Here is a 72,089-nt window from a genome sequence, read left to right on the forward strand (position 1 = left end):
ATAATAATTATTATTGTAAAATATGTGCTCAAATATCTCTCCTACGAAGCGATTTAATCACATGGTTGGTCCCCACTGCTTTGTCTTTTTCAACTTTGATTTACGAGTAACTTGACATACAAATTTGAAAAAGCTTAGAGATGCATGCAGTTTGGCTAATCATTACAAATTTCTCTGTTATCTTATTTGTTAACCATATCGTTTTTTTTTCTCACAGTCACATAATTTGTTCCCTAAATAAAGTTTAGCTCAAAAATTAATTTGCATTTAAAAAAATAATGAACGTACAGAAAAAGTGTCACACGAGATGGAAATATGAAAAGAAAATGTGTGAATCAACGAGTATATATGAGGAAGGGAACATGCAAAATAACAATAGCACTTCCGCACATTCACATATTTCACACATCGCTTGTGCATATTTCATATCTCCTCTAATTGTGCAATCAATGATTAGATTAATATATGATATTACAATTAACAAACATGAACTATCAAATATTGAAAGAAGTAAATGAACAAAACAAAAAAACAAAACAAAAACTTAAACGTTTAAGTATACTCGTACCTTGAAAGTATATACAATTTCTTATAATCTACGACTATTATCGCATTGCAAAAATTACATTAATTACTTATCCACCTTGCAATCTGCATGAGAATGAACAAGCATATGCACCATTACAACTTTAGGAAATATATAAAATTTAAAAAAACTTACTGTATTGCATTTATAATTTCCGCTCAACTTTATTGCTTCAAAAGAAAAAAAAAAAAAAAAAGAATATCTTATGCAAGGCTAGAATCACGTGAAGTGTAGTGAAGCATGAACTGCATCATAATCACTCTAGTGTGAATGTGAAATATGAATATTACATTGTTGAAGAGGAAATTTGTCCAAATATGATCAATAATCGTCTTATTCTGCGAAATAAAATTCCTTGTTACTTATTGTAATTTTTCGCATTGCATGTACTCTAATAACTGTTTACTTCATTTTCCATTTGAATTTGTGTCAATATTGAAATCTCCAACAAGCATAAAAATGTAATCACTAGGAATTAATTGTGTTCTTTCCATTGATATGGCTTTAATGATTGCTAAAACAGATACAAGTGGCCCAATATATACATTTATTATGAATATTCGAAAAATATACTTATGTCAAAACAAGTTTGATTATGTTATTGCAAACATTTTTCCTAGATACTCTCTATATTTTCTTGTATGCAAGTAAGTACTCCATGAAGACAATTTTGTATATTGAAATGGAATTTGCGAAATTCAGTATTTGATGGCAGAAATTTTAGATTCATTTCCTAAATATAGAGAATCATCACATTTATTAGGTCTTCATCATGCACAATGTAATTCACATGAGCATGTAGACTTCGTGTATTCAAACTTACAATCGTTAAATTACTTGCACTTGTTATTGACTTCTCTATGTATCTTGATTTCCATGATGCTTGAGTTCTTAGCATTTAGTTTCTTCTAATACTTTCTAATTGACAAAAAAGTTCTTTTGTGTTAGTTTTTGAAGAAGATACTCCATGGTTCTAACATGTGACAATTTTGTGTAAACTAGTTCATGTGTCGATATGCCACTTGGATCAATGCAATTCCATTCAACATTAAACCTTGTGATTGATGGATTGTTCTAGCAAAATCTAGCTATATCGGAAATAGTTTCCACACTATATTTTTAACACTCTTGCTATGACATGTCAATGGCTTCGGAACACATAATATCAAATTCCATTTAGCTGAAATTCCTTAATCATGTAGTTCATGATACTTTCTTCCTTACAATTTACCAATTTCTGTATTTACAAAATCTATCCATAACATGTCAAGGTTTTTTCTATTTTTCATATATTTTTTTCTTATTCCATCCTTGCCATTAAAATAACCATCCTCTATATTATAGTTCCCTACATATATATCAACAAGGACATTACACTTGATAAGGATTTTTTTATGGTAATCTCATTGTTTTCTCAGATGTTATGTGGCATATTTCCTTACTATGAGATTCGTCAATTGCAACAAGACCTATTAACTCTTCATTTACATGTGCCAACATTTTTTTGTTATGCCTATATACATCCCTATTCCTGTAAAATAGGTATGGAAATAATGGATCTAATAGAGAAGGTCTATAGCACTTATCGTTTATATATTTTACGTCTTCATCAAATTGTTGATTCACTCATATTTTGTTAAGGATTTCAATGATTTTTTTAATCCTTTTGACGCATTATGATACACAATTCATATATTTTCAATTTTTCTTTCCAAAAATTGTATACTGGTTTTTCCCCCACTAAGATTGGTTGCTCAAAAATTAGATAGTCTTTGATCGGTTGCACTTGGAACAAGTCACCTAAAAATATTACATCAATATTCCCACTATAAACCAACAAAGTATGCTTCATTTTCCATAAACGTTGGTCAACTTGGTATAATAAAGTTGAACCTATCAAAGACACCTCCTTAATCAGCATACCACAAAGTCATTCGCAATGTTTTGTGAATGTTTCTAATTTTTCACCTTTAAGTGAAAGATACTCCAGTTTGTTAAATGGTAAATGGAATCCAGAACACAACGTTATACCACTTGCATTGAATGCAACCTTTCCTCTATATGTTGTTATGATTCCTTTGTTATTGTACAAGAGAATTATAGATTGGAATATTTTTATAAAAGTAAATTTTTTTCCAACATCCTCCCCACCTATTACAAGTATAAACAATGGTTGATATGGATTTATTTATTTATTTTATTTTTTATTTTTTATTTTTCCTGAGTCACTATTTCTTTCACTATTTTGACCTGTTCTAGGTTGATAATTTTCATGATTGCATAGAATTTTGTTTATTATAGTACTTGTGGCTATTTTAAAAGTTGGTAAGCTCTCTCAACAATTTATTTTTCATTTTTAGCCTTTTGCATATATTGAAAATCTGATTTGATATCATATTCTTGATAACATTTTTCATTGTCTATTTATTGATATGTAGGTTCATCTCCTTCAAACAATTCACTCTCATTTTTTTCAAGCTCAATTGTTATGCTATCAATACCAGTCCACAATGTCATTGTTTCATTCATAAATTTTTATTCGTTGCATTTTATGAATTTTTCAAATAAATAAATATGCATTCTCCCAAGTCAAATATTGATCCTTAAAATTGTTCTTGTCAATACGATATGGAACACGCAAAATTAATCATTCTTTGTAATGGTTATCATGATCAATATGTTTATTGTACATTATATATCTTATAACATATTTCTCTCAACACCTCATCTGTTCTTTCCTTGTAGTGTATAGCAGGATGCAAATTCCTCTAAGAATACCTATTCAATGTTTTCTAGCCATTGCACATAACTGTAGATAATTGATAAACACACTATGTTTTCCTAATCATTTGTTTCACGCTCAAGATCTTTTGGTTTCTTTAGTAAAAATGTTCGATCATCTATTGTTGAAGTATTAATAAATATACATTTTCTTGAACTAGTATTTAGCGGCATTGACAACACTATATACAACTTGTTGTGTAGACATTTTTTGTAAGTTTAATAAATCTTTTCCAAGTCTTGTAATTATGTCTATAATATTATCATCGTTTTTTAGAAATTCACTTTGTACACATTTAAACATCGATGTCATTGTTTTATATTATAGCTTTGTCATACATGAACTACAATAAGTAGTTGTAGCATATAAGTCAAGTACAAATTGGGCATCAGTATTTTCACCCAAAATTAATGGAATATCCTGAGTGAAGCTATTAATACATATGTTTATTGGTTCTCTTTCCAAAACAATTGTTCTTTGTTTCAAAGTAGATTGAATTTCATGGATATAATTAGATTTTCTTATACCTATTTTTTGAAGAAAACTATCAAATGTATATGTCTTGTCACGTTCCATATTCTTGAGTGCATCAAATATAATTCTTGCACTTGCTTTTTCTTTTGCATTGCTGAATTCCATAGGATCAAGTAATTGCATTTTTGGAATTGGTGGAATTGGAAAATAGAACTAGCAATGCATTTGTTTTTAGTTTCCTACAAGTGTTTGTGTGACAATGCTGTTGAATATCTTTCATTTATGTAGGTAGTTTAGTTGGATCATAACACAAGTAATTGTCAACGAAACTTCCAATTTCAATATCCGTACTTGTTCCGCAGATAGGAGAATTTTTTATCCATAGAAATCCATTTTCATGTTGGCTTCATCGATTTTGGGATTATGTTCCAAATAAATAGTCAACGACATTATTGAAGTATTTGGAATCATGTAAAACTAACTGACGTAGAGCATTCATTCTACTTTTGTAATATAGTATACATGTAACATGCTCATTTCTTATCAAGGTATAAATATCATCTTTTTCTACTTTGTTTTTGTCAACAGTTTTTTCTCTCGATGTATTTGTTGCAAATCCTTTACTAAAGGCTCCAAGATATGTTCGATACTATTAAACGAAACAAAGAAATCTAGTGGACCTATCTAACTAATCATCACATATAAGTTCTTGTACAAATACAAAAAATAGTCTGATGATGTCCATATTTTCCTAAGATCCATATATGCAATGTTCGATGCCAGAATGCAATTCAAATTTATCTTTCTTATAACAACTCTAGTTGTCATCTTTTTTTCCTTTAAACTATAATTTTATTATGCGAATCCAAAACAACTGAATACTTGACTGAGGATATTCACACTACTTCATAAAAAAACCTTCGTTATATGATAGGAAATCATGATATTGATGCAAAACTTCCCATCGAGCAATATCGTGATATGTAAAGCTTCCCATAACATCATCTTGTCGTTTTTTCCCATAAAAGAGTGTGGGAAATATGATCTCGTTTGAATACCTCTCTTTGAATATGCCCAAAGGCATATAGACTTCACCTGAAGCAATGCTTATTTGATTATTACGAAGATCATAAATACTATACGAATCGGTAAATCCATTTAATAGTGTTTCTATTACTGGATCTTGATCATAGAAATCATTATCATCATTACTTTCTATATATCTAACTGTCTCATATGCATATGAATCCTTGTTTTGATAAAAGGCTTGTTTCCAGTTTTCATTTATTCTAACATTATATAGTCTATAAAGTGGAGTTTTACATAATCATCTCAATGCCATCATGCATTTATGAATACGTATTCGCCCAACAACAAATATGATTTTAATTTCTACAACCACTGTACTAGATTCAATTATGTCACAAGGAAGTGCAATTTGAATTTGATATGTGTAAGTAGGTACATTGATTAGTCCATCACTCAATTCCAATTGTGGTTTTCTAAAATGTTGTCCAAGTTCCTGTATTTGCAAAAATGGTAAGATTAATTATATTAGTCTTTCCTCTAATTCATAAACTTCTTTCACCATGGAAAATTTTCTATTATGCATAATTCGCTCGGGAACTACAAATTTGTTAATTTTGAAATTGTCTAATTCTTTTATGCATTTTTGGCATATACACTTAACATTGGAAACATTGTTGGATTATTTTTCTATGGCATCTCTTTTAAACCAAGTTTGATTCATATTGCACAACCATAAACAATAAAATCTTGCATTTTCTTAAAATATTGTTGTTCAACCATTGTTTCATTTAAGTGTAATCGGACATTTGTAGCAATTCTTTATGTCTATCAGGAAATATGGTATTTTGTATTGACTTTCGCTACTTTGATCGTCTTGTAATTGCAATTGTTTTGATAATTTTTTTATTTCTTATGTATTTTTTGACTTAATTCAATGAACAACATGGTCTCTTTCTTACATTAACAGACTTTGCAATAAGTTCCATAGATTTTTCATCAATGTTAATGTTTTTAGAGCTAGACTTTAATGGATTGCATAGTTTTCTAAGAACGGTTGTTTCAGAAATGTCCTTGTTTCTTATATGTTTTTTGTAGTGATGCAATGATAATCACGATCTATTTTTTTCATTGATAAGATTTGTGTCAATTTCTATGGCATTTTCATCTATGTTTAAGTTTTCAAAGTCACTTGCATTAACCTCACAATGTTTTTTATTATGTTATTCTATATATTTTTCTATGTTAACTACTTCAATAGGATGTGAAATGTTTTTCATGTATACAATCGATTTCAAAGGTTCATAATGCAAATGACCAACACTCGTTCCAAATTGCATAACAAGGAATATCATTGTGCCTTTCTTGAACCCACACAATTCAGTTATAACAACTAGAGTGCTAGTAGGCCATATATATATATATAGTTATATTCAAGATATATTGTATGCAATAATAAACAAAAAAACATCATCTAGCTTCCCTTTTTCATCTGGAATTGTTAATTTTATGATGTATCTCTGCCAATCTACTATTCCAAGGAAGTGCATAATTACATGTCCATTCATGTATTTTTTTTATGTAGTTTATTATATGTTCATGATCAATTCTTATTAAACATTTTTCTTGCACGCAAGTGGTTTGAAATGTCCTATAATTGGATTTTCTTCATGGAACAATATGTCCCAAATTTCTTTGCATAAATTTGAATTGAAATGCAAATAAATTTTCATTGTTGTCTTTGACCAAATTCTTGTCATAGTTTTTATCCAATTCAATAACTAATGTATACAAAATATGTCACCCAAAATTCCTCTTCCTTCTGCATTAATAGAATTTAAAGTTGGTTTTATCATTCTTTCCAAGTAAACACCCAGGATATTTATGTGATGCATTTGTATCAATGCAGCTACATTCAATTCACATTCATAATATTATATCCCTCAACATTATGTTCATGTAAACAATTCCTTAAATGTTATATTGTTCCTTCACGTAACTTTATTGATGTGTATATAAAAGCAATAAAGTTCACATAATATCAAATAGGTAATCTGCTATAGCATATGCAAAATTATTTAAATGGAATAGATTATGTTGCCTTAGAATTTCATCTATATGATTTCTTTTTATATTAAACAAATTATTCTCCATTGATGTTTTAGTAATCACGCTTCAAACATGCTTATACATTAATGCTTTAGTAATCACATTTCAAATATTTTCTAAACTCACTATGAGCTATTGCTCCACAATAACCACAACAAAAACAACCTATAGGAAATTGAACAACACAATATAACTATACACATTAAAACCATAAGATAATAGAAACTACGCGCATTAATACCATATGCATATCCACATCGATTCGCATAAAACTCTTATGTACGAATGACATATAGAATCATAAAACAAATAAACCATGATGTACCTCTTACAAATATTGTAAAATATGTAAGTGTTTTATAAAATAGCTTATGTGTATGATTGTTACGCTAACAAGAAAAACACATAGTACTTAGAACATATAATCGATTTTGATAAATTTGGAAAAAACCATTCGTAACAAGCCTCCCTGAGAACTAGTCAAATATGCGTTGGCAACATGCATATCAGAAAAGACTGCATGATGAACACCTTGCCAATGCAACTAAAAACACAATGCTTGTTAAAATTACATTACAAAATCTCTATAAAACTCATACCTTTTCATGCGTGATTTGCTTTGGATAACAAGTATGTGCTTTAACAAACACAATCTTTCTATCTGAAAGTTTCACATTTCCGAATCCACTCTCTCTCTGTAGAGTTCTCTAGTACATATTCCTTCAACACAATATTGATTTTTAAATGGTCGAATCCACTTAATATTTATCACTTCGCAAAATGTATTAATAGAAATTAAAAACAAAAAACAAAAAAACAAATTTTGTGAGCGGCCATTCCATTCGTGGGTGCTCTGACACTGACACTATTATGTTACTACTATACTCAATGATGCTATAATTTACCCAAGTGCAGGTCCTTTGCATGGGAGCGAGGGAATGGGGGGGTGGGACGTTAAACAAATTTGTAACTAATGTTATTATGTTTCATTGTGCAAAGGATGGGGTATGTGTAGGACAAATTGATCTCTGATACAGATATTTCATATTTATTTATTTTCATATATTTCTGTGAATTTAGGTATACAAGTGTATATGATGTGTCCTTACACAAAAAATAGTTACACATGGTGATTATATAAGGAAACAAAGATTCTAGAGTTAAACGACATTGAGAACATCATTGATTAGACAGGTATTTCTAAGTACAAAGCATAAATGGCTAGCAATTTTCTCTTTATAGAATGTGTTTATAAGTTGAGAATATTGTTGGAGCTTCTGTTTCCTTACATCAACTTTTATCTCCAAAGTTGGTGTCACATAGTATCAAATCTTTGGCTTTCAACTAGGCTTGAATGGCATCTCTAAATATTGTATGAAAACTATGAAATATTGAACATAAAGAAATCTAGTATGATGTTCCTTTTTATCGATAACTAATACAAATTGGCAATGTTGTTCAAGCTCAATTGGAAATTGAGGATGCATTTTGCAAGAAATCATGAATGTGAAAAGCAATTGATGCTTCAACCATTACGGTTTTCCCTTTCCACATAGTGAAATTGATCTGAAATGGGGCACTAAAGGCTTTTTATCAGCTTACAAGAACCTCTCCCACTCCAACGCTTATATATTCCCAAGATCTATGCTTATGCTTGATAATTTTCGGAATTAAAAGAAGTTGAAATAGGTGTATGCTTGTGTTTGTCTTTAACTATTTATTTGCTTAAAACTGATATGTAGCATATAACAGTGAAATAGTGCAGCAAATAAACATCATGCACATAGAAACAAGATGCAACAAGTAAAAAAACCATAAGACAACAAGCTTAATATGGAGTTCACCTGTATATCTTGGGCTATGTCTCCTTGAGCTCTAATCAACTCGATTAGGCTCTTTGGGATTATGGCTTAAATTCTTTTACAAGTTCCAAAATTAACTCCATTGGTTTACAACTAAACCTATGGGTTTATAATACCATCTTATCCCGTTGGTTGTCCATACTCTGCAGACAAATCTATGCTTCTCTGGACTAGATTCCTTCAATCAGTGCTCCAGGATATCTTAAGCTCCTGGCTTGAACCAACTCCCTCAGAATTCTTTTACTGTCTCTGGAATTCCTTCTTCTCTCTTAAGCACACTTTTGACATCAGCAATAGCTTGATCATTTGATCTCTTTGCTGTTCTACGACTTCATTACAACATCATGGCTCTTATAAGTCTGCTTTGAGCTCTCTGGCTCTGCGGCTCTCTGGCTTTGCAACTCTGCTATGCTCAGCTCCTGAGGAATCACCCCTTTGCCATCACCCCAACCTTTGGTGGCTTCTCTGGCTTTCTTGAGCTCTCTGACTCTACGGCCTTGTGGCTCTCAGCTCTGTCAGCTCTATGAAGGTGGAGAGAGTACTATGCGATTCTATCTCTACCCCAGTTGTGAGCTGCCTCGAGAGAGAACTCACTTCTCAGTTGCTACATTTTTGTGAGCTCCCTTGTGAGAGTCATACTCTCTGGCTTTTTAGGAATCCTCCAACTCTGCGGTTTCTCTAGTCGTTCCTCTATCCCTTCGACCATGAGGAATCATTCCTGGTGGCTCTGCATCTCTTTGACTGGCCATCTGGCTCTGTGGCTTTATGTGTATAATTCATTCATATTATAGCAATGCTCGCTTATAGCATGGCATAGGTGAATGGGAGCCATTACAAAGGAAATACACAAGCGGCTTTTTTCCATAACAAAATATGCCAAATAATGCATTCTTGGTTCCTAATGGTAATACACAGAAACGCATGGAAATATCGACAAAACACTTTATGTCGAAACCCAAATTTTTATCCAATCACATCCATAATCCCATCAAGTCTGCCTTTGGTCACAATATCGCAATCGCACAGGCGGGAGGTCAAAACCTCAATACACAGGAAATACAAAGAAAATCCGCAAATCCAGATTTCGAAATTTATGAAATCGCATCCATAAATCTCATCGAGTTCGTGTCTTGATCGCTAATAGCAATCAAATGTTGCATGGGTCTGGTGCTTTCCAGTCCTTTGCATTCCCCAATCTCAAATCTATGATCGCTCTTATAGCCAATATCGCATCGGCCCAATGGACTGTGTCTTTACTCCTCTGAGCACTCGATCGCTCGATCCACCTATCCCCGATATCAGTGCATCGCATATCGCTATCGCAAAGGCCCCGGGGGTCTTCCCTTTGACTGTGCTGATCGCCGCTCCATCGATCGCAATCTCAAATTGTTCGCCCAGGGTTCCGATATCGCATGAAGGACTTCCTTCGATGTGATATATCAGAGATCGCTATTAGGGAGCCCTTAAGGCCTGCTACTCTGCCCTTTGAACCTTTCTGATGTGATTTCCTTAAGGAACACATATAAAGCCTTAAGTCCATTTTCATAAGGATTTGCCTCCTTTTCTAAGGATAATGGGCAATCTTCTTTTTGTGATAACTTCTTCATCCAAAGTCCATTTTAGCCCATTCAAATTGTGTTAGATTCAGAATGAAGAGATCTCTGCAATGAGACTATTTCTAGGAGCATCCTTTGACTTTCATTTTTCCTCTATGAGGAAAATTCATAGACTTAGAAGTCTATGTTAGATCCATTTTGGATCACGCCTTCCCACTAAAAAGATTTTGAACTCCAAAAGACTAATATACTAATCTGAACAGTAAATAAGAATACCTCATCCTCTTCTTTCAGCCTCCATACACTTGCGTTATACAGTGTCTCTGAACCAAAGCCTTTGAACACTTCCTTCTTGGATGTGCTTGTCCTCCTGAGAAGAACTGTTTTCCTCCTTGACTTCATGCAGAACTCCCGATGAGAAGGTTACAGAAGGTAGTTTGAACTTCTCTGCCTTGATCATTGATCCAAGGTGGCTCAAACCAATGTGAAGTTACATCTCCTTCAAAAAAAGTCATTTGTACCTGTTTGACATACTGTCAACAACAATTGTTAACAAAAACAGGATTACAGACAACAACTGGATGGCCTAAACTCCTCCTTCAACAAAAGAAATAGATTTCACATCTTGTGAACACCACCATGTCTTTACATCTGCATACAAATGATTGACTAGATAACAAGCCAACAAAACATGCCTTTAAAACAATTTACCCTTCAAATCAAGCATGTAGAAAAAGAAACAATTAACCCTAAAGTTCCTTTTCAAAGATGAAACACTTCATCATTATCTCCATCTTGGAGACCAAATCAACTTTTCTGAAGTCAATATTGCATTACATGCATGTTTTAAACAAAGTAATCAACCCTTCAAGTTAATCACACATACATTTTTAAATACAAGGAAATCATCAACATCCTTGTGTTCATGCATATCAAGCTTATGCCTACATATCATCGTTCAACTTTCGCTTAAGTACATTGTACTTTCGAAGCTGAAATGAATATAATGTTGCAACAATAAAGTGAGTCTCCTACTCAACTTTTTCCATTCACCTTCTTGGTAAAGACATGCAACTTGCATTCCATTAACAAATAAATGCAAATAGATGCAACTTGATATAATGCATTTTCAAAAAGACATGCAACCTTAATTGGATAATAATTCTAACCATTTATTACCAATCCATTTCAAAGGTCCTTCCTTTTTCTGCAAATCAACATCAACATGTGAAACATCCTAAAACACATCATTCATGGAATCTTTCTTTCCATTCCTGCCATTTTCTCTTTCCACCTTCTTCAAGTTTCGTGGAAGCATTGTTGGATTCATGGTCCAACATTTTGCAGCAATATGTCCTTGCTTATGGCAGTAAGTGCAACATGCATGCATCCTCTTGACATCATGATTTTCCTTGTCCAGTGGACCTTTGGCTTTTTTCTTCATTTCCTTCAAAAGTTTCATGTATGTGGCCTTCCTTTTCCAACATCTAGAAACATTATGTATACCCAAACCACAAAAGGAACATGCAATTCTTTTCCCATGCTTATATGGAAATTTATCATGCTTAACATAATCAAAAGGAATATGATTAGAACCAGATTTATACCTTTGTCTTTCACCTTTATTGCCTTCCTTAGGAGGTGAATGGAATAAAGAAGTAGCTCCCTTTGGAACACCATCAACCTCTTCAATGGTTTCAAAGTTTCCACAACTCTCTAGTTCAAGTGTATGCTGATATACACCTTCTTTCTAAAAATGATGCTTCACACTATTACATTCCCCAAGAATACAATCTTCACACTTTTGACGTAGAAGACCTGCAATGAAACTCCTTCTTGGAGTTGTTTCAACGGCCTTCATGGTAGCTTTGGAACTTTCTCCATAAGGTTGTCGATAGCCAAGACCGAAATAATTAGGCCTTTCCTCAACTATTATTGGCTCAACAATACCCTGTGCATGTTTTCCCAAGCCTTTTCCTTCATAGCCCATCTTGGACATTAACTTGGAACCTATGCCTCTGGTATGTTTTTCAAAAGAACCAATATAAACATTCTTAGAAGAATTTGAAGACAAACAGGAATTGTTTACCTCTTCTTCAAGCTAATAATTGACCAACACTTCTTTGGCAACAAGGAGCTGTGTCTTCAACTCATGCATCCTTTCCAAGTTCATATTTGCAATATGAAGTTGCCTCTCCATTTCCTACAATTTGTCAGAAAGCAACTTCTTCTCTTCCTTCATGGAATTCAACTGCTCTCTATGTATGATTCTCTTCCTTCCATCCTAGTATTATTCTCTTCCTTCCATCCTCATACATTTCTCTCACCATATCCATCATGATGAACAAGTCTTGCGTCATGTATTCATCAAAGACTCTTGTGAAGAAAGAAGAATTTGAGGACTCACTTGTAGAAGTAGTCATTATCAAAATGAACAAAAGAACTTCAAACAAGATTAACAAAGAGCTTATTCAAGCAACCTTTTGCAAAAAACTTCTTGTGCTTCAATGATTTATTTGATGTCCTTTGGGATAAGAAGAATGCCCTCAACCCTTCTTCCTTCTTGTCCTCTCTTGGACTTAGCTTATTGATAGATTTCACTCTGCAAACTCACACAACAGTCAGTTTACAAACAATCAAACATCTAAATTATTTCTACTATTTGAACACATTTCAAGTTAAACAAGCAAATAGATTGCCTTGTCAATCAAGAATTCTAATCTAATACCACTTGCATCATGATACCATCTGCTCTGGTATAACTTAACTTTGATATCACCTTCCTTGAAGGTGGGGTTAATAAACCTTTTCTCCGATATAACTAGCTCTAATATCACCTTCTTTGAAGGTGGGGTTAATCAACATGAGGCTCTGATACCACCTTATCTGAAATGGGGCACTAAAGGCTTCTTGTCAGCTTACAAAAACCTCTCCCACTCCAAAGCTTATATATTTCCAAGATCTATCCTTATGCTTGATAATTTGCGGAATTAAAAGAACCTGAAATAGGTGTATGCTTGTGTTTTTCTTTAACTATTTATTTTCTTTAAGTTTATTTGCTTAAAACTGATATGTAGCATATAACAGTGAAACAGTGTAGCAAATAAACATCATGCACATAGCAACAACATGCAGCAAGTAAAAAAACCATAAGACAGCAAGCTTAATATGGATTTCACCTGGATATCTTGGGCTACGTCTCCTTGAGCTCTAATCAACTCGATTAGGATCTTTGGGATTATGGCTTAAATTCTTTTACAAGTTACAAACTTAACTCCATTGGTTTACAACTAAACCTATGGGTTTAGAATACCATCTTATCCCACTAGCTTTCCATACCCTTCAGACAAATCTAGGCTTCTCTAAACTAGATTCCTTCAATCAGCGCTCCGGACTATCTTGAGCTCCTGGCTTGCACCAACTCCCTCGGAATTCTTATACTGTCTCTAGAATTTCTTCTTCTGTCTTCAGCACATTTCGGACATCAGTAATAGCTTGATCATTTGATCTCTTTGTTGTTTTGCAACTTCATTACAACATCATGGCTCTTAGAAGTCTGCTTTGAGCTCTCTGGCTCTACGACTCTCTCGTTTTGCAACTCTGTTGCGCTCAGCTCCTGAGGAATCACCCCTTTGCCATTGCCCCAACCTCTGGTGGCTTCTTTGGCTCTACAACCTTGTAGCTCTCGGCTCTGTCAGCTCTGTGAAGGGGGAGAGAGTACTATGTGATTTTGTCTATGCCCCCAACTATGCGCTCCCTCGAGAGAGAACTCACTTCTCGACTGCTACATTTTTGTGAGCTCCCTTGTGAGAGTCATACTCTCTGGCTTTTGAGGAATCCTCCGACTCTGCAGTTTCCCCAGCCGTTCCTCTGTCCCTTCGATCATGAGGAATCATTCCTGGTGGCTCTGCGTCTCTTCGACTAGCCAGCTGGCTCTGTGGCTCTGTGGCTCTCTGCATATAATGCATTCTTGTTACAGCAACGCTCGCTTATAGCATGGCACAGGTGAATGGGAGCTGTTACAAAGGAAATACACAGGCGGCCTTTTTCCATAACAAAATCTGCCAAGTAACGCATTCTTGGTTCCTAATGAAAATACACAGAAACGCATGGAAATCCCAACAAAATGCTTTATGTCAGAACAAATTTTATCCAATCGCGTCCATAATCCCATCGGGTCTGCCTTTGGTCCCAATATCACAATCGCACAAGCGGGAGGTCAAAACCTTAATACACGGGAAATACAAAGAAAATCTGCAAATCCGGGTTTCAAATTTGATGAAATCACATCCATAAATCTCATCGGGTCCATGCCTTGATCACTAATCGCAATTGTATGTCGCATGGGTCTGGTGCTTCCCAATCCTTTGCATTGTCCGATCTTCGATCTCTGATCGCTTCGATCGTCGATATCACACATCACATATTGCATCGACCCAATGGACTGTGTCTCTACTCCTCCGAGCACCTCATCATCCGATCCGCCGATTTCCGATATTGGCGCATCGCATATCGCTATCACAACAGCCCCAGGGGTCTTCCCTTTCACTTTTCCAATCGCCGATCTGCCAATCGCAATTGCAAATCACCGATCTGCCAATCGCAATCACAAATCACTCGCCCATGGGTTTCGATATCGCATGAAGGCCTTCCTCCGATAAGATATATTAGAGATCTCTATCGGGGAGCCCTTAAGGCCTGCTACTCCACCCTTTGAACCTTTCTTATGCGATTTCCTTAAGGAATGCATGTAAATCCTTAAGCCCATTTCATAAGGATTTGCCTCCTTTTCTAAGTATAATGGGCAATCTTCTTTTTGCGATAACTTCTTCATTCAAAGTCCATTTTGGCCCATTCAAATTGCGTTAGATTTATAATGAAGAGATCTCTGCAATGAAACTATTTCCAAGAGAATCCTTTCAATTTCATTTTTCCTCTGTGAGGAAAATTCATAGACTTAAATGTCTATGTTAGATCCATTTTGGATCAGAAACAATATGTACGGAATGGAGATCCAGAGGATGTGGATGCAGAGATGACTTTATTCCGTAGAGAATGAGGTTGCAGGTTCCTTGCATGGGTTGGGGGGGGTGAGTTTTTTTTTATCTCCAAAGTTGGTGTTGCATAAGATCACATATTCTACTTTCAATTGAGTCTAAATGGCATCTCTAAATATCATATGAAAAGTATAGAATGTTGAATATAAAGAAATGTACTATGAGGTTCCTTGTTATTGATAGTTAATATAGGTTGGATATGTTGTTCAGGCTCAATTGGAAATAGAGGATGTATTTTGCAAGAAATCATGAATGTGAAAGACAAATGACGATTGAACGATTGTGGTTTTTCACTGTCAACAGAGTGAAAGTTGTCTACATAAGCATTTATTTATATCTATATGGAGGTGGGGGTCCTTTACGAGGTAGGCGAGGTGTTTTTTCGGTTAGTGCTCTAACACATATTGCTACTACATTTATTTTTTCATTATTTCATTTTAAGCTCTTTTCAATATAATTTTTTTACAAATTTCGAAGAGCGGGAGAGCAGCTGCATAGAGCTAATTAATTGATTTAAAACTTTTATAGATTTAGTTGTGTGCAACAAAAGTTGCATGGAGTTGTGAATATATGAAAAATGAATTATGTGTTGATCACATGGTGTGTGTGGTTCAAAACAATGTATCAAGTCATTCATAAGTCAAATTTGGTTCAATTTTACATAGTAGTGGAGACCAGTTGTCAAGTTGATTCATCCTAGAAGGTAACTGTACACGTCTCTGCATAATGTTTATTTGCAAATTTCCTTACACATTTTAATATTTATAGATATTATTGATAGTTTTAAGCTAATTTCCATAATCACAACTATATTTTAATGAGACTTAAAATCTATCCAAAAAAAAAATGGAAATTCCGCCACTTTCTTGATAAAATCCGACATAATTTTTTTGTAACTCTAGGTTACAGTTGTCACCGAAGTATCAGGAATGCAGAGAGTGGAGCTGATACGTTAATAGGAAAGGTGCCACAATGATGGATTTACAACACATCCCTAGATAGATCATCTGTTGCAAATAGATAGGCTATGACCTAGATTTGTTTATTATTCCAAAGCCCTGGATGCAATATTGTGGTGTACAATAGTTTGCTTCAGCTAAAATTTTAGGCAAGATCTAGGGTGATAGTAAAAACTGTAACGGAAATCGTGTTCAAACATGAAGAAATTAACATAATCGATATGGAAATTATAATTGAATTAAAATAAAGAAGTCAATATTATCCCCGAGTCACATTCTAATAGAAAAAAGAGCATGTGGATGACCATTTCATCTCATTGGGTGTTGGAATGTCATGACCGAAAGAGCATTATGCTAGCTACAATTGGTATCAATTTGAGAGGTGGCACGTGTATGTCATCCTTTTCAACCTGAATTCAAAACAAAAAATCACACACATTCCACACAAAAGTGTACCAACCTAGATATACAAGTACTAATGATGAAGCCAATGTAATGATCATCTATTGGAAAGAGTAAATGTTGCGAACCTGGTAGAGTTATAAAACACCAGCCAAGAGATTACCAACTATTACTATTTCTCGTCTAGAAACAGCTACATACGAAACTTAATAATAAAATATTAAAATATCGAAGCCAATGTTTATGGTGAGTAATGGAAATAATTTTTGATAGTCCAAAACCATCTTGTCCACTTACTCCACATTTTCCTCTATTTTAATATCATTGAAATATGTTTCATTAGAAACAATAATTTGCAATAAAAAATAAGTATGAACTACTTGTGATTATGACAATTAACATAGAAATTGTCAACAATAACTATAAAAAATTGCAAATATATATTCTACATAAATGGCGCAAGAAATAGATAAAGCCTTGTTATTAATACATAGAGAAGTTAAAGTAACGACAACAACGAAGAGCATGTAAAAAGGAAGAGCCTATATTTTTCATTAGTCTAGCATGATCCAATCACACTAGGTGGCCTAGAAAAAAAGGGTTCCTTTCACTTAGGAGGATGGTTTACACAGTAGGTCACAACTACACCAGTTAAGTTAACCCAAAAACATCTATGAAAAATCCTTGTGATCTTGGGTAGTCCCTACAATATGGGTTGTGACACTAGATCAAAATTTTATCCTCATGCATATGGGAATAGTATTCAAAGTGTTGATCAAAAACCCATACATTGTTGGGTAGAGAAGACTTCTCTTTACACCAACCATCTCGGTATCACGAAGGAGGTTAGGAGGTCAATGTCATGCTAATTACTTCCAAGGAAATGAGAAGACAGGGCAGCATGAAGTAGGCAAATCTTAGCGGCAGACATAGGACTCGGTAAATTCAATTATAATGTTCAATGCTAAAAATATAAGCATATGATGCACTATGAAAGCATTAGAAATCTTGTCAGATCGTCTGTTTGTTGTTAATGGTGATACTATATGCCCATATAATTAACACATAATTTTATAATCAAGAAAACGACCACTTTGGTCAATAACCCAAGACTCTTTCTATTTGAATTCTTTTTATTTCATGCAAACTTTGATCTCAGGGACAAAACCCTATAGCGTGTTTTATTTTTGGATATTCCATTGTATTGATTGAATGAATGTAAAAGTAAACTTGTTGTTGTAAATTAATGTTTCTTATTTAAAAGGAAATATTAATGTTTCTTGTTTAATGTTTATTAAACTTCATGTTCCTAGTTAAATTAATTTCACATTTGCAGAATAAAGTTTCCTCTACGCTCCTCTTCTCCCCCACACATGCCATCCTCCACACATTCAACTATTATCCCACACAATTAAACCTGTAAAATTTTTCAATGGTAAAGAGGTTAAAATGAAATAATACAAGATAAACGCACTAGCAATTCTTGTCTTGCTCTCAGTGAGAGAGCACTAACCGAAGAAACACCCCATAATATTCGTACATTTGTTTTGTTTCTATTAAATTTTGACAATATCAACACACTAATTATTACTATAAAAGGAAAAACAAATAATACATAGAAAACATGAGAGCAAGGGGTTTCAGCTGCAAATGGCTATAGATTTAAGTCTCTTTGTTATTTCATTTTTTTAAGCAACAAGGCACTCATCATCAAGATCATTTCAATAAATATTGAATACTTCAAAGTCCTAGTTAAAAAAAATCATTGGCCATGTTTTGTTTTTAGATATTCCATCATCTTGATTGAATGAATGTAAAAATGATGTTTTTTTGTATTAGTCATTAATAGTTTCTAGTAAACTTGTTGATGTAAATTAAAGTTTATTAATTAATGATTATTAAACTTTCTATTTCTAATTAAAATAATTTGGTGTTTGCAAAATAAAGTTTCCTTTGCACCCATGTTGTCTCCCACATACACCATCCTCTACACATTTAAATGTTGTGTTGCAAAATTAAATTTGTAAAGAAAATGAATGAAAAAGAGCTTAAAATGAAATTATACAAGATAAACCCACTAAAAACCCCTACCTTTCTCCCAATATGGTAATTTTACATTAACCTGTGTTATTTCAATTACTTTAGACTAATTTAGTTGTTCAATTATAAATATTTCAATAACAATTCATACTTTTCAACAATTGATAGTAACTGAAGATAGAACAATAATGCACTGACATTAGGAGACAATCAACACATTAATAAGAGACACCATATTTGGTCAATGACCAGAGAAAAAACCCATAAGGGTGGAAACCCTTTGTAATTATTCTTCTATTAGATTGTCATAAAATGTTCAATAGGGAGTACAATGAGCCCATACGAAAACATCCAGCAATATCAACCAAACAATATCATAAATATGATCCCAACAACAATACTGATCAAAGTTAGCTTTCCCAATCTACAATCAACTATAGTCAACCGTCAAACTGAAACCCTAGATACCAACTGCATGTAGGAAGAGTTATGCATGCAGTTGAGATGCTCCAACCGCAAAAATGAGCCTACATGCCTACGGTTATAACCAAAAATTCCCCGAGTCAACATTGCCACTAGATACGAAAAATCCTAATCACAAGTGTAAGCTTTAGACCCTCCAATTTCAGACATGTATGAACCAAATTCCATGAACTCACTTCAGACCTATGCAAACCAATTCAAAGAAGAGAGAAGAAGAATATGCTTGAGGATGATGTCCAAATGAGGGTCACTTTACTTCTATTTATAGGCTTCCAAGGGTGTCCAATTTCACTTTAGGGTCGAACTGATCAAATGTGACATTGTGTGCTTCACTTCAAATATACACTTTCCCTTGTCCAAATTCAGTACTTCAAAGGTCAAAATTGGTACTCTCAAAAAGAGAAATATAGTACCATGATTGCCATTTGTCACTGAGCTATTAAAGTAACACCCCCTCTCAGTTAGATAGAAATTCCAACTACATCATGTAATCATCATAGGTATCATGTCATCATATCATGTCCCGACTTTTCTCAACTCTATCTGTTGAATCATTCTCAAATCTAAAGAACAATAATCATCGGGGAGCATCAACTACCACCCTCTCATGACATTGAGGAAGGTTTTATGGGACACTCTCACTTCATGTCTCCTCATAGGGAAAATTACATCTTCCACCCTATGTTGAGTAATAGGCGAGATACAATATCTCATCCATCCTATTGATTCTTGGTCTTCCCAACAATAACCCTCAAGATTCATGTGGTAGAAGACCTTGAATAATAATCAAACTTGGTTGAGATACCCAGCTTACCAAAGGTAAGGACCACACACCCTCAAGCCCTCTTAACCTATTGGTGAGATGGGGGGCTACAATCCCAACAAACCCAACTTGTGGGTATGATGAAAAACGAGGTATAATCTACTAGACCAAGGAAGGGAAGAAACATCTTCCACCCAATAGGTGTTATATATGGTGATACCCTATTATGTAGCGATCGCTCAACCCCAGGAACTCTACATCTAAATTCCTCACCCTGGGAGCTAAGGCAGGGGGGAAGAGGTAGCTCATTGTCCTTAATCAGCAATGTCCCTTATCAGGAGGGGTCACATCCATTAGTCTAAGCTTCTCTCTGAAGACCAAGAACTTCCCTTTTGGAAAAGACTTGGTGATGATATCTATAATATACTCATCTTCCTATATGTGATGGAGTCTAATGGATCCTCTCTACACCATGTCTTGAATGTAATGCTATTGGATATCTATGTGCTTGGACTTGTCATGAAACACACGATTTTTTTCTAGACATATCCCACTCTTGTTGTTCCAATATATCACTATAGTGTTTAGTACCTACTCAAACAACTTTCCAAAAAGATTTCTCAACCAAATTTCTTCGCAGCTATCCATGCTAGAAACAATATACTTTTCCTCTATGGTAATCAATGCTATAGACTTCCTTCTCATCAAAGATATCATGGAAGATCCTAGGTTTAAAAAATATCTAGAAGTACTCTACCTTTAAATGCATTTCATATTCAACCAGGATCTGTATATCCATGTAGTCGAACATCTCCAACAGAATATCTCGGACCAAGGGTGATTGTCCCATGAAAATATCTCAAAATGTGTTTAGTAGCAACCCAATGTGAATGGAGAGATTGGGTCATGAATTGACTCAAAATGTTCACTGCATAACATATGTCCAGACAAGTGTTCACCAAGAACATCAGAGCCCCAATCAATTGTTTTTACTCAGATGGATTCACCAAACCAAGTCCTACAGATTTTCCACATAGCTTCTTGAAATTCATTTCCATAGGTGTTTTTAAGGACTTGATTTCTATCATCCTAAACCTCTCCAACATCTTCATGACATATTTTCCTTGTGAAAGGAAGATCTCACCAGGCCTTTGCCACACCTTGAGCCCTAGAAAATATTTCATGAGTCCATGGTCCTTCATCTTGAATTCATAGGCTATCTCTCTCTTACACTCGATCATCAAGGTCTCACTGCCAGTTATAAATAGATCATCAAAATATAAAACCAAAATAAATGGAATACCCTGGAACACTTTGAAGTAGAGGTTGGGGTCAACATTACTTCTTTTGAATCCAAACTTCATCGGGTAACTATCTATGCAAGTGTACCATGCTTTGGGGGATTGATTCAAACCATACAATTCCTTCTTCAACATGCAAACATGTGTCTTTCAATCCTCTACTTCAAATCCTTGTGGCTACTAAACATAGACTCCTTCTTATAACATGCCATGAAGGAATTTTGTCTACATGTCCATATGATGAAGGGTCCATCCTTTACTTGTAGCAAGGGAAATTATTGAACGAATGGTGGTGTATCGAGCCACAAGAGAAAATATATCATCATAATTTGCTCCCTCATTTTGGGAGAATCCTTGGTCCATGAACCTTACCTTATATTTTTCAATGCTTGACTCCATTTTGATCTTGAATAGCCATTTTTATATCACCACACATTTCCCCTTCATCTTGGCACAACATCCCATACGTCATTCTTTATAATTGATTCATATTCTTTGGCCACAACATCCTTTCAGACTTGTTCTTTCACATATTCTTCAAAGGTGTGATGCTCAGCTTCAATCATATTTCTCATATCTAAAACATATCCATGGTACCTACCTCGCTTCTTTCTTTCTATAAGTTATCTCATGATGGGAATGTGTCTCTCGGCATCCTGTAATGTATCACGAAGCCAAATTGGCCTCTTCCTCGAAGCAACATCACATGTAGGAGGATCCAAGGGGTCCATGGGATCCATGGGATCATCAACAATGTCTCTCTCATATTCAGGCATGGAAGTACCTTCTATAATATCCATATCATCATTCTTCTTCTCAGGAAGAGGAGGCAGAGGAATGTCCCTTGCTTTCCCAAGGGAAGCATCTTCATCGAACATTACATCCCTCCTAATTTCAACCTTCCTTTGACCAGGAATATATATTTTAAATGCTTTTGAATCTTCACATATCTAACAAACATACCTTTTCTTCTTGTTGCTTCCGACTTGTTTCCTTTGTCCTTTGACACATGAAAATATACGGGATGGCCAAATATATGAGGGTGACTAACATCAGGCTTGAAACCAATGAATACTTATTTAGGAGTCTTATTACGCAATTCTTAATGACGTACCCTGTTTTGAACATATACAACTACATTAGTAGCTTCTCCCCTAAGAAACTTTGGCAACTTTTGATCATGGAGCATGGCATAGGCAGCTTATAAAATAGACATGTTCTTTCTTTCAACCACACCATTTTGTTCAGGATTATAGGGCACAATATTCTCTTTATTGATGCCTTCCTTCTTGCAAAATCCTATGAATTCATTGGAAATGTACTCTCCACCATTGTGAGACCTGAAGATCTTAATTTTCTTCCATGTTTGATTTTTGACCAATGCCTTGAAATTTTTGAAAAAATCAAAGGCCTCATCCTTATGCTTCAAGTAATATATCCATTTCTTCCTTGAGGAATCATCAATAAAGATAATGTAATAAAGATGGCCACCAAGAGAGTGTATGGGCATCAGACCACATATGTCAAAATGAATGAGTTGGAGGATGTCATTTGTCTTGTTCTCAATGGTGGGGAATGGTCCCCTTGTCTTCTTTCTATTCTCACATCTAAGGCATAATCCATCATCCGGGGCTTAAAAATTGGGAATTCAAAAGACAAATTTCTTCAATTTCGGAAGGAATTAATAGTTTATATGGGTCAAACTTTAGTGCCACAACTCACCTTGATGATTAGTATCATGGACAAGTGCTAGAAGAGGTATTCCATTGACTCTATAAAGTTCTTCAAATATAGATCCCATTGTGAATGCATCTCTCATAGGGGATCCCACCAGACAAGTAAGTACTTTTCCCTTGATGAAGGAAACCCTCATCCCTTTGTCTTGCAAAGCAGATACAGATACCAAATTTTTCATCCAACCTAGCACATGTATCACATCATGAATCAAAACAAATTCCCTAGAGTACAAATGAAATTTAATAGACCCACATCCTTTAACGAGATGAGTGGAGTTGTCTCCAGGAATAATTTTCAAACTTGACTCCCTCTCCACCAAATTAGAGAGAACTTCCTGATACCCATAGAAATGATGAGAGGCCCCACTATCAACCAACCAACTGTTCCAAGTATCTAGAGGAGATTAAATATAAAGTGTAGAAATAAGAATATATTCGGATTGATTAGCAGCATTACTTTCATACCTGATGTTTCTTGACTTATTTTGAGGACTGTGGTCTCCTCTATGATCACTTGGAGCATCTCTTCTTATTATTTCGTCTCTTCCATTTCAATCATTATTTCAATCATTTCCACTTCTTTGATTACTAAACTTGTTATTGTTGCTTCTAGTATTGTAGCATGGACCATTGTTCTTCTCTCGGAAATCTTGAACATAGTGGCCTTTCTTGTGAGAATTGCAACATTCAATTTGTGATGCTTATTTTTCATTCCTTCTCTTTGAATTTTGAGGAGGAGGTTTCCTTGAATTTAATGGACTTCATTTTCCCTTATTTTTCTTGTTATGAGTGACAAATGCAACAAGCTCTCTTTCTTCATGATTTTGTATCCTAGCTCTAGAAACCATCTTTGATTCTTCTTGAGTGAGGTTTCCAACGAGATTATCAAATGATGGGAAATTTTTTTTATTTCTTATAGTGGTAATGAAGGTCCCAAATAGGAGGGAGACCTCTAAGGGTCACAATCACGAATTCCCTGTCATTCACGGTTTCCCCGACCCTCTGCAATTGATCTCTAAGATGAGATATCCTCATAATGTAGTATTGCATGAACTTTCCTCTATTCATATTCATAACTTTGAGTTGATGTTTCAAAGATACGATTTCATAAAAATGTTGACTTCAGACATGCCAACAAGCTTATCATACATATCCTTAGAATTTTTAAAATTCCCAACATAAACAAGTAAACGATCTTGTAAACTATCAACTCTAATTTTATTTTATTTTAATTCACATTTCTTGTACTTGTTCTTGGTAGCAGCAGAAGCATTCTCTGGATGCTTAGGTACTTTTCATTGTATGTAATCCCAAGCATCATTGTCTTCAACTATGATTTCCTACCTAATATTGCAAGCAACAAAGTTAGATGAGTCACCCAACTTCTCATTTCCCTTGAAGAAAGGGGAAGACATATTGACTTGATTAGATAGGCTCCTTCAACTTTTCAAAGATGATTTCTCTAGCTCATCTCCTTTGGGCTTGTCCTTCACCTTAGCTCTAATACCATATTAATTTTACACTTCTCTATGTTGTTTCAATTACTTTAGCCCAATTCAATTGTTCAATTAGAAATCTTTTAATGATAATTAATACTTTTCAACAATCTATAGTAACCAAAGTTAGAATAGTAATGTAATGACAATCAGAGACAATCAACACATTAACAAGAGACACCAAATTTGGTCAATGACCAAGGAAAAAAACCGTAAGGGAAAAAACCCTTTGTAATTCTTCTTCTATTAGATTGTCATAAAATGTTCAACAAAGAGTACAATGAGCCCATACAAAAATATCCAGCAACGTCAACCAAACAATATCAGAAATATGATCTGAACAACAATACTTATCGTTAGATTTCCCAATCCGTGGTTAACTCCAGTCAACTGTCAAACTGAAACCCTAGATCCCAACCGCATGGAGGAAGAGTTATGCATTCAATTGAGATGTTCCAACCACATGGATGAGCATGTGTACCTATAATTATAGTCGAAAATTCCCTGAGTCAACCCTACGACTGTAATGCCCCTTAATGATAATAATAATATTAATAAATAAATAAATATTAATATACAAGTGAATAAATAATAATAAAAAATATAATAATATTAAATAAATAATAAATAATGAAGATAATATAATAATAGTAAACCAATAAAATAAAATAGTAAATAATAAATTGGAGTTATAAATAAATATATATAGAAGTAAACTATAAAAATAGTAAAAATAAGTAAAGTAAACAAAAAGTAAAAAGGAATAAAATAAGAAGGATTTTAATTGAGATAAATATTGAATTAAGTAAAACTTAAAACAAAGAAATAAAAGTTGAATGTTAACACATGGATTGTGTGCATGCGGATCTCTTCCCAATTCCCTTCCATTTTTGGAATAGTTGGTTCTATTTAATGGACGAAGAGTGAATGAGATGACTATTGATCTGGAGAAGAGTGTTGGGAGGCAAAGGAAACCTTGGCAATAGTACGTTGATTGAAGGCTCGAGGGTGGCTAATTGTAGAAAGATTATGTTCAGCTGAGCCTACAATTGGGTGGCAAGTAGTCTCCAAAACTTTGTTGCAGTTAGCAGAATTCAAATAGCATTCAACACTGAAATCACAAGTAAGGAATATCATCGCTACAGGTAAGTTATTTATGTTCATGTTTTTCAAAATTCTATGCTAATTAGTTGAATAGTTGTGTGTTGATTATAAATCGCATAAATTGATGTAATTAGTTACATATTTAATTTTGGGTCATTACATATGGTATCAGAGCACATGCTCCAACTCATTACGGCCTTTGGTATTTCTTCAATATGACACTGTTAAATATTGTTGGAATTTAAACGAAAAAAATAAAATAAAAATCACAATATGGAAATATAACCATTTTTGTGATTGATACTTACTCAAAATATATATTAATAAGAAAAATATTATCTTATATATATAAAGTTAGAAAATAGGTTAATAAACTATTTTGATAATTTATTTCATGAATAAAATCTTTATAGTATTCGAAGACAATTACAAACTTTCTAGATATTAGAATTTATTTTAAGTTAATTATTTATAAGTAATAAATAACCAAAATTTATTTGGGTCTTTATGATTTATTTTGACTATAACTATTTTATGTTATTTTTTTTATTATATTTGAATTTGTTTATATTAACTAATTTTAGTATTTCTAGTCACTCTTGTTTTTAGTAGATTAACTAGGACTCTCTTCCGACCATAGGTAGCTTCCCAAATAACAGTTTGACATCACAATAATAACTGAGCATGTAGTTTATGTGATGGATGATAGGTAAACCTTCAGTTTCTCTAGATCCATCCTTTGCCTGATTTCCAATAAATTGGCATTTGAACCTTGGAAAAAATCTAACTCGAGACTCTTAACACCAACCGTGTAATCAATAATTTAGTCAATCCCATCTCTATTGCATCAACTAAAGGCAAATCCACTAAAATAAAAAATACTTAGCTACATTAGGTTAACATCCATGTATGACATGAATTTTAACATCTAACTTGGTTTCCCTTTAACTCTAGATTCTTCCACAAGTTAAAAGGGTGTGGGAAATGTGCATATTGAAGTTATTCTTACGACAATCAATTTGGCCACATGTAAACAAAACCATGTGCTCAACAGCGAAACTAAGTGTCAACCAATTTCAGGTGCCCAAGAGACCATGACTCAAGGAACGCATCACCTTTAAAAGGTTACGACACTATAAAATACCGCTTCCAACGCTTAATCTCATACACGAAATCCTCTTGAACTCAAGACATCCTCAAATGACATTGCAATGGATACCACAAATTACGACTTCAAAGTGGCAATTTTTGTTAAAAAAAGATTAAACTTTAATTTATGTTATATAAGGATCACTCTTTAAAAATATATATATATATATATATATATTTCCTTAAATAATTATGACACAAATGAGTGGAGTTGAAATTTTGTATTAACAAGTGAGCTAAATGACTTTATTTATTTGAGAATTGATTTGAAATAATAAATTTATAAGAATCGGTTGGTTTTAAATAGTTAAATGCCTTATTATTTCAAATTTAGTTAATTGTATTTTGTATAACACTAGAACTTCTCTTACTTACATTCTCATAACTTTAAAAGTGTTCTGATTCATAAGAATTACTTTCAAAATAGCGCAATGATAAAAAATAGGAGAGGAGATGGCATGCATGATGGTATTGTGGTGTAACTCTATATAGTACATATATAAAATCCCTTAACGGTGAACTTGTGGATTGTCAAAAGTCACGCGATGTCAAGGTAAAACCATGTCTAGTGAGTGAAGATAGAATGGATAACATATGATTGATTGATATATTGATTGGTCAACCTTGCTTCAAGGACGTCGTCTCTTAAAGAAGGGAAGAATGAAAGAAAATCCTAACGATGGACATCAAGACAAGGCCATTAGATACGAAGAGATATATAATCATATAATATGCTTAGCTAGTTGAGGTAATTTGAGAAAGTACATAAGACATTAGCTATTAATGAAAGATGTGAAGAAATTATAAGTGGTCAAATTGAGAGAATAGTAATACAATTCATCGAAGAAGCACAACAATTGCACTCAAAACTGGAAGGAAATATAATTTAATATAGTGTGCAATTAAGTTGGTAGAATAATAAATATATTATCGGAATGAGATAATGGAATATTAAGTAAGAGCCAACAATTTTAAGGAAAGAAGGAAAGTTTCTAGGTTGATTTCACTATTAGCAATGTAAATTGGTAAAGTTACCCTATCTAATAAAGGCAAAGGTGGAACTTGTGATTTTTATAATGAAGATAACAAATCATGGCCCTTGGAACTATGACCAACGTAGAATGAGCAAATGATTAAAATGAGTAATAGATATATACTTAAGGTAAGAGAGTGGGAATTTCAAAAACAAGTAAAATAAGTCAACCATAAGAAATAGCTATCATAGAACATAACTAAAGATTTTGATTTATGAATAATTAGGATGAAATAACTTATCACTCTTGAGACATTCCATGAGTAAATATCCATGTGGAAAATGGTTGTGGAATCATAGAAGTATTTTCCTATAAGAACATGATAAGAATAAATGTAAACTCTAAATAGGGATGATGCCTACCAAGACAGAAATATAGCGAATCGACCAATGAAGTTAAATGATCATGATAATTATGATGGTGATTTTAAGGAATTATAGGAAGTATGATGACATTAGGTTGTAGAGATAATCAACCCATGAGTGGATTGACAATTTAGTTAGACTTCATATAGGACAACTTATCAAGGTTGTGTCATTAGTATTTAAAGAAGCTATTGCCAAGCACATTAGGCATACAAATCTTTTATGGATGATAATGTTAGTAGTGATCCCAAGTGTTGTAGATTTTAAATTAAAGATCGTATTTGGCAAGTCAAAAGTTAAGGGGAAGAATTCCTAGTCAAACTTGAATAAAGGTGAGTATGTGATAAGAAAACCTTTTTAGTGTGAACAAAAATAATGATCAAGTTATGGGTAAATCACCAAGGATCAACCTTCCCTTGTGCAAGTGGATTAAGCATGACAAAATAATTAACTAATGATGACCTAATGTTTGTGTGTCATTAAGTAGAATGGTACTAGAATGAATAAGAAAAAAAAGTATAATGATCATGGAATTTTAATTTTGATATGGATGAATTTCACTAAATTTCTTTGGGAAAGGAAGAATACATGACTGGAGATTAAGGCTCAAGATGATGAGGCTCTTTTGAAGCTTAATGATGTACTTAAACAAATATACTTATTGTGTAAATAATCAACTTCCTAGTTGAAAGAATAAGAAATGATTATTGAAAATTAATTGGTATCTTGATGAAAACATGACACTAATATAATTGATGAGATAACCTAGATCCTAGATGGATGTTGAATAATCATATTTTATAGTTGGTATTCATTGTTTATACAAACAAATAAAATTGATCTTTATGATGAACCATGATAAAAATTCTTATAGTGTATTATTGTTATATATATGATAAGTATTGAGTTGATTCTCATATTAATGATGTTTCATGATGTGGTGGTATGTGATAAATGGATATAATTCTGATGAGAGGCTAAAGAGGGAATGAGATGATCATTCTTTTAGAGAAGAGTGTTGAGAGACAAAGGAAACCTTGGTAGTAGTACATTGATTGAGGGCTCAGGGGTGGCCAAATGTAGAAAGATTATGTGCAGCTGAGCCTATAGTTGGGTGGAGAGTAGTCTCCAAAACTTTGTTGCAGTTGGCAGGATTAAAATAACGTTCAACTCTAAAATCATAAGGAATATCATCGCTATAGGTAAGTTGTATATGCTCATGTTTTTATAAATTCTATGCTAATTAGTTGAATAGTTGTGTGTTGGTTATAAATCGCATAAATTGATCTAATTAGTTTCATATTTACTTTTGGGTCGTTATAGCAGTTGGAAACCAAAAACCCTAATCACATGTACGAGCTTCAAACCCTGCAATTGCAGACCTATACAAACTAAATTCCACGAACTCACTTCATTCCTGTGAGAACAAATTCAAAGAAGAGAGAAGAAGAATATGCTTGATGATGATGTCCAAATGAGGGTCACTTGACTTGTATTTATAGGCTTCCAACGATGTTCAATTTCACTTTAGTGTTGACCTGATCAAATATGATATTCTGGGCTTCACTTCAAAAAATACACTTTCCCTTGTCCAAATCAAGTGCTTCAAAGGTCAAAATTGGTCCTCTCAAAAAGAGGAATCTAGTCCCATGATTATAATTTGTCAGTGAGTTGTCAAATTAACACAGTATGAGAGAAATAACGAAATAAATGCCCCATAAAATTCATACATTTTTTTTGCTTCTATCAAATTTTGACAATTTCAACACACTAGTGGTTTCTATGAAAGAGAAAAATGATAATATAGAGAAAACATGAGAAAGACCAAGGAGTTTTAGCTGCAACTTGTTGGAGCTTTAAATATTTTTGTTATTTCCTCTATTTTGAGGTAATAAGGCACTCATCAGCAAGATTGATTATGTAAATAGTGAATACTTCAAAGTCTATCTAGCTAATGAAATTTGTAGCTACAAAATTTATATGAAAAACTATAGTATTATAGTTGAAACTTTTTGTTACACTCAAATAATACAATTTCAACACACTTTGATGCCCTAGTGAATGCTATAGTCACTAGAATTGAATGAATCAAAATTCTTCTTATGCTTTATGACATTGCTTTGCGGAGGGTAGTTAATGAACCATACAATATTGGGGGAATATTTCTCCTTTTTCTTCTTTTTTTGCATTACCAAAAAACATTCTCGCTTCATGAGAGATCAACATCTTATTTTTCTTGTCGTGGAAAAAAATATTTACAAGGTCATAATATCTACCCATAGTTATTGGATCTTGGCAATATGAATCAATGAGTTAGTCCTCTCGAAAAAACCTCATCCTATGAACATATTTCATTGCACTCAAATTCATACTCCATACTCTGCACATCCTTCAATTTGCATAGATTCATAGCTCTATACAATTGTTCTCTCATGTAACTAAATCTGTAAAAGTTTTAAGTGTGAAACAGTAGTTGTAAATTTTGTTTGTGTACCCATTCATGCATATACCCTGTCCTCTGCACATTCTTATGAATTCACAATGTTTCATATCTCTTCATAATATAGACTAATTTTGTAATTTATGTTCATGTTAAATTAATTACGCATCCAAGGAATAAAGTTCCCTCTGTACCCTGTTATCCTTCACATATCTCGTCCTCCGCACATAACAGAGACTAATTTTGTAATTTACATTCATAGTTCAATTAATTACATCTCCATGGAAGAAAGTTTCCTATGTACCCCATTCTCTTGTACATATCTCGTCCTTTGCACATACTTCATTCTACACATATTTGTAGCTCTATGCAACTGCTCTCTCAGACAACAAAATTTGTAGAAGCTTTAAGTACAAAATAGTTTAAAATGAATTCTATCCATGCGAAATAAAGTTCCATATGCACCCTCATTCTCTCGCACATTCCCCTTTCTCTGAATAGTAAAGCTTCCCGCAAGAAATCGTTGCACATTGAAACATAATAATATTAATTTGATATTTGTTCATAGTTAAATTAATTATGCATACCCCATCTAAAACGCAAACTAAAAACAAACTTAGAGAACTCACCAACATCAATCTATAATTTAAGAAAATCTTCACAAATATAATAGCCAAATGCCAAATCCTTCCTTACTTCCTCCACACATCCTTCATTTTGCATAGTTTAACATTAATTTGGTTAATTCATAATAAAGTTCTCTATGCACCCCTGTTCTCCTGCATGTACACCATCCTTCGCACAATAATATATTCACACAATGAAACATAATAATATTATTTCGACATTTGTTCATGGTTAAATTTATCAAAGCTTACTTTGCATCCTCGTTCTCCAGCACATACCTCGTACTCTGCACATCCTTCCAAAAAAGGAAATGTAATGATATTAATTAGAGATATGTTCAACACACACATCCCCCCCCTCCCCCGCCACCCCAAAACGTTTATGCAAAGGAACCGCAAGCACAACAATTTTGGCATCATTGGGCAAAGAAATAACACATTGTTCACAAAATCATAGCTCCATGCAACTTCTCTCTTGCACAATTATATGTGTAAAAATTGTAAATGCAAACAAGTTTAAAATTAATTTCTTTATTGTGGAATAAATTTCCCTCTGCACCCATCAAGTCCCATTATAAAAACCAGTTGAGGATGAGCCTCATTTGTAAGGCGACCCTGGATCAAACCTCACAGGGGGTGGTTGTGTGTGGGATGTGCCTTGTGCAAGGGGGAGGAGACATGCTAAAAATCTAGTCAGCTTAGGGCTGGTGTGGACCAGGTCGAGTGCGATCCTCGAGTGACTTTGATGGATTAGATGCCACTAGGACGCAGATCCTCAAGCCACAGGTCAAGCTTAGAGGATCACATAAAAATTGATAAACAAACAAACAAAAAGTTCCCTCTACACCCTCGTTATGTCGCACATGCTTCGAACAATAAAAGATCTACACAAGAAAATATAATAATATTAAATAGATATTTGTTCAGCTCAACCCCCCTCCCCACCCTGCCTCTACAAAGTGCCTACAACCGTGTCAATTCTGACATCATTGCACATAGCAGTAACATAACAATGTTAGTGTTAGAGCGCTTTCAAAGCACTAACGCACGAGATAACTAGTCACAAAATTGGTTTTTTTTTTTTTAATGAATTGTTAGGCACTGGAAAAAACCGAAAATAAAACACCCTCCACTAGGGGATTTATTTCACATCAAAGCTCCCTCAACCAATCAAAAACTAGAAATAAGATTTATTGAAAATTAGAAAGTTATTTTTGATTTTATAGAATAATAGATATATTAAGCATTAACTAGAAACTTTGGTTATAATTGTAAAAGCACAACCAAATAATGCAAAGTCAATACACTTTGACTTCAAGATGAATGTTATAGTCCCTGGCAAAGCAAGGACTAATAACTTAAACTAGAATATAAAAACATTCTTTTTGATAACAATTAATAATTGTTGCAATTAACATTTTAAAATTTAAACTACTTTACTTAATTAAAATTTAAATGTAAAAATGTAAAATTATAATTACAATAAACCTGAACTATCCTCAAACAACACAAATAACTCTTTATGTAACAAAAGGTTAGATATTAAATATTAAATTTTAAATTTTAAATTATTAAATATCAAACATGAAATAACATTAAAAAATAATAATAATAATAATAATATTTATTATAAATTCACACTCATAAATAATATTTATTATACATTCACACTTATTTTAGTTTACTAATGAATTATGTATATATATATATATATATATGAAAAAGAATGTAGTGTATGTATAAGTTTTTATATATTTATTAATTAAATATAAATATAAAGTTATGAAATATAATTGTTGATAATTTAATTTATATAGTAAAATATATTTGGATTTATAATTAATTTATGGAACCCCACAAAGGCAAGCTAGAATAAAAAAGAAAGGCTTGGGTACTTGAATGAGTTGATTAACACTATATGAATGTATATACTATTTTTTTCCTTCTAATTATATGTTTATTAATTAAAATTATTAATTTTTTTATGTTGACCAAAACATATAATATTATAGTTAGTAATATCCATTATTAATAATTTATTTTTATTTGATAGGAATATTATTAATTAAAATAAAATGTGATTTTATTAATAAAAATAAAAATATAACTTATTATTATTATTATTATTATTATTATTATTATTATTATTTTATTTAATATTGTATCTATTATGAGACTGCAATATCATTTTTATATTACATTTGTAAAAATTTCCCAACATAAAAATTAATAATTTTTAATAAAAGTTAATAATAAAATTATTATAATAACAAAGCTAACCATGTTATATTATAGTATATTGAAATCAATATTAAAACTAAAATTATATCGCTAAGACAATTTTTTATACAAATTATATGTAACACAAATATATACTAAAAAGTAGAGTAACTTTCCCATGTTTGGTTAAAAAAAATAACGTAAACTTTGTTGACAATTTTTTTCCCCAAATGACTCTTCATTTTGGTTTATTATTTGGTCAATTTCCTTTTGCACTATCACTGATCATAATATTTTTTTTTTTGTAAATTGAAATATTTTATTAAGTCACACAAATGTTGATGATGATGATTAACGTCTATTAAGATCGATATGGTCTATCAAACCTTAAGAAAGAAGCAATTAATTGGGGTTATTTAAAATTTTATTTATGTGATCAAAATTAAGGGAAAGAAGCGTTTTGAAGTCACTATAGTTTTGCTGAATGAACAAGTCAAGGAGGTTGGTAATGGGGAAAATGTTTTGAAAATGAGAGCGGATCTAAGTAAAGGTCAGACAATCCAAGAGAAAGTGTTTTTCATCTTTGACTCTCTTAGTATCGCAGAGGAGACATATTCTCTCGTCCCAAGGTACCCTGGGAATAGACCAACGTCTAGTTTCACTTTGTAGGTAATGAGAATTAGTTTTAATCCTTGCAATATCCATTCTCGCCTTAGAAGTTGTTAAGGTAGAAAGGTAATTTTGGTTAGCAAGTGTGGGGTTGATTACCTCCTTATAGTATCTTAACTTTCTTTTCCCCTCTAACTCCTTATCACTTCACAACTTAATCTTAAATTTGGAAATAATGATGTTTTTAATATTATCCTTATTCCCAAAGATGATCTCCTCCTTTATCTCCTAATGATCGAGCCAGGAGTTGGCATCCATTATGCCACCCTCGCTTGAGTTGAAGGTGGTTTTGACTAGAGTTAGAAGAAATTTTTGGGAGTCTCATGGCTTCCATGTTGTACAACTTCTTCTTATACATCAAATAACTAAACATATTTGCGCATTCAATGGGGAAGGGCTAGCTTGAATCAAGAGAATAGGGTAGGGAGTATTACCTTTAATCTTGAGGTTATAGGTTATGAATTTCTTTTAGATCATTTCAATCTTTCTCTATTAATATCTATATAGATAGCAGCCCCACACCTCACATCCATATAAATAATAGGGGTGACGAGAATCTCGAATAGGAACTTTCTTTTACTCTAATCCCAAAGATCAGTCATCTTACAATTGTTTTCAAGCTCATAGTAAGATTTTCAACCTCCTATAATCCTTTTCTCAATGCTACAGTTCCAGTTGAGCTGATGTTGGATGTCAATACCTAAATATGTGTAAGAAGAAACATTCTCTAAGTAATTGTTATCATAAATAAAATTATCACAGGTGATATTTTTTGGGTTTAATAATCATAACTTTAGTATTTTCAGTATTAACAGTCATACCCATATTGGAATAGTGATCATGGAGGGTTTTAAGATTCTTATTGACATTGTCAGGACCCCTGGCAAGAAGGATGATATCATCAGCATAAAGGAGAAGAGTAATGACTATACCATCGAACTTGGGTCTTTCACAACCAACAACTTCTAAGCATCCTTCAAGCTTGTCAATGTAAATTCCAAAAAGGGTAGGGGATAGGGGACACCCTTTCTTAACATCAACGTTGAATTTAATATTAGTAGACCAACCCTTGGTGGTCTTAAGCTTGGAAATAACATTCTCGTATAATCTAATAACAATGACCCTTAACTCGGGAGGAACCATTATCTCATCAAGCCTTTGCCATAACTTCTCACGAGGAACCGTGTCAAAATATTTTCTAAAATCAACAAAATAACATAAGAGATCAGTATTACTATTATGAAAATCCTCGACAATGGTACTAAGAGTGACAAGGTGGTTGATCATAGATTGATGCCTTCTAAAACCATCTTTCTCACTGGCTCTTTTACCATGGATTTCAAGCCAAGTGCTAATCTTATTTTCCAGAATGAGCCCATACAACTTGGCTAGAATGCAGCTAATCATGATAGTACTATAGTTAGAGGGAATGTTTTTATCCCCACTTTTAAATATATGCATGATAAGGCTTTGCGTCCACAACTTAGGGAATCCTTGTTTAACTATCAAGTTGAGGAGATTGTGCAAATGCAGGTTGAGGATGGACCTTCCAATTATGAGAATTTCAACTTTGTACCCTTCAATATCCCTACCTTTCCTGTTAACAAGATTCTTAATCTTGGATTCCACGTCTTCCAAATAAAAGGTATCTCCCTCTATAAGAGTGCTTATGATGTAGCTCATGGTGTCTAGGGAGTCATATAGATTCCCAAGATAGACATACCATTCCTTTAAGGGGATCAGATTATTTTCTTTCGACTTACGGACAAGAATGTTCCTCCAAAAATTTCTAGGCTCAACTTTAGAAAGGTTAAGGAGATGATATTTCCTCTTCTTTATATACTCTATTTTCTTCCTTTTGGTAAGATCTTTGTACACCTTTATTTTCTCATCCTTAATATTTTTGTTGGGAGCATCTCTAATCACTTTCCTAGAAGATTTACAATCATCTTCATACCATGGGTTGGAAGTGCTATTATTCTTATTATATGATACCTCCTTAGAGAAGTTGTTAATGGTAGTGGAGACGATAGTAGTAAAATTGTGGTATATGTGATCAATGTTGTCATTATATGTTAAGGAACCTAGTTCCCTTGTTAAAACTTTTAAGAAGATATATGTTTTACTTTTGTAAAAACACATGTGTCTTGGATTCTCATCATTCTTATGCGTGTGGTGGTGTACATATCAAGGTTAAGGGTTAAGGAGAGAGGTTTATGGTTAGAGTCAAGCTCATGGTCATTTAAGAGGTGAAAATTAACAATAGAGTGGTGAACTTAGGTATCAGATATCGCATAGTCCACAACACTGCCACCATTCCCATGAGTACAAGCCATCTAGGTAGAGGGAGGCCACTTATTGATCCCATTACAAATAATCAGGTCTTGAGAACTAAAAATCTTAATCAGCTCAGTGTAAAAAAGGTTCTTGTTAATTTCTTCATAATTTATTTGGAATTTACTAGCCATAACACAATCCTCATCAAGCCATAAGGGATTAGGGTTAGATTTATTACTTAATAGAGTAGCTTGGTTAGTGGCAATATGAGAATAAAGTCCCCATGCAAGAGAATTTTTTCTTCATTCCTTAGGTTTTGGATATCACGTTCTAAGTTAATGACAGAACAACTATTATTTAGGTTGTTCATATAGGAAGTAGAGTTGAAGGGAGAAAAGTAAAAAGTTGTAAGGAAGATTCTATTGGTACTAGAGTCGGAGATGTAAATCCAAATGTATTGATTAAGAGGGTCAATCTCATGAAGCTGGATATGGGAAGAAATGTTATTTTTGATATAACAGGTTATACCACCAACCCCTCGGCAAGAAGATCTCTTGTCCGAGGTAGACCAAAGAGTGAACCCATCAATGTGGGGAACCATAGGTTCATCATTCTCCTAGGTTTTGACTAAGAGAATAATATTAGTATCACTCATGATCCAACTTAACATAGGATCTTTGTGCCATGAGAAGCTTAAATTCAAAACACCATTAGCCTCATGTCTACCGAACTTGTTGGCCAGAAGGTAATGGAAAGAAGACACTAACAACAACAAAAGGAAACTTAAGGACCATAAACAAATTGCCCAAAGTAACAAAAAAAACCCTAGGATCACAATACAACCCATAGTCATCCCTAATTAGTTATATTACTTGGAGATGGGTCATCCATACCATTTCCTTGTGGACAGTGAAAGGCTTTGTGGATGTGTGCTTCCATATGGGCCATATTGCCTTCAAGACGGTCCACCCTCTCATGTATCCTCTTACGTCCTCGATGAAGAGAGACCAATCGATCCATCATATGCCACCAATTTTGCTGGAGGTCATTCAGAAAACAAGTGCCCTCATTATGGTCATCATGAAAATCATGGGCCAACTTCACCACCAATGTTTTAACTTGGTGTATCTACGCTTCTAAAGAATCAAAGGGTGATTCAGGTAAATCCATTGCCCTAGGCGAGTTGGCAAGTTGTTTTTCAACCTCTTCCCCATAGCCTTGTTGTTTTTCTCAATGTATTATAGCTTGGTTGTAAGGACCAACGCCTCTTAGGGCTTCTCCTTGCTAGCACTGCATGTTTCTCTTGTTGGCCACTGCACACTTCCCATGTAAAATGTTCAACCCAGTGACTTGACTACTACGAGGGATGGACTTCTGTAAGTCCTAGAACACCTCACCAGATGACAAGTCAACTCCAAAAGTGGATTGCCAAACTTAAAAATTCCCACTAGTGCGAAAATGATCATCTTTCATCCACCAATCTAGGATGTGCCAATGACCCCTCTCCTCAGTTCCATCCCACCACCATAAACACCACAAACTCGCACTCTTACAAGCCCCCTTACCCTACAAATGGCTCCCAGACCCCACCCCAGAAAATGAAGTCCCTTGTGATACAAACCCACCAACCCACGGACCCTCTAATGGAAATATACTACAAATTAAAGGACATGAGCCACAATTAAGCTTCCACCAACCTCAACGACAACCCTACCCAACCCCTAGAAAACAACATACACCTCTACGTAAACCCTACTAGATAATTGCTAAACCGGAAGGAAAAGTAAATAATAAACCTTTACCTACTCAAAAGAGAGAGGGGAGACGTCAATAGCTGACGTGATGGTAGCTCGGCTAGCTTGGTGACCGCCACAACTCTAGAAACTCTCCCATGGCCAAAACTACCCAAAGCGAACTAAGGTCCCAGATGACTATGCCTGAAACCACCTCCTTGACATAGTTGAAAATATTTACACCAAAATTACTGCTCAACTTTGAACTTACAGAATGAAGGGAAAAATATGGTTGTGACAGATAGCCACCCTACACTCCAAGAAAAAAAATCCCCACCAAGGTCTCACTACCCATTCCCTCAAACCAACTGTCAAGACCGACAACAAATCAAGTAACACAAATAACCCTTGCTTGTTCTTAAAACCTCTTATCCTTCTTAATGGCTACTTTCACATGCCTCCACATTTCAATTTCCACGTGGGAGGGGATTAAATACCCCTCTTGAACCCCTATCCCTTCGTTCATCACCCCCTCGTGTAGCACCGATCATAATATTAATATTTATGTGTTACTTTATTTTAAAGTTATTTGATGTGTGTTTAAAATGTGGAATAACCTCCAAACGCAAATGAGTTTAATTGATTGAAGCATTTCAATTTGATATTTTAATAAAATCTTAGGGGTTTTTTAACATATTTATGAGAGTAGATGAGTGGTTTTGTGATTTTGGTAAGTTAATAGTTTATTATAATAAAAGATATTAAAAATATTTTGAAATTATGGGGATTATCGGTTTTTTATTTATTCAATTAGGCATAAAATAAGGATTAATAGTTTATTAAAATAAAATATTTTAAAAATATTTTGAAATTATTGAGCTCATGGGTTTTGGATTTATTAATTAATCATAGGATGGAGATTTTCCGTAGTTGGTAGAAATTTGAGTATAGTTTTGGTGAATTATTGGAATTTTGATTGAATATTATATTTTTATTTTTAATTAAAAATATTTTTATAAAATTAATTTATGAAAGTTTGTTAACTATTTTACTTATATAAGTATGCTAGTTTTAATTTTATTGTAATATTATTTCTTATATTTAACTTCATTATAATAAAAATTACATCATTATTCTAAAATGTATATTGTGTAAACCATAAAGCAATATCTTTAATAACGAAAAATTATATCAACTTTTAAAATAAAGATAAGATATACTATATTTCTAAATTTTAAAATGATTTATTATAAAATATTTTTAGATTTATTTAATTTTCTGTTAATGTTAATTTCTTTTTTTTAAATTAAAGTGAAGATGTTTCTAAGGGGAAATTCGTTTGAGGATATTGGTCGTTTATCCATACCCTATAAAAGAAGACCATGTCTTTGCACTTTGTTTTTAGTTCTTTTTAAGTGTATTTAATTTTCAGTATAATAAATAGTTACTACTGCCTCGCACGTACTTTCCTGACTATGAAAGATGACTCTGTACTTCTCTATTAAGCTATGAAGGTCCATCAATGGTGGTCAAAATTGTTCAAATCCCCACACAAACAAGTTGCATTAAACAACCACCTACTATGATCAATGTGAAATAATACATTGTTATGACCACCAAAAAAGCCCACTACGGTGACTAATAAACTCCATATAATGTTGAATAGTTATTAACCTTCACAATTGATCGTATGTTGATTGCAGTTATTAAGTCTCATAGATATATTTTAGAACTTTTCTCAACTATTTACGTGTGTTGCTTCCTTTCTCTGATCTTAAAACATGGAATCCAACACCAATGTCGAAGCTATGCAAGTGAATATCAATGATGATAGTTTTGGAAATTGTAACTAGTTTTGGTCTTCATAATTGTCTTTGGACTCATGTCAATATGTATATCTTATGTAACAAAAAAGGAAAAAAGAAAAATTGTTATTTTAGAGCATGGGTTTCATGCTTCTTATTGATGTTCTTCTAGGTAGAATCATGCTCTTCATGCTTCTAATTTTTTTTAAGTCATACGATTTATTGTATTAGGTTAAGAGAGTCAACATCATGTTTATAAGACCCTTATTGGAAATATGTACATTGTACAAGAATTTATTTTGAGTCAAAATGGTCAAAATAAGCCTCCTCACCCAAGTCAACCAAGGCAAAGACAATTCAGACTAGAGAGCGGTATATGACTCATACAAAAGAGTATATATATAAGGAGTTCGACCGCATTCACCTACCAATTTGATCTGCAATCCAAGAGCTCAATCTAAGTTGCGAAGTTGAGGTAAAAGGTCAAGAAAAGTAGGGAAGAAGGAAGCAAGTTTTCCTCTATTTCTCTCTCACACATGTGAAGTTGCAGTGTAGTTACAGGGGTCAAAGTTGGAGGGGCTGAAATTCCTAAGGTTGTGTAGTTGTAGGTCCGAAATTCTATAGCTGGGAGCTAAATTTTTGAGTTTGGATAAGTTCTAGAAGGGTTTGTCCTTGGTTGAATTGGTGTGACCTTAACCTAATTCAAGGGCCATCTTGGAGGTCTGACTTGGTGCTAGGAGGAGGCTTTGATATTGTGGTTTCGATCTTGATTGTCTCATTTGAAGAAAATTCTATAAGAAGAGAAGTTTTTTGGGGTTTCCCCTTGGAGGAGTTTTTCCCTGGCTTGGAGCCTAATATTTGTGTTCATTGTGTTTATCGTTATTACCCTTGATAATGGTTTGATTAACAATATCTAATAAAGAAACACAAGAAGATAATCTAAGTTCACAAGTAATTGTTAGGTTTCAGGAAAAGTTAAATATATAAGTTGTCATATTACAATTTTCCAACATGGTATTAGAGCTAAGGTGAACAAGAGAATGCAACTGAAAGAAATCCTGTGGACACAAAGTAGGGTTTGATTATCTAGGGGAATCATTTGCGGAAGGATACAAGGGAAGAAGAATAATATTTGTTGATCTTGAATAAGGGTAACTACATCAAGAAGGTTTCATCATCAAGCTTTCATTGAAGTAAAGGAAGATAAAGTATATGTTGAAGACTCTATAAACGCATCATCTTAAAGAAGAGGAGGAAATCATCAAGTGTTAGGAAACTAGCTCACAAAAAGATAGAAAAGATATATCAACACCTTAGAATTCAGCCTCTTCGAGGGGGAAACCTCCTTTACATTACACAAATGTACAATTCTTGGATGATACAAATGACTAAACCTCCCTTCTATATATAGGATTCTAAGGGGTCACAATATAATCAAGTCGACATAACAGTAATAACATAAGGGCACAAAAATAACAATAGTGGGTTTTCATGGGGCATACTAATAAAAATATGGGGACAATAGGGGCACAATAATAACAATAAGGGATACAATGACAATAGTAATGGGGGAATCACTAGTATTATCGGGGCCTAACATGCCCCTCTCCTTCTGAAAAGTGTTTTCCTTAACGTTTGAGTAGTTCTGGATGCTTCTGTATAAAATTCTCATCCTCCCATGTGGAATCTTCAACGGATAAGTTCTTCCACTTGATGAGATACTTCGAAATTGATCGATTTTGTAGCTGTCAAGTTCTTATTTCTATGATTGCTTCCGGTTCCAATATGATTTTTCCTTCCTCGTCAAGTTCTGGAAATATTGTTTGAACTGGGATCTTGTCACCTATAACCTTCTTTAAACATGAAACATGGAAAACTGGGCTCACTCGGGAAGCTGCAGGAAGCTCCAATTTGTATGCCATAGTACCAATATTTTGCAACACCTTGTACGGACTATAATACTTTGGTGATAATTTATTATCCTTCTTAGCTTTCTTGAGGGACATTTTTTTTATATGGTTGTAGCCTTAGGAATACCCAGTCACCTACATGAAAACTTCTTTCGTTGCAATGTTGATCTGCCTGTTGTTTCATCCTATTCTGCGCCAACGTGAGGTTATCCTTTAAGAGTTGGAGAACTTGTTGTTGATGATCAATGTGATGTTCCACTGCTTGAACCTTAGAATTTTCTCTTAAATATGATGTGATGGATGGTGGATGATATCCATAAAGTGCCATAAATGGGGTCATTTTTTCTGCAGTATGGAAGGAAGTGTTATACCACCATTCAGCTAGAGACAACCATTTGAACCATTGTGTCTATTTATCAGATACAAAGCAACGAAGATATCCTTCCAAACATTTGTTTACTATCTCAGTTTTCCCATCATATTGAGGATGATAAGATGAACTATGAGCTAACTAAGTACCGAGACAAGAAAATAATTCTGTCCAAAAATTTCCAGTGAAAATGGGATCTCTGTCGCTTACAATAATCTTTGGGTTTCCATGTAGCTTTTGAATTGTTTTCATAAATGCAATAGAAACTATACTAGCTTTAAATGGATGTGACAATGCACAAAAGTGTGCATACTTGGTAAGTCTGTCCACTACCACCATGATGACACTCTTTCCTTCGGTCTTGGGTAAACCTATGATAAAATCCATTGAAACCTCCTCCCAACGTTGGCTTGGAATGGATAAAGGTTGTAATAGACCTGGGCTCTTAATTATTTCAACTTTATTTTTTTGGCAAACCAAACATTCTGCCACAAACTTTCGAATATCCAATTTAAGGCCATCCAAAAAAAATTCCTTCTTAACCCTGTGGTAAGTTTTTTAAAATCTTGAGTGTGTGAAATTCCATAAGAATATTTTGTTTGAGTTGGGAATTCTTCCATAGGTATAAATGATCTTTGTACCATAACGAATCATTTTTCCAATTAAATGTATCAGATGTACTAGGATCTTGTTGTAACTTTCGAATGAGTGCCCACACTTATTCGTCATTCTTCCATTCCTCCCTTGCTTCATTTATCCAATCTGGTTGGATAATAGAAATGGCACCCAACAATGCTTCCACATCCTCTTCCTTTCTTGAGAGTGCATCTGCCACAACATTTTGCTTCCCTTTTTTGTACATAATTTCAAAGTCATAACCCAACATCTTTGTGACCCATTTTTGTTGCTCTTGAGAGGATAATCTTTGTTCTAAAAAGTATATAAGACTATCATGATCAGTTTTTACCTTGAAGTTTATTCCCATTAGGTAGGGTCACCATTTATTAAGTGCATGTAGTATTGCCAAAATTTCCTTCTCATAAATAGCTTTGTATAAATACTTTCCCTTGACTAGACGACTTTCGAAAGCAATGGGTCTTTCATCTTGCATTAAAACAGCACCAATTCCATTTCCTGAAGCATCACATTCCACAATAAAGGCTTTTGTGAAGTCCGGCGTAGCTAAGACAGTGCTTCGCACATTGCCTCTTTAAGATGTTCGAAGGCCTTTGTTGCTTTTGGAGTCCATGAAAATGCATCTTTCTTCAATAATGTTGTTAAATGTGCTATTATTCTCCCATAATTCTTAACAAACTTGCGATAATACCCTATCAACCCAAGAAATCCTCACATATGCTTTATGAATGTGGGGATTTTCCATTCCTTAATGGCTTTAATTTTTCTAAGGTCTACCTTAACACCTTCATGAGATACAGTATGACCCAGATATTCCACCTCTTGTACTCCAAAGAAACATTTGGAGCTTTTTGCATATAATTGTTTCTCCTCCAATAGTTTGAGCACCCTGTCAACATGTTCAACATGGTCCTTCCAAGACTTTTTGTAGATTAGTATATCAACAAAAAATACTAACACAAATTTTCTAAGGAAGGGTTTGAAAATGGAATTCAAACCTTGAAATGTAGAAGGTGCATTGGTAAGGCTAAAAGGCATGACCAAAAATTCATAATGACCCTCATGAGTTCTAAATGTTGTTTTTGGAGTGTCTTCATTCTTCATTCTAATTTGATGATATCCTGAACGAAGATCCAACTTGGTGAAGTAAATTGATCCCTGCAATTCATCCAATAATTCATCAATGACGGGAATGGGAAATTTATCTTTAATAGTGAGCTTGTTGAGCACCCTATAATCCGGAGACATGAGCCATGATCCATCCTTCTTATGCACCAATACTACTGGAGCATAGAAATAACTTTGACTAGGTTGAATTATACCAGCCTCTAGCATTTCTGTAACCATACGTTCAATTTCACTCTTTTGGGCATAGGGATATCTATACGGCCTGATGTTTGGAGGAACACTTCCTAGAATCAAATGAATAGCATGATCATGATCACGAATAGATGGGAGGCCTTTGGGAGTCTTAAATACCTTGGAATGATTGTCTAAGACATTTTGTAGACCTAGAGAAATAGATGATTTTGATGTGGGAACCTCTAGCAAACATAATTGTGCAATTACACCTCGTTGTTCCTTCTTTAGAAGCTTTGTAATACCATTAGAGATGATTATCTTTCCTGGTTTCCCTACAATACCCCTTAATTAAACTTCCTTTCCTTCTGCACAAAATTTCATGAAAAGTTCTTGAAAACTAAAAGCTATTGTACCCAAGGATTGTAGCCATTGGACTCCTATTACAACATCAGCACCCATTGGAATGAAAGCATTGGTCTATTCAATACATATTCTCCCATGGATAGCTTGATATTATGGCACTTTCTCGAGCAATTTATGGTTCCTCCACTTGCAACCATCACTTAACACTCTAGTGCTGGATATAGGAATCAATTCAATTCCTTTTCTATCTTAGAATGAATAAAATTATGGGTACTTCCTGAATTAATCAACACTTTTACCTTTTTCTTCTTGATATGTCCTTCTATCTTGATAGTTTGAGGAGTGGTAATTCCATCCAATGCATTACAAGATATGGTCGGATTCATTTCTTCTTTATCTAGGGTTTGTTCCTAGAGTATATCCTCTTCTTTTGACATTTCTTGTTCCTTTTCTTCCTCCTCTTCACAATCTATGTAGAATAATTTCTTCTTAGCACACTTATGACCTTTAGTGTATTTTCTATCACAACTGTAACAAAGCCCTTTTGCTCTTTTTTCTTCCAATTTTTGTGGTGTCAACCTTGTAGGTTGTGGAAGGATAGGGGCAACAACACTTCCATCTTTATAGTTGTGAGTGGTAGGCTTCCTGGTTGCCATAATTTTTCTTTCCATTTTTCTTGCTAACCTGAATGCCTTCTCCAATGAATCAGGTTCCCAAAGGTGAACCTCATGTTGGATATTATCCTTTAAAGTCCCTATGAACACATCAATCCTATGCTCCTCTGGAATACCTTTTACCCTTATGTTAAATTTTTGGAACTCCTCAATGTGCTCCATGATTAAACCCTTTTGTTTGAGAATTATTAATTGGCTAAAAAAAGGTGTTTCTTTTTGTATCCTCATAATGTGCTATCATTTCTTCCATAAAAATTGCCCAAGTGACAATTTGCTTACGAGAGAAAATCCATTGATACCATACAAACTGATTTGGTTCCAAATATAAAGTTGCAATACGTACCTTTTGTGTGTTTTGCACATTATGGAGATCAAAAATTGCTCCATCTTCCGAGGTCCTTGCCATCAAACTTCCTCATATCAATTTTTGGAACATGGTGGGTCTTCAATCCAAAATTAGAGTCTATGAAATCATGATTAACATTTCTTTTTTTCTCATCATGAGTTTCCTTTACTACTTTCACCATTAGTGACCATTTCTTGTAGCAACTTATTCAAATTTATCTTCAATTCTTCCATCTTATCGTCCATGCCATTCATCTTAGCATCCATGCCATTCATCTTAGCTTCCACGCCATCCATATTAACTTGCATTCCATTATATTAGCTTCCACGCCATTCATCTTGGCTTCATTTACCTTTAGTGAGAGTGAAATTTGTTGTACTTGGTCTTGTAATCTTGATATATCATGTTGTATTTCTTCCTCTTCTTCACGATTCATGTTAGAGCTTTCAAGTTGCTTACTAGGTGTTTCCATTTCCTTTCTTTGAGGCATTAATTAATGCTAATAATTCTTCACCCTTTAAATTCCTTCAAACTAATTTTTCAAATCAATCTTATGCAAAATTTAAAAAAAAACTACATACCCTTTTTTCACTTTGTAAGAGCTTGATATTGAATCTATTGTATCTCCGTAACTGTGGATCTTGAATATCTAAAATCTTGTCCTATGGTAGCCCTTTGATTCCTCTTTCTAAACCCGCAAGTATGATCAATATTGAATTCTCCAAGAAAGAGTTATGCCAAATCTCCCACGGTGACCAAATTATAGACTAGTTCAGTAGAGTGAACTTGTATGACCTGCCACATGTCACTGTTTCAAGCTTAGTACCTAAAAATAATACACAGAAAACTACAAGCAATCCTATTTCTAAAAATTCTTATGAAATTTCAGTATGATGCTCAAAAGAAAAGTTATGATGATTTCCCCAGGTCACCTGTTTGGAATGTAATTCAAGAGTCTGAAAAAACCCTAACTTCCTAAGATCATATCTCTGCAAATATAGTGAGACAAGCTCTAAAATTCGGGCCCGAAGTTCAAAACGATTTCGGATCAAATGAGTGTTTCTTGTAGCTTCTGAAATGTCACAGGAAAATAGTTATAACAAAAATTCCACGATGGCCTGTTTAGAGCAGCGAAACCCTAGAATCCAAAGCTCTGATACCAAATGTTAGGAAACCAACTCACAAAAATATAGAAAAGATAGATCAACACCTTAGAATTCAACCTCTTCGAGGGGGAAACCTCCTTTACATTACACAAATGAACAATTCTTGGATGATACAAATGACTAAACCTCCCTTCTATATATAGGAGTTTAAGGGGTCACAATATAATCAAGCCGACATAACAGTAATAACATAAGGGCACAAAAATAACAATAGTGGGTTTCTATGGGGCATACTAATAACAATAAGGGGACAATAGGGAAACAATAATAACAATAAGGGATACGATGACAATAGTAATGGGGGAATCACTAGTATTATAGGGGCCTAACATCAAGAAATCTTGGTATCATTCATCACTATCTGAAGTCGTTGCTAAACACATCCTATAAAACATCTTTCTAAGGAATCATTGGAGTCTCTTTGAATATATTTAAATCATTAATATAATTGGAGATATCATCAAAGAAGTAATGGTTCTTTATTGATAAGCATCACATTATCTTTCTATGTCTCACTCTTCATGTCAAATGGGTTCTTTTATCAAGGAAGGCAATAAGCTTGTTGGCTTGGAAAACTTCCTTACATGGAAGAAGAGGGTTGACCTGACATTCATATAACATTAGATTATGGAGTATGTTCTTAGAAAATTTATTGAACCTACCAAATATAAGACTCAAGAATTATCAAATTATAAGAAAAAGGAGATAAGGGAACAAAGAATTATTGTTGAATATATCAAAGATAATCTAGTTCCTTTCATTGTTGATTATAATACATCAAAGGCTATGTATGACAAGTTGGTGAAGTTGTACTCTATAAGTACATTAGGGTAGAATATCTCCTTAAGGAACCAAATATGAAATCAAGGGATGAAGACATGGACTCATATCTAATGAAGGTTTCACAAATAAGAGATCAATTACACAAGCTTGGGGAAACTATTTCTAATTTTGAGATGATCATTTGTATACTTAATGCTTTGCCATTATAATGGAGCATCTTTGCAACTACCATCTACTATAATAAGGATTCTACACCTTTTGATGAGCTATGGGTACAATCCATATTGGAAGAAAAAAGGATCAAGTCAAAAGATGACACTGAATTAGATGAAAAATATCAATCTTTCATTGCAAGCACTAAGAAGCTGAACAAGGGAAAGTTTGGAAAGTTCAAGAAGAAAGTAGATATGTCAAAGGTTTAATGATTTAGATGTAATGAGTATGGAAACTTCAAGAGGGATTGTCCTAACAGGAAGAACAACAAGAGAATGGAAAGAAGTGAGGCTCACATAGCTAAAGAGAAGGGAGAACCTAAGAAGAAGCCGAAAGGAGAAGATCCCAAAGATATTTACTATTGAAGAAGGCCTCCACTATGATAGGTTATTTATAAAGTTTGTCTTTCCTTTATTAGTAGAATAGCATGCATTGTTGTTTATTGTAGAAGAGTTTTGATTTTTGTAAAAACATGGCATCATAGATAGAAGCATGTGATAGTAGAAGTATTAGAATCTACAAGATTATATTGCTTTGATAGAATAATCTAGTTTACAAGAATGAGAAGATTGGGACCATTTTGCATAATTTTCATCCAAGCATTGTCTAGCATTAGGTTAGAGGTAGTCATTCTGCTAAGAAGGATGATCAAGATCCTATAAGAACCATCATTTTGGAAGGTTATTGGAAGGAGCACTATGACTAGGTTGGTATATATATTCCATATAGTATGGAAAGAATACTCTTAAAGGATGAAGGAATGCAATTGGTCAAGTTGCAGTCTCTTAGGGAAAGAAATATTTTTTTGTAAAAATAAGATGCAACCTCATTTAAGAATAATTGCTAGATGGTCGTATGGAATCATAAGAATGCATATTTGAAGTAACTTTTTTCTAGGATAGGATCCATATGTACATAATCTTGTGAAAGAAGTTGGTCATAAAAATATATTGGTAAATCTTCAATATAGCTGTATGATGCTTGAAAGAAGAATTTTTGATATACTATAGAATGAAATAAAAGACATTATTTTTAGATTATATATAATATCCTTTAGACATCTAGTATAGTCTCTGGAAGAAATATTGGGAGTTAATAACAACATATCCAATGAAGAAAAATGGTAACTTGGCAATCAAGTTAAATCCTTGGCACTCTGATGCATGAAGGAAGATTCTTGTGGAGATGGATCATGTGGAAGGATGTTGATCTTAAAGGATGATATTTTTATGAGAAAGACACCATGATGAGGTGAATATGATGTTAATATTTTGTTATTGGTTATCTGGTTAACATATGTTAATGGTTAACATATATTGCAGGAATATATGATGATTGTTGACGCAAGTTCAACTACGATTTTGGAAATTATGAATTCAATATGTTCTCATCTTGGTGGAAGACAACCTGAAGTTCAAGTTCGTATAAAGAAGGTAACTTTTATAGGGAGCAATGTTTGGCTTGAAGATATATGAGGCTCGATGATAAAAAAAAAATGTGATATATAATGATATGAACCCTTTCATAAGATTGAAGGAAGAGAATGGCTCCATAGATACCAAGGAAGGAATGAACCATGTAGTTATCTCCTTAAATAGGTAGTTGATACTCTTATGAAAACAAGATAGAAAGGATCTCCTCAATGCCTTAGAAGAAGTATGAAGTCTCCTAATATTTGTGAAGGAGAAAGGATCTATTCCACATGGGGAATAGGGATATCTTCTTTGGTTGAGAGGGCGTTATGATAAAACATCACATATGCATTCTCTTCTTCATGTGTCATGCACTTGACTAGGACTAACAACTGTAGGTCTAAGTAAAATCCATGGAGGGAGAATGGTGGAGTATTGGATAAGAATTTATGGTTACCTTGAGGATAAAATACAAGAAATGAAAGGTACTGACATTGTTTGAGGATAGGGGTATCCAAAATAAAAGTGGTTAAAGAGGATCGATATTATTTGAGGATTCAGGGGTCTGAAATATAAGATAAGAATATTCCTAAAAGGACATGCCCGGTGAACATTTGGATGGGGTGTGTGCCTTAGAGGTACTATGGTATTTGATGTAAAGCCTTCTAGCATAATGCGTTGAATGAATTTGAGCTTGTCAAGTTAGGCCTCAATGACATTGTTGGTTATAATGATGATGTTTACAATTTTTCTTATTAGTCAGACTCTTCTTATGAGCACTCTTTAGTTTCAGAATGATGTTGTATGGGCTGTATTTTTATGAATACCTCCCTAGTTAAGAGGAAGTGTTGGAAAATGTAACTAGTTTTGGCCTTCATAATTGTATTTGGACTCATGTCAATATGTATATCTTATGTAACAAACAAAATAAGAAAGAAAAAATATTATTTTAAAGCATGGGTTTCATGCTTCTTATTGATGGTCTTCCAGGTAAGAGAATGTTCTTCATGCTTTAAGGGTTTGTTAGGTCATAGCATTTATTGTATTGACTCAAGAGAGTCAACATCATGTGTATAAGACCCTTTTGGGCAAGATGTACATTGTAAAAGAATTTGTTTTGAGTCAAAATGGTCAAAATAAGCCTCCTAGACCAAGTTGTCCCAAGAAAAGATGAAGCAGCCAAGAGAGGGGTATTTGACACACATAGGAGAGTATAAATAGAAGTATTTTGACGTCATTCACTCACCATTGCGATCTGCAATCAAGGAGCTCGCTCTTAAGTGTGTAGTTTAGGAAAAAGTTCAAGGAAAGAAAGGAAGAAGGATGTAGGAGCTAGGTGGAAGGAAAAACAAGGTTTTTCCCTAGTTCTCTCTTACATGTGTGAAGTTGTAGTGTAGTTGTAGGGGTTTAAGCTGCAGGGACCAAAATTTCTGAATTTGTGTAGCTGCAAGTCCAAAAACTAGTATTTGGGGGTTGAAATTATGAGTTTGGAGTAGTTCTATAAGTGTTTCTCTCTAGTTGACTTGGTGCGACTTTGATCTGATTGGAGGGTCATACTGGATGGTTGACTTGGTGCTAGGAGGAGGCTTTGATCTTGTGGTTTGAATCTTTGTTGTCTCATTCAAAGAAGATTCTATAAGAAGAGAGTATTTTATGGGTTTCCCCTTGGAGGAGTTTTCCCCTAGCTTGGAGCCTAATCTTTGTGTTCATTATCTTTACTATTATTTCCCTTGATAATTGTTTGATGAAGAAGATCTAATAAACAAACACAAGAAGATGATCTAAGTTCACGAGTAATTGTTAAGTTTAAGGAAAAGTTGAATCAATAAGCTACCATATTACAATTTTCCAATAGATAGTTGGGTTACTAAAATTAAAGAATGCCTCCTCTCGAAATTCATTTTTCACTCTTTCTAATGAAAATTATTTTGGAGTTGCAGTTGGGTTCTAAAGGCCAAGGAAGAGGAGAGGCTCCCAATCTTGGTAAAGTTAGTTTGCCAATAATTATAACCTTTTGGCTTCAAGCTACCTGAGAATTCAAATTTCTATACATGTTGTAGGTTTTTTACTACATTAGCATCCCTCTTTCCACCAATCAAAAGCCAATTCAATCAAAGGAAGAAAATGATGCTCCTTATCTAATGTACATGTCAGCAGTTAACCAACTTCCAATAGATAAAGAAAACGTGAGTGATCTAGGGGATATGTCAACAGTTACAAAAGTCTTCAATTTGCTCTAGAAAGATCTCTCTTCTACTAATGTTTGCTTTGTTTGACTTCTCACACAGTGATTTCAATGACGGTTGAAATAGAGGTTTAAAATCGTATAATTGGTTGAATATTCATCTAATTTTAATATTGTCCTTAACTGTCAATAGGTGGTAAATTCCACCAAACAAAGGGAGCATATTTTTCCATTGAAAGTATTCACAACATTAGAGAATCCCTGCCTGAGATATGGGAAAAAGAAGATACAGAGAGAACAAAAAATGTTGTGCGTTCAAGAGGAATACGCGCATATAATTAAATTTTTATCACTACATGATCCATCATCTCATTGAATGAGGGAAGGGAATGGTGGACTAGACTAACCCTTTGGAGCATTTGAATCTCCTTATAGGGAATTCCTATTGTTTGTAATATTTAATTTTTCCTCTCTCCAAAGAAAACTCCTAGAGTCTCTAACACTCTAACTTTGTTGAAATGTGTGTGTGATCTAGAGAACCCCTTACTAGATTCAATAATATCAATTCCAAACATATTGATCAATCGATAAAATCCATGACTAACTGCTTATTTGGAACAATAATTCTTACTTCAAGATTAGATGATATGCTATTTTATTTTTTAACATTTTACTTTTCGCATGGGAGAGCTTCGTTTTTTAAATTATCATAACATCTATTTCATGTAACCATAAGGTTATGATCAGATATAATCCCTTGGATTCCTTCTCTATGATTATATTACTATTGATGATGGTAATTACGGTTTCTTAGATTATATTATTTTAATGATTATATTATTTTAATTATCATTAAAAAATACTGCCACATCAATTCAATTTAGAAAAGTCATAAACAACCAGGTAACGATACAAAATAGCAATTAATAAGTACTATGATATAGAAATACAATTCTCCCAATTCTGTCATTCATAAAATAATATGAATGCATTAATAGGACCGTCAAAATGGGATTTCTCGTTATAACATGTGCACCTAAAAGGCCACATGTGGGCTCACAGAAAACTAGTCAGTTTGATCGAGGAAAAATAAAACTATAAAGATATTAAATTATTAGTATTTTAAAAGTAAAGATATAGAGTTTGTAATATATTATAAAATTGCATTTCGTTAAACATAGCTAGATGTAATATCTTTGGTGATGTGATTCAAAAATTGTATGGTTAAGTCGAATTACAATTAAATTGGATACTTAGAATTATAGAATTTGTATGTTTTGATTATTACCCAGAAATATCTTATATAAATATATGTGTTGTATGTTTAAAAGAAAAAGGCAACAAAATTGTATGACATCAATATTCTTGAGAATATGGAAAGGGATATCCAATGAGATTAATTCCCTAATAGTGAGAGAGTATTTTGGAAGTTAGTTATATTCCCGGAAGGGAAACAAAAAAAAGGAAAAGTTTCTCATTATTTTCCATTCACTTTCTGAGAAAAAGAGAAGAGAAAGGTTAATGCAGAAAAGAGAGATGGCTGGAGAGAAATGCCATTTATTTGGAAAACTAAATAAGTGACCAGAAAGAAATATAGTTGGAGACATATACCATGATTTTGGTATTCTCTAAGGGGGTTATTGTGGGAGAGAGAGAATAATTTCTTGATAAGACCAGTGAGAGATAAATACTAGTGAAAACCCTTAAATGAAAGTAGGAAACTGCTTGGGATTACAGAGAAATCACCTATGATTGCTTAGAAAAATATTGACTCTCTTGGGAGGGAAGAAGCTTGGGGGTAGCTAGGCAAGCAACTAGCTTATGGTTGGGTGGATGGGGGAACACCTTTGCATATTCCCTAGAATATTTAGATAAGTTCCTTGACAAAGGCTTTTTTTCTGTAAGAGAATATGAAAACTCTGAATGAGTTATATTTTTAGTGAATGTCTAATATGGAAGTAAAAGTTATGTATGAATGTTTATGTCTAGAACAATGTGTGTGTGTGAGTATGTTGTGGGTGTGCAAGTATAGGCGACAAATTATGAAGAATAAAAGAAAGTACCAACAAGATAATGACTAAAATATTATCTTTTAGGTGATGGGTGACACAGGGTTGGTAAATTAGGCCAATAGGTTTCATAATATATTATGCAGTGGCCTTGTGTAAGCCTCAGTAAGACTGAACATGGAAAACAATGTTAATTCTGCTAGAATAGAAATAACATAAGACGTATGCAAGGAAGAAATTGATATTTTGTAATATATATGTTCCCTAGAAGATAAATTAATATTTTGTAATATATATGTTTATTAGGAAATTGGGGACAGTACTCTAGACTATCAGATAAATTATTATTCAATTGTATGATACAGTTCCTAGTTAAAGAGAAAAAAAATAGAACCCTAATGAGTCCCATGACAGGTCCCATGAGGGTTTCTAGGTCAAAAGTAATTAAAACATTTATATTTACAAGAAAGATATATGAGATCTCATGCATAACCAATTTAAAGATAAAATATAATGACCATAACAGTGAAGTAATAAATATCCATGAGAATAGCTTAAACCTTATCTCTACACAATATTCGTTTCTAAGACATGGAGATAAAAAATATTGTTAGAGAATCAGTTTGGAGCAATTGACGTAAAATATAAATAAATAAACAAGAATAGTTCTACCCAACAATATACCAGTACCTTCCATAGGCCATTGAAAACACAAAATCGATTACATTTATTAAAGAAATAGAAAAATATATATATCTATAATATCTACAACACCCAACTATTGGGTCGATAGATTGGAAGGCCAAATAAATATTATATCTATATATATATAGATATATATATATATATATATATATATATATATATATATATAGAACTTTTACAGCCAAACAAATGACCTAATCGCGGCAAGCTAAAAACGATGAATTGAAGATAGTAACCCTTATAGGGTAAACTTCATTTCAAATATATATAAGAATAATGAGCATCCTTGAAAACCCAGATCCGGGTCGATAGTTGGAATGGTCCTGGAGACATTAAAATACAAATAAAAACAAAGAAAGATTTTGGAACCTGGAATGGATCGTACAAAATTGCATCAGTGCTGGAAAGAGAGGGGGGTGAGGAGACTTCATAACGAAGTTGATGGGGGGGGAGGTGGGTTGTGCAGATAAGAAAAGAAAAATTATGACAAATTTCCAATAGACTCTTTTGGTAGAAATAAACCCTATGCCAAGAAAAAACATAAATTTAATCAAAATGATAATAACCACTTGTATGGAGCCACAATAAGGGATACCTAATAAGATAAGCTCATGCTTCATCTGTCAAGGCAACACGAAGGAAATGTACCACATATATTAATCATGTAAGTTAAAATTGTAGAATAGGCCATATAATATAATTTCTTTCCAACAAAGGGTGCACCACCGTGAGAGGAAGGAGTGAGAACAATCCCATCTGGAAGTGCCTCTCCACTCAAATTCTTATAACGCCAATAAGAGACCATGCAAACAAAAAGAGGAAGAGTTATGATAAGACTTAAGACAATAATGCTAAGAGTAACCATTTAATTGGTAAACAAAAAATAATTGTACCTTCAAAGAAAAACAATTGATGAAACCCTTCATCAACACATTGGACTAGTAAATCTCAAAGTCGCACTAAAACAATTGGATTAAGGCCATCCAAGTTGAGGCAAAGTCCAAAACCCTAGGAAAAGATAAATGTATGTGTAGAGCCTATCTTTCTCTATTAGCGGAGGAAGAAAATGAATAGCACAATGGCAAAGCCTGAAGGTGGTTACCCCAAGAAATGACCAAATGAACCTTCATCATTGGATCCAAATTAAACCAAGTGTAAAGATCAAACCGTCAAGATCAAAGTAAATTTTAGGGTTTCTATATCCTCGATAGCATTGAAGTGGTGAAAAACTAGAGGTCGAGATTTTTCAACTCCTAGCTGCATGGAACATTACATGTGTGTGAACCACTCACAACCAGGGATCAAGTTTGAACACATCAGAGCCTGTCAAGAGGGCTCTAGCATGTCCCAGAAGTGAAAAATTAAAATTGAGCATAAAAAAATTGTAGATTTTTATTTGTAAAGGTTTATATATATATATATATAACAAAATGTCCTAGGAAGGGCTGGCGGTTGGGATAAATTGTCATATATCTTGGTTGTTTAACCACTGGTTCCCTTGTTTTAGAGATGTATAGATACACAACCAACAATTTAACCATCATTTTTTTAGCAATTACTTTGAAGACATGTTAAAGGGCAACAATTATTATGAAGACAAGTTAAAGACAACTTTACTGATGCAGAAAAGTTGAAGAGGGTTGTAATTTGGGGCATGACATCACATGTTTCGTACCCAATCTACTATACCTCCCCCACTAAACATATCCTTCTTCATCGCCATTGATTCCCAATATTTATAATTTTAGCTATGATATACATATAAAAGTGGAACGAGAGGAAGAGCTCCTACTACTCCACACCAGCAACACCAGTGATTCTCCTGCCCGTAGCTAAGATTCCCTCTTATCATTTTCAAGAAGTAGACCTAATTCTCAAACTTGGAATAACAGGTCTTCTCCAGGTAAACCTCTAGTTGACCACCATCATTCAAGGCATAGGATTTCACCCTCATAGGGAGTAGCCCCTCCAAAAGGCCATTCTTCTTCAGTACATCATATATCATTTCTTTAGCCTCTATAAATCCCCTAACTGTTATAATCATCAGTGTCAAAATCACAAACAAGCATGTTCAACTTTCCAATTGCTTAAATGCAAGGCAAATCCTAGGAAGGATGAGATGAGCGTTTGATGTAATAGAGCAAAGGCCTTGCAGAATGAGCCTCAAAATTCCAAACCAGATAATGAACTAAATTGGGAATTGAATTGAAATGTTGTTATTAAAGGTTGAGTAACCGACATATATAGTGTGGGAATATATATATATATTACCTCGCAGAGATTGTATTTCTTTGTTTCATAATTGGACGAGGGAATGCTTGTCAAATTGGAAATAGGAGAGTCATGGTTAATTGACACTCCAGACAAGCCCTTCATCGTTACTGCATTTGACGTCAATCATTGTCCATGTAAACCTCAAGATTTTAAATCCTAGTCATTTGACCTATAATAAGTGTTTATTATTCATTTGTCTATCACACATGATGTTGGATTTTCTCAGAGGTTGTGCCAGGAGGGTTTGTTTATTCAATTACATGGATTCCTTTATGGGAATACTTGAATTCATTGTCTGCCAATGTGGCTTGTTATGAAATATTTCCTTATAAATTGTGCATTTGATTTCTAAGCTGGAATCATCCAAATTTTATTTTATTTTGCTTTTATTTTGAATCAGCAAAGCTTAGTGCTCAAATATAACTTCATGCTTAATTGATATCCACTTTCTCATCGCATATTTTGAGGTCTCTATTGGACAATCTATCCTAATCTATCTCGTTAATAGAAATCAGTGATCGTAAACTGCATGAAATAGGTACCAAAAGGGTCCAAAATATTGGAAACATTAACATAGTCTCTGAAAGGGTGTCATCAACATGCTAGCTAAAATGCCCTACCCTTGTTTGAATTTGACCAATAAAAAAACATGCAATTTGAACAATTAGTTATTGAGGTTGTAATTTTGATATTCTAGATTAACTTGGAGGCTAGAAAAATCTCTAGACATACCTCAGAATGGATGAAACTATAATATTGTTGCGGTTGAATTTCAATAGAAAAATGATAGGAAAAAAAAGGTCCTTGGAAAGTAGGAAAAACCATCTTGATGTGGGTGTTTTAAGTTGGCCTTTATACCATGGCACAAAGTTACGAATAAAACTTGAAATTTAAAAATTGGATTTTCCCTCTTTTTTTAATATGAAAAATATAATTTTACTCTTTCAACATTTTCCCGTTAGGATTTAGCTCCATGTTAATACCCTTTTAAATGGAAAGGAAAATTTCAAAATAATAGTGCTCAAGATTTGGTATCAATTTCAAGATAGTCATGCTCAGTATCCGAAAGTTCTAAAGGAAATCTAACATTCATATTTGAAATATATAGAAGATGGAATAAATATTAAGAATCAAGTCTAATCTCGATAATCATAATCCATTCAAAATTGATTTTAGAAATACCAAGCACATGGGGTAGGCAAAGTTTTAATGGATACCATAAGCTGGCCAAGTACAATACAAGCTACAAAAGAAGACAGACACTTCCTCATAAACTCTCCAAGTTATAACCCATTAGAAATAAAATTAGAGACATAAATGGTTAATATTCTCTCGAGATATTTTATTTCCCATTCAATTAAAATGAAGCCAGAAGGTTTCATAAGCAAGCCCTTGAGATATAAAATCCACATCTTTGAAAAAAAATCAACCAAATCTTTGATTAAATTGGATGTTCAGCGGATTATGTGGGAAAAGGTCTTATAAACCAAGTAGGTCTCAAAAGGACATTAAAACCAAAAGGTAGAAGTCAAAAGTGCTTACCTTGATAGAGAAGATCACATTTATTGATTATGTGGTCATTTAAGTTTTTGAGACACATTTGTTACTTAATATAGATTCCAACCGTTGGAGATACAAGAAACATAATAGGAAAAAACACTAAGTGCCTTTTTGTTTTGGGAATGGAATGTACTATTTTATTTTGAAAAAAATTAATACAATTTATAAAGTTTGTTATTATATGAAGGTGCATTTTCATATTTAACTATGTTATCATAATGTGATATTTTCTACCTACAATCTAATTTTGATTGAAAATATAATGTTGAAATTATACAGCGTTGTCAATTGAAAAATAATTTTTTTTAACTTTTCATTATAGAAGGGTTACATTAATATTAATAATATCCTTATGATTGAAATTAAAATCAAATCTTCAAATTTGATCACTACTCACAAAAACTATGATGTGACCAATAAACTATCCAAAGATAATCATGCAAACCCCAAGATAATCCGATATACCTTACATAGTGGAAAAGATATATCTGGGCGTCCGGTAAAATAAATAAACATGTATATAATGCAGCCCAAGTGAAGTAGCTAAGAACTATGTTACATAATTAATGTTGTTGCGTTACATAAACATTGTAAGGCAAACAATTATTCCATTGTAGCATGGCTGTTGCGCTAATGCAAAATTATTTGCATAAAACAAACTTGAAAAACTCGAAGGGCGGGCCCTAAGATGATTTTCCTCTTTTCCTCTTTATAACATTAAATGTTAATTAGTATTAATAAATAACATTAAAAAAATAACTCATTTTATCATATCAAATTTTTCTACTTTATATTTAAAAAAACCATAAAAATTTGAAATTATGAATATGCTGAAATTAACCTGTCATTCATAGCCTGCTAAATTCGTGGGACAATTTAGATTGGTTTAGAATTATGTTTTTCATAAATGTTAAATTTATTTTTAGAAATTTGCAAGGATGATGAAGTGAGCGTTTAAGTTTAATATATTAAATTTAAAAAATGTATAAAATTATTTAAAAAAAAATATTTAAAGTGATTGAAATTAATTTATTATTTAATAATATAAGTAAAATATATTTTAAAATTATATATATATATATATATATATATTAATTATATGATTTGAATGAATTTATAATTATTTTTGTTGGGTATTTGATTAGTTTTGTTAAGAAATTGTGTAGTTCGAATTTTAATGAATATTTTTTTGGTTTTTTAATAAGATGTTTCTCAAAATAAAAACCAGTACATTCATTTCATTAGTAGATGGTGTGTGTTATAGAAATCAAAATGATATGCTTATGAACACATGATGTTCAACATAAAATATGAATGTTTGTTGTTTGTTTCTTTTTTTTTGTGGGTAAATTTCAACACTTCTTATTCAATAACAAAAACAAAAAATTACATCGCTATCATTTCCATGCCCGCATACCCATAAAACCAATATCTCCCATATCAAATAGATATCATAGCAAAATATGCTCGTTTGTGTAGTGAACAAAGCTATAGGTGAATTAAAGCTCATATATACCTTTAAACATTGAATCAAATAAGGTATAAGAGCAGGATAACTATAACCACCAAGTATTTATCTAAAAGCTATAAATAACAAAGTAGATGCGCAACATGAGTTTGAAAACATTGTTCATTGTTAACTCCAAACCTTTGTAACCATTTCTTCTAAAAACACAATTGTACTTTACTCCATAAAGACCAGAAAGCATCCATTATGTGCACAAAACCAAAAGGAAGCATCATGTCATTCAGAATGCAAGAAGATCTAGACTTGTGGAGCTAAGAGTAGACAATACATAACAATGTCCTCCAAAAACATGAACATGGTAGTTTCCTTCAAGAGAGAAGCCAATGAACAATGATATGTAAGTACACCAAGTAGAAGAGAGCCATAAACAACCAGAAATGTGCCCTCACCAGAAAACACTAATGTAGCCTCACCAGAAAACACTAAATATGTTTCATCCATAGTATGCACCATAAAAACCAGTGTACCAAAAGATATAGAAATTATACCTCCATCATGAGAATGTTTCCCTGTTGGGTAGCGGAGGTCCCGCGTAACAGTTTTGGCGTTGAGAGCCTATAAGTTAGGATAAAAATATTGTAAAAACTCCGAAATATGCAGAGCGCGAAATGTAAAGGGTCGAGTCAAAGGGTTGTCCGCCCAAGAAATAATATAGAATAATAGGGAGTAAGTTGGCCTACCCATGGTCCGCAGACCATGGGAATGTATAAATAGAGCGGGGCTCTATGGGTAGAAGGCAGTGTTTCTGAAGAGAATGATTCATAGTGATATGGGTTTGTGAAGGTTATATGTGCGTCTATAAGTCTGAGTCGAGGGTATTGGGTAGTAGGTAGAGGCTCTGCCGCTGTGTGCGCAGATGCCTGGTAGAGTCTGCAGCTATGTGCGCGGACCCCTACAATTGAGTGCGCAGGATAGATCTAGTTGTATTGACAGAATAAAGATAAGTTGATTCCAAATTACTGTGTCAAAGGTGAACTATTGTGGATCTGATTGATTTGTGGTTAATATTTCTGTTGAATCTATATGTGTATGCTTATGTTCTGGGTTAATGCAAATCTATATCTCTTTTGAATGCGCGCACTGGTTATCTTGATTAAATGTTTGCTTAAAGACTGCCATAAGTAGATCTGATCTATAATAACTCATTAAGTAATTAGTATCAAGGAATAGTTCCGGTCCAGATCTGCGCGGAAGCAGAGTAGTGCGAGGCTACAAAATAGTGCGTGAAACCTCCAGATCACATCTAGACATCCCAAGGGTGCGGAAACCTGGTTCTAGCACCTTGCCTTGCTACCTCGGGTGAGACCTCAGTCTGTGCTCCACGGGCTGTTGCCGAAAGGGCTGATAGCTATGGGATTTGTTTGGCTAAATAACTCTTCCGAACCTGGGTCAAGCCCCTATAAGCCAACAAATGGTTCTGTTGCCGAGACCGGGATCTGCCTAAGGGGTGTCTGATGTTGGAAGGCTGGAACTCTATAGATCAGGAGCAGTGATAGTTCAGAGTACATTGACGCGTAAACCAGAGGACAATGACGAGCGCAATCCAGCTACTAGTATTCAAAGGAGTAGGAAGCGAAGATCCAGACAGCAGAGATTCAGACTGAACTAAATAAAGAGTTTAGTTGGCTGAACTTAGAAACAGAGTCGATCATAGGGTTCAAGGAGATTGCAATAATGCCTGGTGAAACCTCGTGGGATCTGGATCAAAGACTGAAAAGTACCATCCGCGAAGCAAACATGACACTATCGGATGCGCAGCACTGCGCTTGGTTTGTGGCGTCATTAACACCACATCTGAGGACGGCTTTGTCACAACAAAAGATCTCAACCCAGGATGAAGCATTAGAGACAGCGATGAGGTTGCACGAAACTCTGTTACAGGACCTGAGGTTGGGAGTTCAGCAAATCCAAGCGCATATACAAAACTTGTGTTTGGAAATGAAGAAGTTAAAACAGGAATAGGCACCTCGCCCAGAAGTTTGGGAGGAAGTATGGTGTATAAAGTGTAGGAGCCAGGGGCATGATAAAGATCACTGCCCGGTCTTTGTGAATTATGTGGCAATGGGGGGACCAACACCATTGCGACTAGAGGCACAGGTAGGGCCAAGTGCAACAACCCCGCTCTGGTGTGCAATCTGTCAGGTGGGAGGAAAGCATAACACAGATAACTGTCATCTACTGCCAAAATTCAACCAGACCCCCCAGCAGCTCTTTTGCAACTTTTGCAGATCGGTGGGCCATGAGGAAAGAGACTGTCGTAGCTATCAATTATTGATGGACCAGTCACCTGCCTACAGAATGCAGACTGAGGCGTGAGGTCAGGATCCAGCCACGGTGATCGCGCGCAGTGGGTTCCAGGGACATGGATGAGGACAGGGTGGAATGGGGCCAGGAAGAGGTCACGGGCAGCTAATCTGTTACAACTGCGGAGGACCAGGACATTACGCGCGGGATTGTACCAACCCAACCAGAATATCATGCACTTACTATGAGCAATTTGATCATGAGCTGATAGATTGCCCCACACTGATAGCACAGATTCGTGAAAAAAGGGCAGTGCCACCTACGACGACACAAAACGTGCAGATGATGAGGTCCGAACCCCGCGACGAAGACCCCAAAGTAAACATGGTACTAAGGAATGGCACGACCACAGGAGCGGATAAAGGGAACTTAACTAAGGAAGACGCAGGGGTTGGCAAGGAGACATATCTGGAAGCTAGGGAGAGCTTCACGGGGGTCTCTACCCCAGGTAGTGGGGATCAACCTGAGCCAGACAGGGATCCCTCGATGCTAACTACCTTTTTAGAGACATACATAAAATTGTTGCGCGACAATAGGGCGGTTAGAGGCCTGCAAGAATTGATAAATAGGTGCGCGGGAACGCGAGAACCTAGCGTGGTTTGGAAATTAGGAAAACATGCAACACGGACGAGGCAAGAGATGCGATTAACGACACATATTGGTGACTATGAGATGGATCAGATCATTCTGGATTTGGGCTCAGATGCAAATGTACTACCTAAACAAACTTGGGAGAACATGGGTAGTCCTACACTACAATGGTCTCCTATTCAATTGCAGATGGCGAACCAACAGAAAACCCTACCCATGGGAAGGTTGCAGGGAATTACGGTATATATAGAAGGCGCGAGCACCAAAACAGACTTTGAAGTAATAGAAATCATCGATGAAAGTAGGCCTTATCCTGCGTTGTTAGGAATAGACTGGGGCACTGAAATGAATGGGGTTATTAATTTAAAGAAGCAGACAATGATATTTGAAAAAAAATTCACTCCGCGTAGTCATTCCACTAGATCTAGCTGAAGGACCGTGCAACATTGAACCCATGTGCAACAAAGAAAGTGATGATGAATTAGATTGTGTCTACAAAATTTCTACACAAAGGCAAGAATAGGTCAAGCCAACGAAGGAAAGAAGAATATCATGGGGCTATGTAGAGTCGTGCACCAACAATTCAGATGAAGAAGACGAGTGGTGGCGTAATAGGTTGAACGGAGTAACTGCATTACACTGCAATATGATGACTAAATCTTTGTACTGCATTAGGGCCCAAGATCGCGAATTGCCGATGTATGATGGGATGACAATAGTAGATGAATTCCTGACCAAGTTTGAAAGCACGGTACCAGAGCACCAATGGTTTGATGCGTTGAGATGGGCATTGCATGCGACACCTGTGTGATGGTGGGGCACACATGAAGGGACTTTCGAAGATTGGTGCGGTTGTAGGTGCATGATGCAGATAAGATTTGGAAAGCTAGAACTATGAATAATGGAGAAATACGATGGACGTGATGACCCGCACATGCACCTTACCAGATGGATCAAAGCCTATGAAGAGGAGCCTCAACCAGAGTGGGTACACTTATTTTATCACACCTTGGACATCATTCCTAGGAACTGGTATACTGAAACAGAGCTCCAACACGGCACAGGTGAGTGGGATATCTTGTGTGAAAGATTTCTGTCGACATTCCTCTTTGAAGGTCAATGGATGGATACGGTGGATGATGCGTTACAGTTGGTAAAGGCCTCCATTTTTAAAATGGTGCTAGAACTAGAAGAAATCATACAACCAGACTAGTCGCAACAGTTGAGCCAGGCCCTGGAATGTTATAAGGTGCAGGTAGAAGATGATGACGACGACCCTAGAAACATCAATATTCTGGAATCAGAGAGGAGCCATGAGGTGCGTGGACTAGCAATCGAAGATCCAGACATCACTGCACCATTGACAATGAAACAAGTAAATATTGGAATAAAGGAAGAGCCGAAGTATGCAACACTTCCCAGCCGACGATTATCAAAAACTGAGAATAATTACTCCACTACTGAGCAAGAGGGATTGGCGATGGTATATGCGCTTCAAAAATACCACCACTATCTGCGCGGAGGGAATTTCAAGATGTATACTGACCACTTTGCGCTAAAATACCCAGTGAATAAGCTTGTGTCAGGGGGCCGCATTTGTAGGTGGTTGCTGTTATTTCAAGAATATGACTTCGAAGTCGTCATAAAGCTGAGACGTCTCAATGCAGGCCTAGATCATCTATCCCGAATTGAGAACGACGAAGAGCCCACAAACTTAGAGAATGGACTCCCAGATGCATAGCTGTATGCCGTGCACATCACGGATGGCCATTTTGAGGACATAATCCACTTCTTGACCACAGGAACCGCGCCGCAAGGATATTCCATTCAGCAGAAGAAAGAATTGGTGATATGCGCAACAGACTTTACCATTATTGCAGGACATCTCTACAAAATGGGCAACGACGAAATCTTACGCAGATATGTGCCTGAATTTAAGCGCAGACAAATCTTGGCCGAAGCACATGGTAGGGTGGCTGGAGGACATTTTGCAGGTCGCACTACAGCATAGAAGATTCTTCATGCAGGACTATGGTGGCCAACTCTACATGAGGACTCGAAAGCGTACTGTCGAGCCTGCGACGTCTGTCAACGGACCAGGAAACCATCGCGGAGGGATGAAATGCTGCTCAAACCACAGATGACACTACAGCAATTTGAGAAGTGGGCAATCGAATTCGTAGGACCTATCACACCTTGAGGGAAGACGGGCGCATGCTTTATCATCACCGCGACAGAATATTTGACTAGGTGGGCAAAGGCACAACTGGTTAATGACTGCACGACTGCTACAACTACGAAGCTTTTGTTCTAGAACATGTTGACAAGGTTTGGATGTCCTAAAATTATCATGAGTGACTAGGGTACACACTTTTTGAATGAAACGATCAACGCACTCACTGAGGAATTCTCGATATATCATCAACATAGTACGCCATACCACCCACAAGCGAATGGGACTGTTGAAGCATTCAACAAAATTTTGGAGATTGCATTGACTAAGGTTTGTAATGCACAGCGAAACGACTGGGACTTGCGCATCCCTGCTGTGCTATGGGCATACCAAAATACGTGCAAGAAGTTGACAGGCCAGAAACCTTTCCGGTTAGTCTATGGCAAGGAGGCCGTCATGCCTATGGAATACATTGTCCCTAGTCTGTGAATAGCGGCAATAACAGGCATGGTTGACCGTAGGGCTTTGGAGGAATGGCTCGTGCAACTAGAGGAATTGGAGGAGGACCGATTTTTGGCTGGATTCCATCAGCAAGTATAGAAATAACAAGAGAAAGCGTGGCATGATCGCCATATCAAGGTGCACACTTTCAAGGAAAATGATCTAGTATTACTATATGATAGCAAGTTCGAGAAATTCCTTGGCAAACTTTGAATGCATTGGTTGGGACCCTATGTCATCAAAGAAGTTACTAATGGGGGCACGGTTCAGCTTGCCAAGCTCAATGGAGACCCCTTCTCGGGAAGAGTGAATGGCAGTCGCTTGAAGCTCTACACAGGTGGGCTGACCACCTGACTAACCGCCCGAAGGACAGTCTCACCACTCCAACCAGTTGAAAGAGAGCGCGGGACGATAAAGCAGTCTGGGGGAAAGAGGCACGACTGCTAAGATGCACGTAGATTTGGCCTATCATAAGCGTCGTGGTTGCGCTGATGCATTGATAAGAAAAGAGGTGACCGTTGTTATCACTATTCATGACAAGATGTCTGCATCATGGCAAAAGGGAGTGGGTGGCAGGCAATTAAGAGAAGGGGTACGAGCCAGATATGGAATGATTTGCCACAGGTTTAACATGAGGGTGCCAGAACAGGCAGGAGCCAACGAATTTGAAATTCGAAATGCTTATAAATCACAAGGGGGCATCCACCGAGCAAGCTATGCTTATGAGAACCGCAAGCTATTGTGCCTCCCTACCGCTATGGAACTCTTCATTATCTATGCACAATGGGTAAGCTTCAGGGTGGTGATATGGCCGATGGAGACGCAAGGCTCTCTAAAGAACATGGTGTTGACCATTGCGGGCACTACGCAGAGTTTAGCATCGGCGGTAGGGGATGTACCGGAAAATGGTAGACACGAAGCAGAACTAGTTTGGATGCTGAAGCCTCGCCCATGGGCGGGCCGGCGAACCACAATAGAAAAGAGAAAGGATGGAAAGACAGAGACCATTGGTAGAAGTGCAGTTAATAAGTCGTCTCTGATGTACCTTAAGGATTGGGATCTCGTGGACAGTAGCCAGGGTCTTGCAAAATCACAACACAAGCTGCAGCAGACAGTGCGAAGAGAAGATACAAGGGTAAGAAGTGGTTGCAGTAGTACGACGAGGTCCCATATGCGGCTCCCCCGCTAGAGCTAAAATTCTATGACGGGGTGTTCTGTGTTAACCGAGCAGAGCAAAATGAGCATTTTCGGTTGCAAGAATTGGTAGAAACAATGAAGCGGGAGCTGGACAAAGCATTGTAGGAGACAACGAAGGAGCAGCAAGACGAAGAGCATCACTTAAAGGGAGGTGAACCGCAAAGCCAGGGCAGCATGTCTTGCCGCACCAACGAGTGACTCGGGACAAGTCATGATGATTATGTTGGGGGATTGTTGGGTAGCCGAGGTCTCGCATAACAGTTTTGGGGCTGAGAGCCTATAATTTAGGATAAAAATATTGTAAAAACTTTGAAATATGCGTAGCGTGAAATGTAAAAGGTCGAGTCAAAGGGTTGTTCGTCCAAGAAATAATATAGAATAATAGGGATTAAGTCGGCCTACCCATGGTCCACGGACCATGGGAATGTATAAATAGAGAGGGGCTCTAAGGGTAGAAGGCAGTTTCTTTTGAAGAGAATGATTCATAGTGCTATGGGTTTGTGAAGGTTATATGCACGTCTGTAAGTCTGAGTCGAGGCTATTGGGTAGTACGTAGAGGCTCTGTAGCTGTGTTCGCAGAGGCCTGGTAGAGTCCGCAACTATGTGTGCGGACCCCTGTAGCTGAGTGCGCAGGATAGATCTGGTTGTATTGAAGGAATAAAGATAAGTTGATCCCAAATTAATGTGTCAAAGCTAAACTATTGTGGATCTGATTGATTTATGGTTAATATTTCTGTTGAATATATATGCATACGCTTATGTTTTGTGTTAATGCAAATATGTATCTCTTTTGAATGCGTGCACTGGTTATCTTGATTAAATGTTTGCTTAAAGATTGCCATAAGTAGATCTGATCTATAATAACTCATTAAGTAATTAGTATAAAGGAATAGCCCTGGTCTGGATCTGCGTGGAAGCAGAGCAATGCGAGGCTACAGAACAGTGCGCAAAACCTCCAGATCACATCTAGACATCCCAAGGGTGCGGAAACTTAGTTCCAGCACCCTCCCCTGCTACCTTGGGTGAGACCTCAGTCTGCGCTCCGTGGGCTGTTGTCGAAAGGGCCGGCTGCAGGATTTGTTTGGCTAAATAACTCTTCCGAACCTGGGTCAGGCCCCTATAAGCCAACATTCCCAAAACCAAATATCCATGTACCTGAATTACTAGATAGATAATAATACTAATAATAAAGGCTCAAGGCTCTCCAAGGGAATAAAAAAACAACCACAAGACCCACTTCGCCTATGTGAGATCCACAGGACAATAAGACAAATAGTCCTCAGTTATATACTTCAGACCAAAATAAGAAAAGGACCATCGAGAACAAACCAGACCTGAAGGACACATGCAAAATTGATGACAAAATACTCGAAATCACTTTTCTAGTCATGTTAAGAGGAAATTAGAGTAGATGTCTCAAGATTATTAGTTGAAGGATCACTGGGATCACCAAAGGAAGAATCACTCACGAAGAAGCTTTCTACACGAACCAAGCAAGAGTCTACATTATCTAGGTAGAATCTTTGATTATCGAGCATACATTTAAAGTCCTCTAAAGAAGAGGAACCATTGTAATTTTTCACTTTTTTTATCTTTAAAATAAGACGCAACAAGGTAGCCATTTGTTGATATAATTCTAGCAAATTCATAAAATGAATTTTCCTTTTCCTAAATCTGCCAGGATCCATTTCATATCTTTCCCCACCAACTCAAAGTCTAGTGATAAGGACAATCCCCTGCCTCCTTATTCTCTAGCAATAAAATTTCCTTTCTCACTTCCCAAGGAACAACATCAAAGGAGGTAGCAACAGAGTCATAAGAAAAAGTACGAACCCTTTTCTGCCCAATGCTATCTCCACCACCCCTCCTATTACTCATTTGTTGTCTAAGATGCATGAGTACATTTGAAAATGAACATTGAGGAAAAACAATGACATAAATTCTACCTATAAAGAAAGAATACAGACGATACAGAGAACCCTAAACTTTTGAGCTAAAGACAATTAAATAATCACCTAATTTCCAAAGTACATGAGAATAACCCAAAATATTTTCAAATTCACCATATCTCAGGGTCATTACAAAACCTAGAAACAACCTGTGAAACTCCTTTATACAAATACTTGACACAAAGAAACTATGACAAAGCCCTAAACCCTAAAAACTACCAGTAAGTGGACAATTCATGATACATTGACCAAAATGAAATTGACTAAATAGATTGAATTCTAAAGCTACAATTAGAAATGTTAAATTCTTCAAAGACATAGAATATGGACAACGCTCCCAAATAAAAATAATTTCCCACAAAGATTGAGAATATTTCCTAAAGACTCAATTAAACAAGAAAACCGAGAAATTACCTTTAAACACCGAAATAAACAAATTACAAGAGTAAGCATACCAAATTCATGTCTTAAAACCAACAATAGGAGCAAGTTTGTGATTGATAGTCTAAAATTCATTAGAACAACAAGGAGACCAACACATTCCATAAAATAGATTGTCCATAAAAGATTGCCATTGAAAGTGAAAAATAAAATGAAAATTCAAGAGGAAGAAACTAATAGTGGAGGTTGGGGAGTTGTCCTCGCCTTCTCTCACACTAAACTTGTACCATTGCTCGTTCATCGCCCTACTTGAAGCTATAAAACAATAACTCCACCAGTCAGCTAACATGCACTTCCTAACTGCCTTCTGCCATGCCATCACGAGGAAGAGACAATTGTGAGGTTGGAACATCCTTCTATGCAACCATAGTTTCTTAGTTAACACCCCCATCAAGGTACCATAAAATATTAATGTTATTCATGCACAAATTTTGTTTTGATTTGATTTGATATGTGAAACATCTATTAAATTTTAAAATTTTATAGGTGAAGTAATATTTTTAAATATATTAATATTTTTATTTTATTTTTTTTAATTATAAAATAAAAATAAAAATAAATCAAATGTTTTATGTACTAAGAAATTGTAATTAAATTAATTGTTTTATGTAATTAAATTAATATTTGATTTGAAAGGAACTAAGAAATTGTCAATGTGTAGATACCCCAATTTATTAGTTCCTTTCAAATCAAGACTATAGGATTCGTTTTGCCTATTAATTTAACATTGACCAATGCAAATTATAATGTTTTATGCAATATTTTCTAGAGCATAATTTCTAACTTTAGATTGCATTATTTTTTTAAATAAATTGTTAATTTTGCATTCAATACATTTACTTATAACCAAAAATTTAACCGTAGCAAAAATTTAACTTTTTCCTCTTCAATGTTCCCAATCCTTATTTAACAAATATACTAGTTTATTTAAATAATCATTTTATAATATTAAAAAAATCCAAATTTTAATTATTTTAAAAATATCTCATAAAAATGTATTCAAATTAATTTAATTTTTCATCTCTTAAATATTTTGTCCAAATTAAATTAATTAATCATATATTAAATATTTTGTATATGATAATGATATACCAAATCAAGAAAATATACAATTAAATAAAAATAAATGAAACTGTTATTCGTGGAAATGAATAAAATGTCAATGGATCACGTGATTCCTCAAAAAGCTAAAATCAATTTAATTGATTGGACATGATTAGTGATTTATAATTGTTTAATTAATTGCACATGTTTATGCTTTATAATCGTTTGTGGGTGAAACTTTCACATTTCACCGTATGCCAGGTCGAATTTGGCCTTCCAAACTTTCTGGTATTTGCTACTGAAACATGATTTTACAGAACAAAGATTTAAGTTCACAATAATCTGTATAATTTATTTTTTGTGTGCAAAGATCCACCACGTTTTGCCGCCAGGAGTGGGAGTTTGGTAATACAAAACGAATTTAGAGCATTTTGATTATGGTGCTAAAAAGGTATCACATCAACCATAATTGAAAATCTTAATACAGCGCTTCGCTTCGCTCCCGTGCAATGACCATTGTGGGGCCACCAGTCAACATTATAGTAATGAAGGACTCTGATTCCAATATTTGCTTTTGAGATTTCATTTTGAACCATTTCTTTTACTTTCACTGTAATGTGGCTGTTTATGTTAGATTTGTCTTTAAAATAGATATATTTAGATTTGTATTTAAAATGGATTTATGTCGATATACATAATGGTAAACTAAAAATAAGATAAACAAAATTATAAAAAGGTGAATACGCATAATCAGGTTAAATAGATTACCCAACTAACAACTTCTGAGAAATCAAACCACTCAAAACTTTCATCGCAAGGTTTGTTAGACACGACTAATTCCTTAAGTTCATCACTTAGTCACTCAATCTAAGTCATTAAATTCACTATTACAAAGGGAGGTGAATATGCATATTCAGGTTGAATGGCTAACTAGACCAACAACCGCTGAGAGATAATACCACGGAAAGGCATGGAGTCTTTCTTCCCAAGTCCAGTTAGACTTGACCAATTCCTTAAGTTCATCCCCCGGTCACTTGATTTAATTTCTTAAATTCACTATGGACTTGACTTTTTGTGCTCTTTCATTTATTTAATTGACTATTTGAGGTTGACGAGGATTGCAAAGGCTGGTGTTGCAGCGAATCAAATTTGTATACATTGTCAACTTTGCTTGCAGCTAATCAAATTTGTATACATTGTCAACTTTGCTTGCAGCTAATCAAATTTGTATACATTGTCAACTTTGCTATATATCTTGGGAAGAACATGGATTTCTTAGGACCATTTAAAGTGTGTTTTGATAGTAATATATAAACTTGACATTCAAACATAATGACAATACTTTCAAATTTTGACTTGGATCCATAGTGATAATGTTGAATGAAGTAATTGATTGAAAAAGATTTTAAATTTTGTTTTTTATCCATAGTGACAATGTTGAATGAAGAAATTGACTAACAAAGATTGAATTGCAGTAGTCAATACTTTGACATTCATAGTCAAATAGAACAATTGACTCACAAACCTTGGATGGCAGTAGTCAATGCTTTTGACATTGACTCACAAATGCAAGCTTTAAAAAGATGGAGTTACGCCCAAGTGAAGCCTCCTATGAGCATCAATGGGAGCGTGAAACGAATGCTTCAGTTGGGTTTGCGATTTGCTTCCAGGTTCCATAACATGATTTGGTTTGAAGTTTTATGTTGATATTGGCATTCACTTAGATATTTTATCTTATTTTTTATTTTATTTTTATTTTTCTTAGCAAGAAAAAAACTTTTGTTTTATATTATATTAAAAATAGTACATAAATTAGAATATTGGGTAGTTGTGGCCACCTTTTGTGTGTATCCATCATCTATATTTGGCATACATGCATAAAAAACTTCATTTTCATCATACAATATGTATTCATCAATATGTTCATTAACACTATGTGGCACTAATGTGTCAATAGAAAGAGTAGAGTATCCAAATTATCTACATGTACTGAAGCACTATATACCCCCGTTTATATGTGTCATATACAAAAAAGGAAATGTAAAAAGAAAACATATAGATGAATACTTATGTTAACTAGCAGCATCCATCTTTGTTTTGAGCCTGTAAGATATTATCACTACCCTGTTATGAGAAGGCGTCCAACATCTATGGTGAGTGAATCCATCTTTATCTCGATGTACATTCTATCTAGCTCGTCTAGTAGACCCTTTTTAGACATTTGTTCTACATTTTGGTTATGGTCCCGTCCAATATGTTGTATAGTGGAGTCCTAAAAAGTGGCCCATTGATTTTCAATCAAACCTAGCCAACCTTGAAGAGTGCTCTGTAGAATCTAGTTTTTTCCCAGTATATGATCAATAATGGTATGAGAATCCCCAAAAAAGTGCATGAGAGGA

The sequence above is a fragment of the Pinus tabuliformis genome, chromosome 1_1 (assembly GCF_031772625.1).
Source record: "Pinus tabuliformis cultivar Carrire ecotype Pingquan chromosome 1_1, CPIR1, whole genome shotgun sequence".
NCBI classification, from domain to species: Eukaryota; Viridiplantae; Streptophyta; class Pinopsida; order Pinales; family Pinaceae; genus Pinus; species Pinus tabuliformis.